General features: G+C 44.9%; 1 protein-coding gene across 2 annotated transcripts; it reads left to right on the top strand.

Annotated features, from left to right (window-relative positions):
* Window positions 1–18,141: 18,141 nt before the first annotated feature.
* Window positions 18,142–71,041, top strand: PPAN (peter pan homolog). Of its 2 annotated transcripts, XM_085600767.1 has the most exons (12): window positions 18,142–18,570; window positions 24,882–25,052; window positions 26,075–26,176; window positions 32,435–32,485; window positions 33,601–33,771; window positions 37,875–37,951; window positions 44,588–44,695; window positions 47,340–47,463; window positions 49,838–49,916; window positions 50,755–50,884; window positions 51,438–51,601; window positions 68,426–71,041. In XM_085600767.1, exons 1-12 carry the CDS (start codon window positions 18,553–18,555, stop codon window positions 69,088–69,090), a joined length of 1,860 nt encoding a protein of 619 aa, XP_085456893.1. In that variant the 5' UTR covers window positions 18,142–18,552; the 3' UTR covers window positions 69,091–71,041. The 2 variants fall into 2 exon arrangements, with proteins under 2 accessions (XP_085456893.1, XP_085456894.1); XM_085600768.1 differs by lacking the exon at window positions 33,601–33,771 and having other exon boundaries at window positions 18,421–18,570.
* Window positions 71,042–72,089: the final 1,048 nt, after the last annotated feature.

The raw sequence follows: 72,089 nt of genomic DNA, 5'->3' as shown, positions 1-72,089 counted from the left end.
GCAAGCTGGCACTTTGTCCTTGAGTGGGAGGACTGTTCCTTTATCCAGTGGTGCCAGTGAAGCCATTGAGGCTCACTGACGCACCAGTGTAATTCACTAGCCATCCTTTGTGGGTGCAGGTGTCACCTCCTGCTCACACAGGTACTTTGTCTCTGACCTCTGGGAGCAGCACACACTCCCCACCATGACGTCAGACTTCTGTCTTGGCGGCAAAGCTTGGAAAAAGCCCACCAAGGCACAGGAACACTGGTTAAACTTGGTGGGCACTATCTAAAGTGCCAACTGGGTACATGCTGGTTAAATCTCGATAACACCAGTGTGTCAGGAGTTAAGAGCATGTCGTTTGACACCAAACACAAAAGAAATCGTCCGGGCCATCATGGAGCTGGACATAAAGGTAATGTGCTAAGGTCAGCCCATGGCATCTTATGGCCCGCCGGTCAAATGTGATAGAATACTGTTTAGAACGCTACCACAGGGCAGTATATGCTTACACATATACTTTCACACAGGAGATATAATGCACCCTGCCTCCTGGGCTATAAGAATCCTACCTTAGGCTTAATATGACTGACATATATTAGCTGCAGTGAGGTGACCCCAGGGTCGAACTCGAGAAGGCAAGCTGCTCATGCAGGGCTGGCATGGCAGAACTGCAGACTTCAATTTCACTCGGGTCACTCATGGTGGCACAATAAGTGGTGCAGCCTGAGTACCCCTTTTACATCCCTGCCTTGGGTACCACTGGTACCATATACTAGGGCCTTACAGGGGTGTAAAAGTACTTGCCAGTTGGGTGTACCAATTCACATTTACAGTTTGAGGTAAATAACACTGGTGCTGCGCCTGGTGGTTAGCAGGACTCAGCACACTTTCAGATCCATTACCACAGCATCTAACAGCAAAAGGTAGGGGATGACCATACAAAAAGGGCACTTTACAACAGCTCCAAAATCGACTGACATCTGTACCTGCTTCAGACATAAGCCACTTTACCCAGCTTGAAAGAATAGCTTGTGTCACCAGTTTTTATGGCTTCTGCAGAGCCATGATTAATTGGCCCTTATTGCCTGATCTAAATTATCTGGTACAGTCTTCATATGCCTTCAAGAATGGAACTACACACAACCAAATTTGTCTGGCAATTAGAGATATGATATACTCCTAGATAAATCTTTTAACATCTTGATATATGCAAAGAAACTCCATCCGAAGAGAATACTCTATCTGTTAAATCCAACAGGATCAGGGGCACCATAAAGTTGCCAAACGTGTTGTGTGGGGCTGCAAGATTTGCAGTAGCCCCCCAACAGTGTTAAAGAAAATAAGCCTATGTCTCCCAAATCATAGGATGTATAGGGAGACTCCTGAATCTGGCACTTGGTGCTTTTCAACTCGGGAATGAAGGGACCACTCGTTTTTGGTCCTATGGCTACATTCTGTGGCATGAAGATGTAAAAGAAAGACTTTGACGGGATATCCTCATTGATGCAATACTTTTTCTTCTACTAATAATGTGTGCATTTACACATGGTTACTGACCCCATGGGATATAATGGTGTCTGCTAATGTTATTATGGTTCTTATTGATGTGGTGACCCCTTGACAAATTCAAAAACCTTGTCTTATGTTTTAGAACAGCACATTATTCTGCACTATAACTTCTGATATAGGTGGGGAGACATTGTTATTATGGGGAAGGCAGCCACTAGGGGTGAAATGTGGTATTAGATTGGAATTAAATCTCGAGGGGGCGTGGCCAAGACGTGCAGGAGAATGGTAGTGCTTCAGAGCGCTCAGTCTACTTTTGCCATTCCCTACAGAAATCCTGTGACAATCGGTACCCATTTGTTGTGGCCGGGCCTAGCACTGTCGTACCAGGGGAGAATGAACCTGGGGGGCCGCAACGAAGCGGGTGAGTTGGAGGCTGCAAGACCTTTGTGGCACACCCTGAATGGCAGCTGGAAATGCGTCTGAAAGGCTTGGGGAGGATGGCGTGGCCCGTGCTGAGAGGAAATGAGCAGCCTGCTGCCTCAACAATGTGCCCAGCTGTACTTTTGAGCCTTGGGGACAACAGAAGTGCCTGCCTGCAGTGACGAGAAGGCTGACAGCTGTGTGGTGTACTCAAGGGTGCGGCCAAAATGCCTGGGGAAGCTGGCGCAGCTTTGCCTTAAGGAAAAGAGCAGCCCTCCGAATCAGCCCCCCAATGAGCCAATCTGTGCTTTTGAACCCCTGTAATCATAGCAGTGTCCCACTGTTGAAAATGCTGACAGCGCCACAAGGCAAGTGTGGTGCACTCAAGATGGCGGCCAGAGGTGCTACAGAAAGGCCCAAGGAGGCTGGCGGGCCTGTGTCAAGAAAAGATGAGAGACCCATTGCCTCGGTCCCCCCAATGTGCCATGCTGTACTTTCGGTCTCCAGAGGCCCCAGAAGTGCACGGCCACACACGTAAGCAGGCTGAAGGCTGCTGCAAAAGTGGCCTCCGGCTCCTGCAAGCGGATGCAGGATGAAGATTTTGGAGGAGGTCCGTGTCCTCATCCCTTCACACCTACCAGAGCCTTTAGGGTTGTCTGGAGCATCTGCACCCATCGGCCTGCGGCCCGTCACAGGTTCTGTCAGCAGCGGAGGAGGGGGAACACTGGGAAGCGGAGCCCATCCAGCCAGGTCATACCATGCCACATACCTGGCTGGGCAGCCAAGGACATTGAACACATTGATGCCCCACAGCCAGGGAGATCTGTTATAATGGGGAAATCAACATCTGCATGCTTAGCTGGGCCCCAAAGGAGATACGCTGCCCGCCCAACCTTCATGCACCCCTGTACATTGGTCATGGCAAGACTCCCAGGCTGCTGAATTCAAGGTTCACCTCCCTGGTTCTTCACTGGGTCGCTTGGCTGCAGCATTTAGCATCCTATAACTCGAACCCAGCCAGAGCAACCAGAGACCTGGGTGGGAACACCCACTCGAGCCCCGACTCCAGGCCACCTTATGTGGAGGATACACGGATTGACTGTGAAGGACCCCACTTGAAAAGTGCAACCTCTAACACACTAGACTGCATCCTGGAGGCCATTAATGCCACTAGGGAGACTCTAGAGATCAAGATAGACAGAGTGGTGAGAGACATGACCGTCCTGCTGGATGACCACTACAAATCTGCTGACAAAGTGTAGTCTAATGAAACCCCTTTCCACACTATGCACCCAATCTTGGATGAGTTATGGAGACAGGTAGCAACTCTCACCAAGAAAGTAGCACTGCTGGATCAGCAGGCAGAAGATGCAGGAGGGCACTGCAGGTACAAAAATGTTAGAGTGCTGGGTCTCCCCAAGGGGGTAGAGGGCGCTATATGGTAGCCATCCTTGAAAAGTGGTTTCGCATTGATGTAGCTCCTTGGAAGCCTACCTCAGTTCTTCGCCCAGGAGAGGGCGCACTGTGTGCTGGCAAAATCCCCATAGCCTGGAGCACAGCCTCGCTCTATGGTGGCAAAGCTACTCCGCTACAGGGATACAATACTGCACGAGGCCCGCTCGGTCTGCCCTCTGAGAGTTGGTAATAGCATGATTGCCATCTTTCCAGACTACACGCTGGCGGTCCAGCATAAGAGAACCTCATATTTGGAAGTGAAGTGTACACTCCGGGAGATGGGTCTCCAGTACATGGTGTTGTATCTTGGCCACCTCAAGATCGAGGTTGAGTACCACTCACATTTCTTCGACACACCAGTGGAAGTGTGGGACTGGATCGAAAGATATCCTGCTTATTTGAGCGGCACACCCCTTCCAATCACCTTGACCTCAAAGGAGTAAAAGATGCAATAGAGTACACTCTGCAGAAGGCTGTCCAACCAGGAGGCAGATGGACCTTGCCAGGGAGGCTGCCTTGGAGGCTGCGAGCTACCTTGGCAGTTCTGCCCGCAAACCAGGAGCTCACCTCTCTGATGCATCCTGTGCTGGCACTGACTTGGATTCGGCCATAGCAGGACATTCGCAGGGTCTGCTCCTGACCCCACACACAGCAGATGACCTCTAATTTCCCTCTTGTCTATACTCTTTGTCATCACTGGGGATAACTTAGAGTGGGGGAGCAGACAGAGAACACTCTGGATCGACCGTCAGGTGCACATGACCACGGTCATAGGGTGCAGCTTGCCACACTTTATCCTGAGATGGCAAGCAACAGGCAGCTTATGCACTTGAGACTGTACAGAGATAGGACACCCCTCATTGCAGCTTCTCGGAGTGCCTCTGTCATGGGCACATTGTTGCATTCAGAGCGGCAGTTTGATGGGTTTTGGGTGCCCGACCGCTGTCGGTGTGCCTCGGAAGTGGGTGTTGTTTGTTTATGTTTACTAGGCACACAATGTTTACATTACACATAATCCAGAGAGTCCCTCACATATGTTTAGTATGCACTGACCTTCACTCCCACACAAGCACTGCCTGAGGACTCTGGAGCAAGGGGCTGGCTGATAGAGTCCCATCTACTAAGCAACCCCCAATTGCATTTCAGGTACTTTCCTACACTAGACTCAACTGGTATGTTAAATGCATTCACTCCACCCATAAGCACCACCAGATATATTACTACCTGAAACGGAGAGGTGTTGATATTGCATTGCTCCAAGAGACACACTTGGAGGGGACAGGTCTTCAGGACCTGCTGTTCCTCCTTTGCCAAGGGCACACCCATATGGATCTGAGCGGGGGTTCCGTTTAACTGTGAGACCCACTATATGGATAAAGAAGGTAGATACGTATAACTTGGGGGTACTCTTAATGGGACCACATTATTGGAGTCTCTAGAGCCATAACTGAACACATCTCTGTCTGCGGCTAGAGTGCCAGGTGGAGACTTTAACTATGTAGTGGATATGTCATTTGATAGATCCACCCATCCACTTCCCAGTTCGGAGGTGGACAACGACTTCCGAATGTGGACAGTGGTGTAACAAAGGACCCCGTAGCCCCAGGGGCCCCCCTCAGCACAGTACCTTGGCCTGAGAGCTCCTGAGTGAGGTCGGAGGGAGGGGCCCTCTATGTATTTTGCAGGGGGGGCCCTAAGTTTTGTTACGCTACTGGACGTGATGGACAACTGGGGCCTACTGGACCTCTGGAGTAACACACTTGGGCATGCACAGGCATATTTGATTTATTCCCCAGTGCATAATCTGCACGTTAGACTCAACAGGATACTGATCTCCTCAGCTGTAGAGGGGCTGGCTATTCAGGTGGAAAACTTAGGCCGTATATTCTCCGATCACAACCCACTTCTAAGGCGCTTGGGGGTGGGGAAAAGATCAGCCCTGATTTCCAACTGGAGACTTCGCCCAGGGTTGCTGCACGATCCAGTCTTCAGGGACTCACCTGGGAGATGCCATTAGGGACTTCTTCCTATACAAGCAGGCTACAGGATCTGTATTACGGGTCTGTGAGGCGTTTATGGTGGTGATCCGTAGATCCCTGGAAATCAAGCTCAGCAACTTGGAGACTAAGTTGCAGGATCTGGAGGCCATGGTGTTTCTGGATTCTTCCTGGAGCTCTGAGCTCTTGGAGAAGCGGAAGCATCACGCCGATACGGTGCGGAGACTGGGTCTCTTCTCATGCAGAGAATATACAGCTAAGTCACATATAGAGGGGGACAGGGAGACTAATGGCTTGGCTTGTCTCCTTGGAACGCCTGGCTCACATGGTACGAATACTCAATGCAGCAGATGGGACACTAATCCACACAAAGACCAACATTCATGCCGTATTTGTGCAGCACTATAGAGCCTTATGCAGTGAATCCCACCTACCTGGGGGAGAAACTATTGACAGGTTTTTTGGCAGAGGTGGCTCTCCCCAGTCTCCTTGATTATGTCTGACAAACGCTCGGACTCCCAATCACAGAACAAGAAATTAGAAGGGGCATCAAGGAATTGGCAACTGGGAAGACTCCTGGAGTAGATGGTCTCCTGTGGAGTTCTACCAGGCATCCCCCCCCCCCTCCTAGTGCCTCACTTTTCGGACCTGTAAAAGCCAGTCTGGGAGATGGGCACCTTACCTCTGTCAAGTCGAGAAGCCTGACTTATCTCCTTACCGAAGCCACGGAAAAACCCAGAGGAGACCTCTTATCGTCCTCTGTCAATGTTGACATTGACTACAAAATAATTAGGACCTGATTTAGATCTTGGCATACAGGTTACTCCGTCACAACGATGGCATATATCTCGCCCACCAAAATATAAATCCCATGGGATATAATGTGATTTATATTTTGGATATCCGGAGTGACCTGTATGCCAAGATCTAAATCGGCCCTTAGTAAGATCTTGGCCAGTCAGCTAGAACCTCCCTTACACTTGCTGATCCACAAGGATCAGAAGGGTTTTATCCCACACTGAAATACCTCCTTGAATATAGATTGTCTCCCCGGAGGCCTTGCCGGATGCCTTTGTGCTCTCACTAGATCTGTGCAAGGCTGTTGACACCCTGCAGTGGAGGTGCATGCAGGCAGCAATGCAACACGTGAACCTAGGGCCGAAATGGGCTAAATGAACTGCACTGCTATACAATGGGGAACAAGCATGGGATGACGACCAGGCAAAACATCTCGGAGCCTTTCAAGATACACAACAAGGGTGCCCCCTACCTTCCCCGTTATTTGCATTGGCCATTGTGCCTTTTTCCTGCATTATTCATCAGAAGGGGTTGGGTAGGGGAGTACCGCTGCATGACGGGGAACATAATATCTCTCTGCATGCAGATATTTTGTATGTTATGCAGAAACAGGTATACCCTGGGGGGCTCAATGTTGCATATGGTGGGAGACTAGATAAGCTTGCGCAGCAACTGGCAAAGGGCTTGTACCTTCCCTGTGGGCAAAGGCCATGTAGACATCCGGCAGGAGATCGTGGACTGTGGAATCCCTTGGGAGCCCAGGATGTTCCGATACCTCAGGGTTAAAATTTGTCACAGAGATGTAGACAATTGGGAGGGTAACCTAGACAGAGTGCTTCATTCGCTGAGAGGTAGGGTAGCTTTCTGGTGCATGCTAAAGCTTACGCTAATGGAGGAAGTAGCACTCTCCAAAATGATCATCTTACCCAAGGTGCTTTACTTCTTTGTGAACCTTCCACTTTGAACACCCAGGTCCTGGTTCAGGTCGCTAGACACTTTGATGCATGAGCTAATATGGAACGGAGACAGATGCAGGAACTCATAATGTATTCTCCAGCATCCGATTGGGAGGGGGGCGTGGAGTCCCGAACTTCGGGTTGTACTACATTGCAGTGCAGGTGCAGTGGCTGGCCTGTTGGCTTTGCCGGACACTCTAGAGAAGAACTGGGACTGTATGGAACTCCTCCTGACAGGTGACCATTGATACCCCTCCTGTTAGGAGAGTGCTCAGCTCGGGGTCCACCTCAGAAACTGCTCCAAATTACTTTGTGTTGCTGGTAGAACTATATTAAGTTATCTGGCCACTCACTGAAATTTTCCACGGAATGGCCATTAATGGGCCTTCCAACGCCCCAATGTGGTCCTCTCACAGCCTGCAGGCTACAGGCCTGGACTGCCATGGACCTACTAACAGTTGGAGACTGCTTTGACAAGGGCAGACTGAGATGGACTCTTGGCAGACGCCGGCCTGCCTGCCTCCCAATTCCTCACATATGTGGCTGCCACCCGGGTGGTAGATACACTATGGCAAAGGAGACAGTCCAAGCTGCTGGTGCATGAGGTCTTACAGATTGTCCCTACTTTTTGGAGATGGCCGATGGATAATTTCCTGACTTTATAAATCAGCTCTATTACAGATACAGGTAGATTTAATGTTGCTCCGACGGAGATGGGAGGCTGCCCTAAGTTGTGAACTGCAGGATAAGGAATGGCTGGATGTACTGGAACATATCCACATTGCATCCCGTAATACTAGATTTCATTACACCCTGTTGAACTTTCTCCATATGACATCTTACCCCATACTGACTCATCACAATGCAGGGCACACTTGACCAAAAATGCCCCAGATATAGCAAACTTGATGCCAACTTCATACATATGATTTAGTCCTGCCTAGTGGTCACGCAGTACTGGCAGGAGGTGGTGACTGACTTGGAGTGAACACTAGATCAGACAGAGCTTCATCAGATGGAGGTTTGTCTATTGGGACTGCCTCCCATCCCAAAAGTTGACAAAGGTGTGAGCTAGATGTTTTAACTTAACACTAGTATTGGCCAGGCACGCCCTAGCCATGCATTGAGGGAGGGTCCAACTGGAAGAAAAAGGTTGAGCACTGGCAGAGGAATCTGAATTAAGGGAGGAAGAGTATTCTGTTTCTGCAAGGTCGACCAATCGCAGACGACTGGGCATCCAATCCGGGGGATTTCACAGGGGCATAGGGGGAGGACACGTAACATGTGCCACTGGGCGTTCCTTGGCTTGGACAGGTATAAAAGGGAGTGATGCAACTCGACCTCTGTGAGCCACCAGGAGAGACACATTTCTGTGTGTTCGGAGAGAAGGAACAGACACATTTTTTAGCATACAGTGACCCTGGTCATACTGCTTATGGTTACATTATTTATGGAAACTGTTGTAGACCAGCTTGGTTGTAGCAGCTGTAGAACTGTGTAACTGGACCAGCTGTTTGAGGCCATTACTGCGTGATCCTATATCTCTCAGACTTCTGGTACTGCGAAGCATGTGTCGGCGGTACTATTGACCAAAGCATTCCATATTGCTTTGTTTATAAAAATATGAAGCTGTGATAATGTATTGCCGGCAACCACTAAAAACTAGAGTTTAAAAAAAATAGATTGGTATTAAAATTCAGGGATTACAATGGTTGAATCCTATAGTGGCATTTCAAGATGAAGGGCATCCATTGACTGGGAGATCTAATCTCAATTGCATTTTATACCAGCTGAGAGTAGGGTTGTCACGAGACGGTTTTATACCAGCATGACCAGTATTTTAATGTCCCTGTTGGTACAAAAATAAGAATAATCATCTAAAGCTGGTATTTTTTCCTCTTATCAGTACATACTTTAAACAGTTAATGGTAGAAGAAAACGCTTTCAAATGTGTTCTACAGCTTCCATTATGACTCCTCTCTGATAATTAAAGTAAACAAAGACAGAAAGGCCATGTTAAAAATGAATACAGACAATTTCATATAACATTCTACTTAGGATTCATGTCCCGGCCTTGGCAGAGACTTTACACATGAACAGATGACCAGTATTTTTCACTGGGAAAGGTGGTAACCCTGGCCGGGACATTAAAATACTGGTCATGCTAGTTGAAAAATGGGCAGGTGGCAAATCTAGAAGCAAAGAAAGAAGCAGCAAAATGATGTCTCTCCATTTTGATTAAGGAGCTACAGGGTGGTTGACAAAGTGGAGTATGATGTACCACACATGGTTCATGGGAAATGTAGTTGTTTGTATACATTTTTAGGTCGAAGCCTACCAGACAGCACAGCTGTCTTTTTGCAAAAAGACTGCTTAGGGGCATTCTAAAAGCTTCTCTTGGAATGCATTCCGCCCACTGATTACCTGGCTTTGTGATTTGTAACTCATATTTGCTTGCTTTTTAGGTCTCGCAGACCTGTGTTGCAGCGCGAGTCTTTTTGTAATCGGGCCGGTTTCCGAAGTGGAGTGGAAGCCTCACCCATTATTTTCATTGGCTGGGGTCATCCTTTATGCTAAACGCTGGCCTCCGATTTAAAATGAGGCTTGTTTTTTCCTGCCCTGTCTCCTTTTGGGACGACCATCCGGACTTGATTGTTTGCTTGCGGCGTGACACGGTCTCCTTCAAGAAGTCAGTAAGCACTATATTTTTTGAGCCGGCTTCGGCTCAGAGGAGCTCCCCAGCCCGCCATTGCCTTCCGAAACGACCTGGGCTCCAACACCAGTGTCCTCAAGTCCTCAACCTGCACTTCCGTTGGTTCCTGACCAAAGTGCACGAGCTGGAGCGCCGAAACAAGCTCCTCGAAAAGCAGCTGGCCCAAGCGCTAGACGAAGGTCGGCACCGGCGCGCTCTCACCCGGGACCAGTCGGTCCAGACCAGCTTCATTGGACCCATCCGGCCACTTTTTCATTGCGGTTGTTCATTAAAAATATGTATAGTTACTCTCGGTGCACGTGTGCGTTTAACATGTTTAGTTACTGTTTATTTTTAAATGGAATATGCAGTACTGCACACGAGCCCCACCTCTCCCACACCCCCAGCTGCGGACGTCACGACCACTCGCAGACAATTGAGCGGCGCAAACATTTAAAAAGATCTATGAGCCTACTAAAGCTGGCCCGTTTGACGACTTGAATAGGTGATCCCGGACACCATTGATGTATAGTGCTTCTGAGCAGAATCATGCACATCTGCTGCACTCGGTAAACAGCCCGCCCGAATGGTCACCCGCCGTTGTCCATGTTAAGTACCCTCTGTGCTGCCTCCCACCCACAGAAAACCTTAGTGGTCTGACATGTCTAGCACAGATTGCTTTTTATCAGCCACAGCTGTTGTCCATGTTGCCTGTTCACACGCCCGCCTTCTGTTTTCTTCCGGTGTCCTGCCAATCACCAGTCACCCCAAAAACACCACTTTTCAAACTAAAGGCATCCATCCTACTCATAAATGTTGTTGAATAAGCACAAGGGGCTACTTAAAACTAGCACTGTCCTTCCGTGAAGAGCCCTAAATACCTGTAAATATTGAAGTGTGCCCATGCTTGTTGAACAAGCATTTGCAATGCAATAGGTCTCACATTTGCAAAAGTTTAAGCTATTGGCATTGTAAATGACGATGCCTTTTATTTATGTTTTCAAAACCAACACATAGATAAAAGGTTTGTCATTTACGATGCCAGTAGCTCAAAACCTCACAAATGCGAGACCTCTTGCACTGCAAATGCTTGTTATTTGCTGGCTTTATTTATTTTATGCAGTCCAGCATGTCTTTGTCCCTCCTGTGGAGCATAGCCTGTTTACCATCCCTCTTAGTATTCTTTCATGAGTGTTCGCTTTCTGTAAACAGGCCTTTAAATCTTGTTCTTAACACATTTGCTGTGCACTCACAGACAGAGGTCAAATGTCAGGCTCTGTCTTCCGACAGAGCTGGTGGTTTACTTTTCTTTTGCTAATTTCAAAGTGAGAGGATTTATGTGACAATCTTGCTGGATAATGGGGGTGAGAAATCAAAGTTTTTTATTCTAGTACACAGCACAGTGTAAATGTCTATATATATGAACTGTGCACAGAATATATCAGAATTAGGGAAGCACAACATGTTTTTTTTCTCAATTCTGAAGTGTGTGGAAACAGATATTTTAATGTGATCAAAAAAATCAATACACGTGCTGATGCCACTTCCACACCTTATTATTTGTGCGCTGTATAGTTTTATCAGTAAAACTGTATGTGCATATGTAATAGTCATTTCAAATGAAAATGTGTTACTACTTATTTACTTATCTACTACTTATTTATCTACTTATTTATTTGAAAAGTTTATATAGTGCTGTCTAGACCCGGTGGTATCAGAGCGCTTTACAAGAGGATCAATGCGTTACAGGTTACATAGTTACATCATTGAAATCAAAGAATCACGTAGGGAGGAGGAGGGGGAGGGAAGGAAAAACAACGAGGAAACGAGGAAAACAATGTCAGATGACCGGCTGGGTAGGTGACAGCCGAGGGGGTGAAACCAGGGCCAGACTCCTCTATAGCTGCATATGACAGCTCCACCGGGCATCGGACCGGGTTGCTGGTGCACCGAGGTAAGTACAAACAGTTTTGGTATCCGCCCAGGGGGCATTGTCAAAAGTCCATCGAAAGTTCCATCAAAGTTCCACCGGGCGAGGGCCCTGTTGATCCGGGTCCGTGGTGTGTGCAATGTTCAAGGTTTCAGAGGATCAGCGAGTTACGGGTTACATAGTTACATCAATTAAATCACGGAGGGAGGAGGAGGGGGAAGGAGGAAACACAACGGGGGAATGAGGAAAACAATGTAAGATGACCGGCTGGGTAGGTGACAGCCGAGGGGGTGAAACCAGGGCCAGACTCCTCTATAGCTGCATATGACAGCTCCACCGGGCATCGGCCAGGGTTGTTCGTGCACCGAGGTAAGTACAAGCAGTTTTGGTATCCGCCCGGGGTTGTAGGGCACTCAGCTGTTGCCCCAAGCAATTCTCTCAGTGTGAGTGAGGCTGACGTAGGACTAAGTGTAAAAAACAGTCCCATTGCAAGCCTTTTGCACAGTGGAGACCCTGATGTGAGCAACGAAATCACCCTCCGGGCGCCATTTTCAGCGACAGGCACAGCCCTTGACTGCCCCACCTTCAAGCAACTCTGCCATGATTTTCTGCCATTTTGGGGTCAGGCGGGCGGGAGTGGATCGGCGGGGCAGGGGTGCAGAAGCACCTGGGGTCAACGCACAACTGCTCTCGAGAAGTCAGGGAAGCGAGGCTTCGTGGTGGTCACCAGACAAGGGAATGGAAAGCCACAACAACGGGGCAAGCTTTGAAGGCGGCCTGAATCTTCTCGCACGGTCCCCCATCCAGGAGCCGGTGGCGGAGGGGGGGGGGACACCCTGAGAGCCCAGCGATCAGCTCTGTAACACTCAGAGCCCGGGGCACGCTGCGAGGGAAACCGACTCACCCAGCGGCAGGGGAGTCGGGATTCCACGGACGTAGCACAGCTCCTGTACCAAAGGGGGTCCCAAGGGAGCAATTTCGCCAAGGGCGGCCAGCAGGGGTAGGTTTCCAGTGGCCCGGGTGCAATCAGTCTCAGAGAGCCTACACTGCCTCAATGCATCCGCTGGACTCACCAGCATCTGCGCGTTGGGACTCGGCCTTCTCCAATCCACTCACTGGACCGACTTAGTCCCCGAGGATCATCAGCATCTTTGTTGAGTATCCGGGTCAGTTGCAGGGAGAGTGGTTGCACATTCGTCCAAAGCTTCCTTGCGACCATGTGGCAATCCACTCCCTGGTCTGCAGCAGTTCAGGGGGAGCCTCGTCATCGTTGTCGGCTACCGGGTAGATTGCCAGGAAAACCAGCAGCCAGCACAGCCAATTCTTCCTTGCGGAGAAGTGAAGCAGACCACAGCAAAGCGGAAACAGTCCTCTCTGCGGCGGTGTCGAGAATACGGGTGGATGTGCAGGCATGAACGGGGATATTAACAAAAAAGTGATCACTAGCCCCGGAGCTACATCGCAGAGCTCCAGCCCAGCGGTCATCTTCTTCTTCTACACCACTCCTCTCTATGACACTCCACAACACTCTATGCCACTCCACTCTATGACACTATAAGCCACTCCACTCTACAACACTCTACTCCACTCTGTGCTTCTATACGGGACTCTACACCACTTCAATGTATGACATTCACCTCCACTCTACACATTTCCCTCTGTGCCCCTCCACACCATCCTACTATACTTTACGCCACTCCACTCTATAACACTTCACTCTATAACAATCTACTTACCTCTATGCCACTCCACTCTACGACACTACCCCACTCAACACCACTCCACTTGACACCACTGTATGCCACTCCATGCCAGCCCACTCTACTCTATGCCCCGCCACTCTGCGACACTCCACTCCACTGTACAACATTCTACACCACTCTATGCCACTCCACGCCACTCTACTCCACTCAAATCCACTCCACTTTACGACACACTATCCCCCAGTACTCTACACCCCTCCACGCTACAACACTTTACTCTACTCTACGTCACTTCACGACACTCCACTCTACGCCATGCCACTCCACTTTATGCCACTCACTCTACTCTACACTTTACTTCACTTGAACTACAAAACTCCACTCCACGCCACTTTACTCTACGTCACTAAACTCTATGACACTTCACTCTATGACACTCCACTCTATTCTACAACACTTCACACCACTCTATGCCACTTCACTCTAGGACACTCTACTCTAATCTTTAGCAACCTATAACACTCTATGCCAATCAACTCTACGCCACTCTACATATCTCTCTCTACACATCTCCCTCTACGTCACTTTACTCCGCTGCACGCCACTCCACTCTACTGCACATAATTCCACTCTGCTCCACTATTTGACTCTTCACCACTCTATTGTACGCCACTCGATGCCACTCCACTCTACGCCACTCCATGATACTCTACTCCATCCTCTGCAACTCCACTCTACCACACTCCACTCCAAGCGACACCACTCTCCTTCTACAACACAGGATGTTAGCCATGCTGAACTACAGCCATGTTGATGTACAACATGAAATGAAAGTCAAGTGCACTATACCCGAAGGTGTCAAAGCAGTTTGAGAGACAGATTATGGGAGTCTATAGTTATTCGGAAGAAGACTGGTGGTTTGGGATGAGAAAAGTCATGTTTTCAGATGTCTTTTGAAGATAGCAAATGAGTCAGGTCTAGAGATGTGGGCGGGTAAGGTATGCCACCGTTTGGCAGCGGCCACCGAAATGGAGCGACCCCCTATCTGGCCTTCTGAAATCTCAGAATTATTGCCTTTTTATGGAAGGAGGATCTGAGGGGCCTGCTCGGAGTGTACCAGCGGAAGAGTGAGTTAAGTTGACTAGGTCCTTTCTGATGCAGGGCTAAAAAGACTACATAGAGAGCAATAAAAGTAATCCTCTTTTTAACAGGGAGCCAGTGAATGGAATGAATCCTTTGCCTGACCGAGAGGCATCTAGGAATATGGAGGACAAGATGGACCGCCGCTTTCTGAGCTATTTGAAGCTTATTGAGGCAAGAAGCATTGATGCTGAGATATAAAGTATTACAATAGTTCAATCGCAAGGTCACCAGTGTGATGATGACTGATTAACACAGTTCTAGGGAAATGTTAGGGAAGATCTTCCTCAGGGTCTTGTGGATGAGGAAACAGGTGCTGCTGGTAGTGCGGCTGACCCGAGTGTCAAAGCTCAAGGTGTTGTCAAAAGTGAAACCCAGGTTTTTGGCTAACTTGACTGGACTGGGAAGGGGTCTACAGTCTTCCGGCCACCAGATGTTTTACCAGATGGACTCCTGAGTGCCAAACAACAGAACCTCAGTTTGTTCTGCATTCAGCTTTTGGGCATTGTCTTTCATCCACCTGCTGATGCTACTAAAATGTAAATAAAAATGCCCAGTATTTGTAAAGCGCGAACAATTACCCGAAGGTGTCAAGGCGCTGGGGGTCGTCGGGAAGATTAAGCGAGCTATTGCCCAGAGTCACATGATGCTGGGCTAATCTGCCACGGAAGCCAGAGATCGAACCGTGAGCCCCCGTGTTCCAGAGTCAGACGCCCTGGCCGCTGTGCCACACCTCTTCCACTTCCACTACTCATGCACTGATTGAACTTCCCGGCCACCAAAGTCAGGTAATTGGGAATGGACCCGATGATCTGGGTATTGACGGCATAAGATAACACCAGGAACCCAAAGGAGCGCACCAAATTGGCCAGCAGGGCAACATATAAATCTGACCTGAAACACCCGCCACTGATAATTTGTATTTTGTTAGGTAAGAAAGAGGAGAGACGCTTCAGGGCAGTTCCACAGACACCGACTTGTTGAAGACATGGGCCATACGCACAGGTGAGACGTGTCAAATGCTGCAGATAAATCGAGCATTACCAGATTGGTGGCCCCACCCTGATCAACCTAGCGCCTGATACTATCTGCAGACACCATAAGGGTGGATTCTGTACTGTGGCCACTCTGGGACCCATTTTACGAGGGGTCAAGGATGCTGTGAGTTTCAATGAATTTGACTAATTTCTGTTACATTAATTTTGCAAGCATCTTAGCAGAAGATGTTAGCAGCGACATGGGGACGGTCGTTTTTCAACTCCTCAGGTCCGCGTTAGATTTTTTAAGGAGTGGAGTCACTATTGCCTGTTTCCAGGAGGTAGGAAAGATACATGATTGCAGCATGACAGTGAACAAGTTCTGCAAAAAGCCAGCGATAGGATCAGGGGTTACCTGAAGGGTCTTCAACAGGCAGGGTTCTGATGAAGAGATACAGATTTTAAACTCACCTGTAGGTCCTTGGTTTGCAGCAGGGAAATGGAGGGGAATTCAAGAGCTGATTGGGCTTAGAGAAGCAGGTAGTAGTTTCCGAAAATGGCTTGTTTCCTACATGCAGGTTAAAACTTTTTAATTTTTTTTTGCAGGTTTATATAGCGCGAACTCAACCCGAAGGTATTGGAGCGCTTTACATGAGCACCAGTTACATTACACAAGGACACATTCATTTTATTGATAGGCATGGAGATATTAAGTGATTTTCCCAGAATCACAGGATGTGGAGTCGACCCCAAGGCTCGAACCTTGGTTTCCCAGCTCCAAAGTTGGCAGTCTAGCCATGAGACCAGTTCCTCTCTGCAAAAATTCTGAATTTTGTCCTGGAAGTAACATGCTACTCATCGCAAAAATCTTGAGATGACTGCAATGAACTCTGGGATAGCAGAGTCAAAAGCACTGTTACTGCTTTAAACAGTGACTTAGAGAAGTTGTTAGCAGACCTGATTTTCTCTGTGAAGGGATGATTTGGTTAAATTGATGGCTTGTTTGTAACCCACTAAAATAGCCTTATGCTTCACTTTTTCACCACGGCCTGGGTTAGATCTCCATTTAAGCTCTTGTCTGTCGCATTTCTGTTGTAGGCCCTTGAGCTCTTCAGAGAACCGGGGCACAGAGGGTTTTCATCTGGAGACCTATTTGATTTTCAGGGGTGCTATTCTGTCCAGAGCAGCACTGACTCAGGCTTGGAAGACTTCTGCGGAATAGTCATCAGGACTGTTACTGGAAAGATTCAGTGCCTGATCCAGGCTTTTCGACGTAATTTTGCTCAAGTTTCTGCATATTATGGGTTTGGAGGTGCCCGTAGCCAGCCCTGGTATTGGTTGCGGAGGAGGACTGTGAAGGTAATTGCCAGATGGTCTACCCAACTAAGGAGGTGAGTGCCATTGATAGTCAGGTCATTATGGTTGGTGAATATACCATCAAGGGTACTACCTGCAGAGTGGGTGGGATAGGGGACCTGTTGGCCTGCTTGGAGAAACCCAAGTTAGACATTAAGTTAAGAAGAGAAGCTGTCTTTTTACATAGCAACGGCACACCAGAAGGCCAGAGAAGGAGATTGTTAGCAGAGAGTTTAATAGAAAGAAGTCATGCCAGTAGGCAGAGGTGAGAAAAGTACAACATAAGTTAAAACACCGTCATTATTAACAAGGAAAGTGCAGAGTAAGTTAAAACACAATAGTTATTAAAAAGACGCCTGCTTAGCAAGTAACTTCAACCCCCCCCCCCTCCACCCCCCCAGCAGAATGGCCTAAATGCAGCCAAAGTGTGCAACAAGTTGAAAACAAAGCTTAGATGTTCCCAAATGAGTAGCCACTAAAGGATTACGTCCCCAAAAACAATGGCAAAGCCAATAGCTCTTGCATAGGCGAGACCTACTGACTTTGCCAGTGCTTATTTCATTGTTAAGTGATATTTTTTAGTAAAGAAAGGCAAGGATGATCCGAGACACCAGTCCTGACATAAAATCTGGCATTCGAGAGTCACTGGCGTTCCTTTCTGAATAGTTGTCACCCTGTGTTGCCTAGTTTGAAATTCAGTTGCGGGCTTCCTAGCTGAGTCCAATAATTCTCCCTACTGGCTTTCCATTTGTATGGAGCATAACTGATGTGCTACTCCCCTTTCAACTGTATACTTTAGAAATTGGGCCAAGTATGAGTATTATAACAGTGTACATTTATTGGTTTCATTTTGGTAGGTTTTATAATGTTTTATTAATTTCTGACATATATATATAATCGGGCAGTGGCTCAGGACGTGGCTTCACTGCTAGAGCGACCGACTTTGAACCTGGGGAACCAGTTGCACGGCTCTACATCCTGTCTTTATGGGCAAATCATTTAGTCTCCCTGTGCCTAGAAATAAATGTATCCATCTGTAATGCAACGGGTGCTCATGTAAAGCGCTCTGATATTTTCGTGTCGAGTTCGCGCTATATAAAACTGCAACAACAAAAAAATCTCTGCAAAATAATTGAAAAGAACATTCTGAGCTGTGACGCTAACACAGTCTCTCTTCTTTAGCGGTGCTGTGAGTCTTTCTACTAGCTCTGCGTCTGCAGTGTGCAAAGTTCTAACTTTTACGTTAATTGACTGGACGGTCACGCTCGTGAAGCCTCGAATCTCTAATTGGGTTTTTAATGTTGCCGATAGATTTCAACTGTAGGCCTGGGATTTATTTTCCTCTAGGATCGACATATTGGTGCTTTAGCAATTTTAAAAGACGATTTGGAAGCGCCAGGTTGGAGAAGAGATCGCGCCTAACGGGGCAGTCATCTTAAAACGGGTCGAACTTACTCAGCAGCGGCCATCTTGGTGCGTACCGGAAGTGCGTTTTACAACACTATAATCGCACGCCGGAAGTTCAACTACATCCTCCATGTGTCTGTCGAGGCCTCGTGTTGGCTCTTGGCACAGGGAGAGTCCGCTCTGCAACGCCTTGATAGCCTCCTCTCGGTGGGAAGAGCTCCGCAACCATGGTGCGCAAGGGCAAGGTATGGCGAGCGCTGTCAAATTTCATACTTTATTCCAAGAATATGTTTGGACTGGTTGAAAGCTTATAACTGCGCCCTATAGTAAGATGGACATTTTCTGATGGTTGTTCCGTGTTGATAATATGAACTCTTTCTGAGTCAATATGTTGCCAATTTTCTGAAGTTTGGAGGCTTTTGATCATAGATATTTATCAAGGCTAAAATGTTCTCAGAATAAAAGTTTTTTTTAGATCTGGGAGTTGGACTAAGTAAGATTTGGGAACGGACTTCGGGGATTTATGAATCGAATAGGAAGACTTTTTTTCAACATTGACTTGCTTTGAAGTGTGCGATCTATTAACGCGACTCTACAACACTTTACTCCACTTTATTCTAGGCCACTCCACGTCACTGCACTGTATGACAGTCCACGTTGCTCCATTCTACAGCACTTTACGTCACTCCACTTTACGCCACTCTACCTCACTCAACAGTGGGTCTCCGGACTTCTCTCTCTTTCTGCCCCTTAACAATTTCCCCCCTCTCTTGTACATGTCTGCTTGCCTCCTTTGACCATTCTTTAGTTCTTCGTAATTCTTTCACACTCTTAGTACCAGCTCTAACATTTTGCTAATTGTCTAGGCTTCACCATGACCCAGTCACCTTCGTTCATCCATTTCGGTCTCTCTCATGTTCTCTTGTCTCAAACCATCATTCTTCATCAAAACCTTTACCGTACAGGACTGTAATAATTTTCCAGCCATCTCCTTTTCCCCACATCAATATAAACAGAGCATGACAGATGGATTAATTTACTGTTGTATGGAAAGCCCGTGGCATTTGCATGTAAAAGCGTCCACTGGTTGGAACTCCCTCCCACGCTCCCTCAGACTGGAGCCCAACTACCTGACGTTCAGGAAAAAACTTAAAACCCTCCTGTTTCCTAAATAAACCCTTCGCCCTTATCCCCCTCAGCAGGTTTTAATCTTCACAGCGCGGGGATGCCCTCGGGTCACCAGGCGCTCTACAAGTTGCTAAAATAAATAAAATAAATAAATAAATAAATGTCTTTTCACATCCAACTTACTCCTTAGATCGTTTTGTTAGTCTCCTTTGGGTTGTGGGTAGTATAAGATACTTTTGTTGTGCTTCACTTCACCTTAAGAAACCTTTAATCTTGTGTAATGTAAGTGCAGTGGCATTATCCAGGTACACTATACCCATATAAGCCATCCCTTGTAAAAATGTTTCTTAACACTCAAATAGTGTTGATTCTGGTTGTCTAACGGTTGAATGCCACTTACTTGAATGTACTTGGTCTGTAAGTGTACAATTGCATAACATGGATGCATTGTCAGAGACATGAAGTGACCAATAAAATACAAGTATATTTCAACCAAAATGGCAAGTGAGTCCCTGACATGCTCAACCGACTTTCAGTGTTTTATTGTTGCTTTCTTTACACACATTGCAATCACCACACATTTAGACACCCGTTCGTCAAAATCTGGCTACCAAAATCTTCCCCTCACCATCTTTCTTGCCCTTGTTTGACACAGATGGCCTTGTTGAGCAAGTGTAATCAATCTGGGGCTGTGCCATGAATGGAGATACACATCTGTCATTCCACATTAGCATGGTATCCCTATAAAGTTATATCTTACATTAAAGCCTCACACATGCCGAAACATAATTTTAATACAACCTTTCTTAAAAAAACAAACTTACTTTTTCGGTTTCGCCTCCGACAATGCCTGCACTGTCTGTTGTGAGACTAATTGTTATTTTTAGTGGATTACTTGGTATTGGCTGGCTTTATTGTTGCTCTCATTTGCTAGCTTCTACTTCGTTAGCACGTGTTGGGCTTCACTTCTCGGGTTTGACCCTGCCCAGGAGCATGGGCCCATTACTTGTGTCCGTCCATGGATTCGTTTTCAGCTGCCACTTTTTTGTTTTCGTTTAACCCTCTGGGTGTATGGGCATGACGTCAACTTCTTTAGCACTCACGGGGGTATGGACTTTGGTGTCATTTCCAAATGCCCAGCTCCTGACCATCAGCTGCTGTGTGCTGCTACATTGAACCCTTGCCGCCCTCATTTTGCTGAGTCTTAGCTGAACACTCTCCCACTCTGGCCAGTAGGGGTGTGAATATACTGCCAGTGACGTGTTTGTGTCATTGGCAGAACGACGCGCATGAAACTGCCTCCTGGTACCTCTGGGAGCATAGACGGGGCTGGATACAGCCCAGTTCTCTATGCTCCAGGCGATTGATGCAAAAGGGAGGTATTTTTGGAAAGATGATAAACTGAGCTTTGCAGCAATGCTTCCCTTTTCCTGCAAAGTGCCAGGCGGTCATAGTGGGATGTGATCTTCTGACGCTCCCAATAGACACCAGGGATTTTTTGCAGTGTTGGGGCAGCCCTTTGGGGAAGGGCCTGCGTTTTTCCTTCCCCCTCATACTTTCTTTCTGAGTCGGCCCACCGTGCACAGGGCCATGTTCTCACTCAATTGGGGGCATTAAAACCTTTTTGACCAATTCCCCACCACTCCAGGGGTTATACTTATTTACTTGTCGAAAAATAAACAAACGATTGACGGTAAGCCGCTCTGGAATAGGGCCATGCTCCCACCCCAAAAGGGGGCAACACAGTCTTTCTGTTCCTGCCTGGGAAGACAAATTGCTAGCCCACTAGACACCAGGCATTTTACATTTGGGCAAAGCCCAGGGGTGCAGGTGTCCCTCCCTGCCTTTGGCTCCGCACTAAGAGCAGTATACCAGTCCTTCACTCACAAAATTAGCCCAGTTTGCTCTCTGTGTAGAGGCTGAAAGCCCACTGGATGCCAAGATATAACCCCGAAACCGGTCCTAGGATGCTTGTTTCCGGTCCAGGGAGGACCTGGCTTGGCAGTTCGGGCTGGTCTGTTCCCATGAGGCACAGGGTCAAGACTGATTTGCATATGGCCAGGTCTAAACTGGGGTGGCATGGTGAGCAAAAGAATGATGGATTTAACCCAGATCTCTTGACTGGGGGTGAATGTTTTTATTTGTTCTGCATTTCGTCCATCAATTGTGTCTTTTCCTAAGCAGCAGATGCGCACTGCGTAGGAGAGACCTAAAAAAAAAAAATCCTTCCTGTCCACCAGCAATGAAAACATGCATTGGCAAAGCCAATAGGTCTTGTATGTGCAAGATTTATTTGCCTTTGTCAATGTTTTTTTTATAGCCATGTTGTACAACAGCGCGGCTGCTGCACAACATGGCTAAAAGTAAAACAATTGAAAAGAAAAGAGTGTCACTGTCGATGCTGCCAGCATTTATAGTGTTTTTTTTCGTTATCTTTTTTTCCTTTTTCCTTTCTATAATGCTGCACAGCCATCACACTGCTGTACAGTATGGCTTAACGAACATTGACAAAGTCAAAAAGTAGTTCTAATTAATTGTCAGGTTTTCTTTCTGCCATGTTGTACATGGTAAAAAAAAGAAATGTTTACGTTTAGGCATGCTGCACAGAAGCCGCGCTGAATCTCATGTCACATGCTGTGATTACTTTTATTGCAATAGGAACAAGCATTTACAATGCAATAGGTCTCACAATGACATTATTTTGAGCTATTGGCATTGTAAATGTCATTGTTTTGTTTTTTTCTCTTCGTGAAGCATTAATCAAATGGTGTAATGCAAAATGGCAATAGCTCGCTTTGTTGTAACTGCAAAATCTATTGCATTGCATTTGTACTAGTGTCAGTTTTGAACTGTGTTGGAGGCCTATTAAATGTTCTTCCCAGGTATGTACCATTGCATGATGGTGTGTGGTGATCAGAGCTGGTCTTTTCTCAGATAGAGCCCTGGGCTAACCCAAACTTGGCTCCCCATCCTACTTGTCCTCTTTAATGGGCTGTGGTTCAAACATTGTGAGGAGTAGAAAGAATGTGAAGGGGCGAGTAGTTCGCATATATGAACCATGCGCTTTCCTTCAATACAGTGAAATATCCGGATGCTGTATTCTGCATCATAACCCCACTCCATGATAATTGTAATTAAAAAGTAGAAATAGCATTTTCTTTAGTCTCGCTTACTCAAACGGCGTCATAGTAGCTACGGGGAAAAAATAGCCCGGCACAGACGTTAGCCATGGGGAGGAAGATGAGCTGACGCGCATGGTAAACACTGCTGGGAGTGGCTGGCTCACTTCTCCCCAATCATGGCTATCTTTTGCTACCCAAAAGATTTGCTTGGTTTGCCCTTGGGAGTGCAGTCAGCTTCTTTACCCGCGTCTCAGGTTCGCTGTGGGCAACTGGATCCAATGAAGCAGCTTGGGAATGAGTTCACGATGCTGCCGCTAACTGCCCTGGAGCCTGCCAGGCACTAGAGTCCTACACCGCTGCCCCATGCGGATGCGCCCCTATAAAGTTCGGTAGAGTATCGGTTTCCGCTGCTTTCGCCACCTGCACCACTCCGTGATGAAGAAAAGAGAATGGCGGTGGGAAATGCCAGGGAGCCCAAGGAGGACTGCCCAAGCATAATGGCCATGGAGCGCGGACCTTGGCCAGCATCGACCAATGTGTCCAGGATTACCTTAGCTGGCAAGCGTGGTCTGACGGTTATCTTTAGCACTGCACGGCCATTGTACGTCTTCTGGGCAGGTGTTCTGGTAGGACATGTTTTACTGGTCGATAGATGGGTTTGAGCCTTATATTGTGGACTGGTCCTTACATGGAGGTCTGTCTACTATGGCATGTTCAGGTGGCTGTGAGCCTTGTCAGGCGGCTTCTTTAACTTCGCTTCCTCGTTTTTCGTGAAGTCTTGTTTCTTCTGTCCTCTTCCTGATGTTGGATGTCAGTGCTCCAGTCGTTAGGCTGCTACACCCTGTCCGCGTCTATCAATCAGGAAAACTTGTTCTATCAGAACACCTGCCCTGAAGAAGACCATCCCCCTAACAGCCCAGGTCCACCTCAGAAGGTTGAAACGCCTTGGCGTAACCAACAGTGAGTCCAAGAGCTAGCAATTATTGCTACAGTCAGTGCACAAATTGCACTGCATCACGGAAATCGTAATTTGAGACTATGCCCCGGCCTAATACCAAATGCTCTGGCCTCTATAGGGCCACAGAATAGTCAAGACATAAATAATAGAGGACCAAAGGGAATTATATCCCCACTATAACTATCCTAAGGACACTAGCTATAACATTTGATGCTTTGTTACACACAGGATTCATCCTTAAAGGATTTGAGGTGTGAAGAGTTTGTAAATGTGTTGTATATAAGTGATGTATTACTGTATTGTCAGTCATTTTTATGTTTCTGTAAATGTAACATTTGTGCAGTTTAAAGTTTTTGTATGTTGTCAAAAATAATGTCAAATACCAACTATCCTGTATTGTCATGGTTTAATGTGGAAATAGTCTATGTATATGTAAAAATGTGTATATAATTTGAATAAGAAAAAAATATAAACATTTACTTGGCAAACAATCAGCAATATTTTGTTCTTTTGAATTAAAATCAGATACGGGGTAATTTTCATTTAGAAATAACAAATGATAAAAAGTCAATTTTTGGACGAGAATAGGAAGAATCATGTTGATACTTATTTAAGAAATTCATGTAACTTTATGGTCTAGGAGGCACACTGTCGTTGACAGTTTAACCCACACTGTGGCACCACCAGCTGTATATTTTTACATTGTGGGGAGCTGCAGGGGTACAGTAGCAATCTAGAAATACTAAACGCTATGCTATGTAGATCACAAGAAACATGACCCCTGTAAAATGTGTTGACATTTTTAAGCATACCGAGAGATGTAGCTTTTGCTCTACAACGTGGGATGCAGGTTAGTGGTTGTGGCTGCATTATATGGCTTAAATCAAGACTCGGGCACCTTTTTAATGATTCCTCCGCTATAAATGCTTTATTTACATTTTTGACTGTCATTGCAATGACCCCTTGACAAAACCCAACAGTATTGCCTTTTATATATTGACCATGCCTTATATAAAAAAAAGTAGAATTTCTCTGGAAAAAAATAAAGGTTAAAGGGGCATTCTAGTTAAGTGAAAATGTCAGTTAAAACATACAATTTTAAACTAACAAAACCAGTGAAATTCACCAGTTGTTGTTACTTGAGGTAACTATAACTCGTGCCCCCGCCATGCTCAGTGTTGTCCTCAATGATGTAATTTCAGATGTTACAGTGACGTTATCAGTGCAAGTTATCGTTACTTTGCTTATTGCTGAGGTCTGCAATACTGATTAAATAACTTTTAAAAGAATGAGATTTACTTGTTAATTGACTTAATAATCTATTCCCTGTTTCTTTTCGCTCTTTTAGACAAAAAATCAGAAGAAGTCCCGGACTAGTGCTATCCATGTTGCCAAGGAGGAGTACTCGTCTGTGCCACACTCCTTTGTGTTCCACCGCGGTCAGATTGGCAAGAATGTGCATGAACTCATCTTGAACATGAAAAGAGTGATGGAACCCTTCACTGCAACTTCCCTTAAGGTACACTATCTCTGAATATGCAAAATGTGCCCCAATGCGTGTATCATTGCACATTGGCAGTGAAAGAGCGTTCTTATTGTCAGTAGTTGGTAGAACTTCTACTATGCCTTTATTGCACGACTGCTTCAAAACTGATCCATGTGACAGGGCTGTTGTCGGACATACACACAAGGTATATTTTTTTGGCATCCTCAAATAATCCCCTCACTTAATTTAACTTTAAAAGTTGCTAGGGCCTTTATTGCTGTACTTAATAGGTAGCTCAGTTAATTGCATGCTTACCTGACTGTCCACTGTCATCACACGTCGATGAAAAACAAATAAGGTAGCTGATTTGGATGCAGATGATGATGCCATATGTAGACTGAGGTACCTGTGACTTCTTCAAAAGTAAACGCTCTGATGCATCCATGAAAGGTTTTACTCTTTCCCAAAGTAATAGTGATTCTGAATTGTTTGCACGTCAAGTGTTGCTCCTCAGTTGTGCCCATCTTTGGACTGGATTGGGTCCACTTCCTCCAAATTCTTTGACAGCAACATTGATCTCAGTGCCTAAATTGAAACCGGTAGTGGTAGACTGCTAACAAACAAATCATAACATCTGTGTAGGCGAACAGCTCACTCCAAGTGCTTCAGTTAGTCATCCTATTTTCAACTCTTCACAGTGTCTCATGTCTGTTGGGTAAAGCTCCTCTGCTCCTGTTTTTTCTTGCCATTGCGGTACTTGTGTCCTGCTTTATAATAGTGAGTAACATTTGTTCATTTATTAAAGTGCAAATAAAACCATAGACTAGATAAACAAGCTGAACCTGATTTGGGAAAAAAAGCGCCCATCTCTTGCCTTGTTTATTGAAATAGGAAAGGTCCTTTGAATGTGGTCAGAAAAATCTAAATTCAAGAATAGTTTATTTTCTCAGTTTGCTTTGCTCATTTTTGTAGCTGAAACCATCTTTCAGTTTATAATTACTGATGTGCGTGACTTATTTTTTCCTAAATGTTTCTTCATTTGTTGGTGTTTTTAGGTTCGAAAGAAGAATGCTCTCAAAGACTTTGTCTCAGTGGCTGGTCCTCTTGGTGTGACTCATTTCCTTGTGTTCAGCAAAACCTCAACTGGTGTCAATTTTGTAAGTAGGAGTGTTTTTGAAATGTCGTTTTCCAAGAATTCAGTGTGAAGATAGAGAATTTGCTGAAGACACCCAACAGTTGGGTAATCAGACTAGATAAATGATCGTTTATAAAGCGTCAACAGAGAAATGTCCTCAAGCTCCAGTGCCCGTTTGGTGAGAGAATAAAGTTTCACACCTTTTGAATAACCTAGTGGAATGCGCATAACAATTTCTTTTAGTAGCTACAACACAGCAAATTGAGAAAAAAAAATTCTGTGCCCTAATTGCGGCATGACCCTTCCTTTTTCTATGCCATGATCAACAAGACTCTCATGACGCCATCTGCCTAAAGAAGTTCCGAATCTCTTCCCCTTTTGGGACAGCATGTAAAAAGCATGTTAAAAGGTTTTCAAACGCCACCGGCCCCTACTCTATCCAAATAACTGAATAACGTATCCACCACTCAAATTTCTTCATATTTCACTATATTAATTTTCAACACTAATCCTTTATGGGTTCCGGAGTAGCGTGCTACTCGCCAGAAAAGCACATCAACACCCATTCAGGGGTTATAAGCGCTATATGAATGCAAACCTTTCCCCCCCTTCTATCCCTCCGCTACCCTTCTAACTCCAAATAACTGACCAATATCCACCACACAAATTACTTTCATATTTCACCTTACTAATTCACCACTAATCCTTCATGGGTTTCCGGGGTAGGGTGCTACTGCCCCCCCCCCCCCCGCCCCCGCCCCAAAAAAGGTGCTTCAACATCCCATCAGGGGTAACAGGCGCTATATAAATACAAACCTTTTTAGGTCTCGCCTGAGCCAGCGCATGCGCTGCTTGGAGAGACATTTAGTATACAGGGTTTCAAAGTGCTGCCACGGCCGGCCTAGCACTCATGCGAGCGTGCACGCGCGCAGCCGCCATTTGACTCCCCTCTAGCTCGATCACTGCTGCGCAAGCACCACTCGCGTGGTTACTTTAGCTTTTACGGCCACCCGTCCGTTACTTTTACGGCTGTTCAGCCAATGCTTGTTTTCTTGTGTCGCTTTTCTTGCATCTACACTACTAGTGCACCATTTCATTATTATAAAATCACTACCGAACAAAAATCTTTGACGCCTTCTGGAAATGTTTCTCTGGGCTGTAATTACACCCCCCCCCCCCCCCCCAGATGTCCTTCATTTTAAGGGCTCATTTAACAATGAAGCTCCCACGCAGGATTGCTACTTTTCAACTTCTCGCAAGCATAAACTACTGTTAGAAATGGTGAGTCATGTAAGAAAATGACGCGCCTACGCAAAATTGATTTTGCATAACCGATTTTACTTCTGTTTCTCTGTGTGATGGCTGGCCGGGATGTAAGAGTAATTAGCACACTGGGCTACAATACGAGCAGCGGATTTTGAACATTACATGCATACTCAACGAGGGACAATGTATCCGGTACTTTAAACAAACTTCATACAGCTAGTTCACACAGTTAGAACTGACTTTTCAAAGGTACAGAAAATGAGATATCAAAAGCTTCCTGCACATACAATTCAGAAACGAGCTCCTGGTTTCTATAGGCTGGGGCAGAAATTACAGTTTGTTAGCAAGTTGCCACATGTGCTTATTACCCCTTATTAGGAATGGTCAGTGAAATGGGCTGGTATAAGCTTTTACTGAACACACACAACACTATAATTTTTTTTTTTTATTGAAATAAAACGCATCCTCCTTCAATCCATTTTCTTCAGAGTGTGTGCAAGGGCCAATGTATTCACATTCAGGAATACATCATACACTGTGCTAACGAGTTTTATACATTTGTCGTGTGCTATCTTGGAAATTATGGAAACATGGAAAGAGTGTTTACTGTTTATTTTCGGTACATCAATTTAAGGTTTATTGGTTAGTTAATTAAAACCATAACAATATTACTAATACAAGAGCATTAAAAAAAAGACAGTAAAACCACCCAGGGTATCATAAGACAGTACTACAATGGAGATAAAAACATTGGTGGATTAAAAAGAAAACATTGATCCTGTACCCTAACTCATAACTAGATGAGAAGGATAAAAGTATGTATACAGTCAGTTACTCCTATCTGGATATAATAAAAAAAATTATACCACCCAGTGGATTTTAGGACAATTATACTGTAATACTACTAACCCAGGTGGATCATAACGAATAGTTCTATGAAATGACAGGTGACGTAATAAACAAGCATTGGCATAGCCAATAGGTCTCGCTTTTGGAACCTTAGAAGTATTTAGTTATGCAGCACAATATCCTTGGTGCAACAACATCAACTGTTGCATGGCTAAACACTTATAAGTTCCCAAAACTGAGACCTATTGGCTATGCCAATGCTTGTTTCCTCTTCTATCCTTCCGAATCCAAATAACTGACTAACCTATCCACCACTTTAATTACTTTCATATTTCACTATACTAATTCAACACTAGTCCTTTACGGGTCCCGGAGTAGTGTGCTGCTTGCCGCAAAAGCACTTCGCCGCCTCGTATGGGGTAGTAAGCGTTATAAATGCAATTACAATGCAATACTCTCCCAAGTGCATCAGGTCTATTGATTTTTCTATACGATACAGCAGTACAAGTTTTACAGAGTTTGAGAGATATTATGATCTGAGTGGATTATAGGTCACACGTTAAGATAAAGTATATCCTCTAGTTTAAGGATTTGTATGTCCACATTGTTATATTATTTGCAGGGGTTGCCAGAGCAGACTGTCATTTATTTTCCAGTATTATAAAAAATAGACGTGCGGCAGTTGAAACATTAGTTCCATGTGACCAGCTCAATGTTGGTTAATACCATCCTTCAGAATTGTTTGAAGACTGGGCACATCCAAAACATGGAACAGATCTGCCGCGGAGGCACCCTCGAGGCAGGGGAATATTAGATGCAGCCTATGGTGAGTCAGATCATCTCTGTGGAGTATATAGATTATGTGCATTTAAAACAAGCAATTCTTGAGACCATAGGATGATATTCTAGGATTTGTTGCCATTCAAAGCCACTGAATTACTTCCTTGTGTCACCTCCCGTGTGATTTTTAAGTGCAGCAAGAGCCCGGTGGATTCTGGCTAGCAGGATTAAAAAGTCTGTGCAATCGGGCACCTGACATGACCTGTTGTATGCAAGGTGTGTATCAGTTGATATGCATACTCTTTGTCCCTAGTGTTCCAGTGTGTAACTTTTGCTTGCCTAATGGTCCTGTATAACATCTCCGCAGAACAAATCTGTTGCAGAGGTCCTCGAACCTTTCGAGAGCCCGTTCAGAGAACAAGTCCTCAATTGTATTATCCGCCTCCTCCCACGCAGCTTGTTACTGAGATCTAAGTGTAGTGAGTTGTAGTATTGGAGTACGATTTCACTTGTATATTGCTGGGGAAGCTGTCGTAAGCAGTTATGTGCAGTATTTAAAGTAGTGATTTTGTAATTGGGGCACCTGGAAAGAAGGCTCCCGGTACCAACTTGCAGTTATGTATGTGAGGGACCTGTTCCTTCCTGGTTATGCCTGGCCAGACAATAAGCTACCCATTAGAGCTGCACAGTAAGGTAGTATTTGGATAAGTCTGCGCCCCGTGCCACCTCCAGACATGTGAAGCCTTGGAGAGTGCAACTCTGCACCTATCCACCCCCCAAATGAGTTCTAATAATATGGTGCTAAGTTCGCGGAATACTTAGAGATGGATGAGAGTCGACACGTTGGCAAAATATTAGGAGTATACAGACCATTACCATTTTAGTAGGAGCAATTTGGCCTGTGATTGATAAGGGAAGGGAGGTCCAGAAGACAACTTGTCAACAAAGTGGTCTGATAGCCCTCCCTATGTTGCCCATCAAAAGGATTACATTGTTGTGGTTTAATTGTATGCCTAGATACTTAAAGGATAATAGTGCCCATTGCAAGGGTCTGGTAACCAGATATATTGCTTGTTCCGGAAGGGTTTTCCCCTTCGTTATAGAGCATTGTACTAGGGTGACACAAAATCCAGGAAATACATGCTGAATTTAGGGCCTGGGGCCTTGCTGCTTTTTAGAAATTTAACAGTGCTTATAACCTCTTCACAAAAAATGATTTACTCTGCCAAACACGCCACAACTTGCGCAACTTAAGGTGATTTAAAGAATGCCTCCAAGACCTAATACAACTGAAATTCTTGGTTCATAGAACACTAATATCGAAAGTGCTTTGGTTTAGTCCATTTCAGTGCGCCTAAGGTCTTGTAGGGTGTTGGGGATTGTAGTACTGGGATCCTGTATAGTTATAAAAATTCCTTTTGAACTTTTGTTATACACTTTTTATAACTATACAGTTGATTTTGGTGCTCTGTCCCTTTGGACTCTGAGCCCCTCTCGTTGTTTTCAAGGTACTGGGATCCTGACCATAGCAGTGAGAATACTACTATCTGGGAAGCAGGAACTGTAGCACCTTGATGCAACTTGGATTACAATTCTGTATTACGTTCCTATTTGGGTAGCTAGTCTTTCTGTGAGCTAAAAGTACTTTCTATCTCGTAAACATTGAGCACTGGGCTCGACAATGTAATTGTGTGTGTGTTGGTTGACTATTGAGTTCTGAGTGCTTGTCCCCTACTCTACCTCTCTGAGAAGCATGTGATGCTTGGCTTTCAGTACCCTGAGAATTAAAGTGCGGGAGTGGTTGTACTAGCCCAGTTTGCTGAGGAGTCGTAGTAGAGCGGACCAAGGATACTAGTGGCAAATGACCTTTATTGCCGGCACCTGTCTGCCCTCTGAACGCCATTACGGATCTGAGAGAGGACATTCTTGCTAACAGTTTACATCAGCAGACACCTTTAGGAAGCTGTGAAAACTGCCACATATGCAGATGTCGTATGTAGGTTACAACTGTAGGCTCAGCTTTAAGAAATATATGTTTTGTAGCAATTTCCTGTAACGCTTTTTGCTGTATACATTTTTTTCTAGTGGGCAAAGCCTTACTTCAAATTGAAGTAGTGCTTGGGTGTTATTTTTTTAAAGATAATGTGAACTCGTTTATAATCTTACCAGTGCATGTGTATCAAGGACTCTGTTCTCCACAGTGACTGTTGTGTAGATTAGTCGATGCTCTGTAGTGAAATTTGACCCATATTTTGCTGCTTTGTTCCCATTTCAGAGCACTCACATGTATGCATGCACGTTGGGTTAGTTAGTTCCTCCGGGCGAAGTAGACCCTGTAAGCTAAAGTTAATATCATAATTTGATGCAGAAGGAATCTGTACCCTGCGCCAGTGATTGAAATCACAGTGTTGTGAGCCTAAGTTTGACCTTTGTTAGTGAGAGGAAATCATCTAGGTGCACTTTCTACTTAGTAGTTCAATAGCAATTGCCTTTAAGAAATTAACACAATCCACCGGGAGTTGAGAAAAATTCCTGTTTTTGTCCTATCGCCACTGAAAGAGACTGAAGTAAATATTACAAATACACCACTGCAGCTCATAGACGACATAGTACAGAAAATAATGTGGTGCAAGTTGCAGTAATGATACAGTAGATTGAAATTGCAGTGGGATGATCTTAGCTGATAAAACGAAAAAAGCAAGTATATGACAGACCCATATGCATTCCATTCATTTACTCAGATATCACAAGCTTGGTCTACCAAAACTGAAGTGTGCAAGGCGCAGACACGAATGGTCGACTGGCTTACCTGGCCACCCTTCCTCCCCAATTCCTCTCCTTAGACTAATTGAGTATTTTGTCTTGATGATATTTATTTCATTCTTCCATTCACTTTAGCTGTGTCGCTGACGAGTATGCTCTTGTAGGAATTCACACAAAAAAATGTTGCCTCAACTGTGTGCCTCCTACTCCCTTCTCATATGATCCCTGAATAGTGTGGAGATGTATTCTTGCAGTTGACTATTGTACATAGTATATGAGCCTGAAAACTGTTTGCTGCCACACAGTGACCTCTGGATGCAAATGATGAAGATATAATATTCTGAGTTTGCTATGATTTTGTTTCAAAGTAAACGCACTGATGCATCCAGTACTAAGGGAAGGAGGAGGCAATTCTACTTTGCGATCTAGTGTTGTTGCTGCAGGTAGTTGCCATTTGTGACAGTTTGTTTGCAACACAGCCTGTATCTCCTTAATGTAACACACCGTCGTAGAAGCAAACAGTTGTTTGTATTCTTTATGATGGTGTGCTAGTGACATGGATTTGCCCCTGCTTCCATTTACTGATATACTTTAACTTTTGTCTTCCTCTTGTTGCCCACAGAAAGTCGCCCGTCTACCAAGAGGACCAACACTGACCTTTCGTGTAACCCAGGTGTGTATTTGTTGCTAACACCTTCAGTTGTTTTCATTTTTGTTTAATTGTGGTATTGACCTGGTATTGGTGCATGCTGCATGCGATCTTACGTGTATTTCTTTATGCCTGTACTTCACAGCACTCTTTATCAGTTTGGTGTTGGGCATTTCAGCTAGTTGAGACACCCGTGTTGGAGGTAGAGCCGGTGCTTCTTGTTTCCATAAGTTAATTTCAGCCTTCTGTCTGCATGGAGCGACGTGCTTCAAGCCTTGGGGAAACTAGATGCAGATGATGATAGCGTGTAGTTATGAGATGACTGTGATTTCTTCTCAAAGTAAACGCACTGATGCATCTGCTCATAGGGAACTTGGTAACTGTTCTTGCTGACTACTTGTCTTGGCATGGCGCACATTTCCTGGTATTCATTCCTGCCAGCCAGCATGGACAACTTTTGTTATTGCTACCAGGATGTTCCCATGCCATTGTAGCATTGATTCCTGTTGCATAAATATCTTACTTAGATTAGGTTGAAATGTGTGGTCTGCCCTCCATTTCAAATTAAGCTGAGCTGCAGAATGGCGAATCTTTACAATGAGTAGCACAATTCAATGGGCTTGTGCGAATGTAGACTGGCAGTGCCTTTTGAGTACAACCATGTCCCGTGTCTCCTTTTCCTATGCCACCAGATTCCTCTTCTTGGTTGCAGTATCATCCATGAGGTCATTCATGAAGGGCCCCAGCTGGTCATACCTGGCTGGCACATGGTCTCACGATTCTCGTATTCATGAGCACCTTTCAATTAACCCATTTTCCCAAGGTTGTTCTTGCATCAGTTCACTTGCTGCAAGTATTTGTGCATATCAGACAAGTATCTAACAGTGGAGGATAATTCATCATAGTGTATGAATCTTTTCAAGATGCAGCTCTGTAGAATCACAGCTGCTAGTCTAAATACATATGAGGTCATGGTTTGTTGCTGTCTAATCACTTTATTTTACTTGGTTATCTAAGCCGTCTCAGTAACTGTCCATCACGCACATTTACTTTTTGTGTTGGCAACATGCTCCCTGTTTGAAATCAGTACCCTTATCGATTTGCTGTTGTCCGCTTTGCAACCCCCTCTATGTTCATAGTACTCTCTGGTCAAGGATGTGGTTTCCTCGCTGAAACGTCACCGGATGCATGAGCAGCAGTTCACACACCCACCCCTACTGATTCTGAACAACTTTGGCCTTCCGGGGATGCACATCAAGCTCATGGCCACTGTCTTCCAGCACATGTTCCCCTCCATCAACGTGCATAAAGTAAGTGTTGCCAGTGTATCTAGGGCACTCTGAGAATACAGGTGCTGATCTCACTTGGGTTTCTTAGCTGAACTCTTGATTATGCACCCCCTCTTAAACGGTATATGTATAATTTTCTCATCTTGCTCTTGTTACGAAGATGGGAATTGGATGCAAATGATGAAAATGTGTAGTTTTGAGTTTACAGTGATTTAACTTCAAAGTAAACGCACTGATGCATCCTAAAAGTCTAAATGTTGAAGAGGGCTCCTTTGAGCAGTGTTTTTGACTTTTGCTCTGATCCTTCTGCAGTGCTGGCTGAGTTAGACATGAACAGAGTTTGTAGCTAAACCTAATGGCAACTTCTAAGCATCAGGGCGCGTATATTCCCTGGAGGTGGTCTGTCAAGAGGTGTTCTTGTTTCTATTGGTGGATTCATTGATTAATTTTCCTGCATTTTCGACATGGGTAAGCCAGATTTATGAGTTTGTTCTTGTCTCGGGTAGAGCTAGTCTCCTTCCAAATACTGGTTCCATGCTGCTTGCTTTGTATAACATTCTAGTAATTTCAGCTCACGTTTATTTTGGTGTTCGCAACATGCATCCTCGATGGATGTCGCTTTGTCCAGATTTGTTGGTAAATAGGTAAAAAAACAAGCAAAACATTTTCCCACTGTTTCATGGATAAATCAAGCATCTGGGTTGCATGTGTGGAGGCCTGTGTGTTATGAGGCATTAATGGCATTTGTTTGTACTCTCTCTGATGACCACTTATGTGGCTGAAACATGTCGACGCCGTGAACATACTGTTTCATGTAGTGGGTCCCACAATTTATTTCTGTAGAGAATAAGTTAAACAAGCATTTGCAATGCAATCGGTCTCGCCTTTGGGACTTTAAATGTACTTACCTATTCAGCACATTATTGTGGGTACAGCAACATTTACTGTTCAAATCTGCACGAAGCAGGGAAAGGGTGAATTACCACAGGCTCCCCATCCTGTGATTCTGGATAAATCGCCTAATCTCCCCGTGCCTACAAAAACAAAATTAAGGTGACCCTGTGTAATGCAACTTGTGCACATATATAGCACTCCAAAAACCTAGAGGCGAGTTTGTGCTATATTTTATTTTTTAAAAACTGTAAAAAAATTGTTATGTGGGAGGTATTTATACTTATTTCTGCCCACTATCTATTTTTGTCTTCATGTAATTTATTCACGTTTTCAGATTGGGTGTAGAAAACTACCTTTGGCATTTTACAACTTTGGGCCCGGTGCTATTGCACCTGCTGCACCATTCAAATCATGACCCTGTTGTCTGCAAGGTAACTGCACTTGTGGCTGCCTATTTAGTAACAAAGTATAGCATAGCTCTTGTACATTAACTGTATTTTTGACATGCAATGTTTATTACAACATTTTGAATTTGATCATAATGGCCAAATAGATTAAGTTGAAAAAATCAATCCGATAATGCGTACAAAGTGGAAAGAAAGTTACTGATGCATGAATAGCAAATGCCACAAACGTTATAAAGGCTAAAGCATCTGCTTTACACAACTAAGTAATAAGAATCAAGCATTCCAACATGCTTTTAGAAGCTATCTGCCTTTTCCGTGGGAAGAGATCTTATCTTGACAGTGAATGGGGGTTAAACATTGTGGACAGCTTTAGTAGAAGTATCGTAAATTGCATGCAGCCTGGGGAACTTAACACAAAAAAAGTTCAACACAAAAGCAAACAAAACAGTAATTTGGCAGTGGGAACTGATAAGAGCCTCCTTTTGATATAGATGAAGTATGAGATTTAACAAGCTCCGCGCAAGCACTGTGCAGGCGAAACTTAAAAACGAGCAATGAATGACATGCTGATGCCCACTCAGGCATGTTGGGAATGCCCTGCCAAATCGTGCTTTATATCTAGGTTGTGCCACCACTCCCACTTCTGTTGGATTGCACACTGTGCTGAAAACAAGGCAGTAGCCAGAACAATAGGTATGGCAGCAATATGTTAAAAAATTGCAAAGGAAGTGGGGTGTGAAAGGCATGGCATGAGGGAAATAAAATGCAGAGGATCAACCCTAAAGTCTAGAGCCACTTCAAAATAAAACAAAGATTTACAGTTCCAATAGATTTTGCTCTGCCCGACCCTTTCACCAAAACCTGAACGTTAGCAAATATGTATCCATTGTGGGTCTCGGAGAGAGGGCTGGCTGAACAGATATACTACCAAAGACATTACTGGATGCTGTCTTCTCTGAGCCTGCTTAAAATTATTACATTTGCATCTGCATGATAACAGGGCTGCCCACAAAATGCCATGTTAATACCATTAACCCTGGAGCAGCATCATGTCAGGCTGTAAAACATAATGCCATGCATGACTGAAATATTTCATGAGCTACCACAAATGTGTTGTGGATGCCTACAGTACATATATTGTGCCATAGATGCTTACAATATGATAGGAATTAGCACCAATGTGCTTATGTGAACACTATACAATGGTTGGGCACCAATGTGCAGTGGTCCCCCCCCCCCCCAATATGCCAAAAATTCCCACCATACTGCCATTATGCTATGGAGGGCCAACCATGTACATGGAGTTACAGGGCTGTTGTTAAGCCATGGACAGGCACCCTAGTGCCTCGTAGTTCCATAACCTTAAAAAGAAACTGTCTTCTCCCTCGTTCCTCTCTATGGTTATAGACCCCCTCAATACTTGCAATATCCTTATAATATAAGGCGGGGGTACCCGATTTCATTAATTCCGTGGCATGTTATATGCAGGTGACTGTCCAAATGCAGGACTATGCACTTGTTCTCCACCACCAACTTTGACAATACACTTTATTAGTGATTGATTATTCCTACAATTGTACCCTTTCCTCAAGGCAGTTTGAGGCCACTGCATTGTTTGACGAAAACCCCAAATACAGTAAAATGAAATGTAATAAAATAAAATGTGTTTAGACACAGTATTGGTGTCGGGTTAGCGAGATTACTAGAGATCTGATAATTGGGGGCACGCTGGGCACAGTTAATGGAGTAAAGCAGCTGAGGAAATAACAGGTTCTTGCAGCTCTGGCGCTGTAAGGGCTATCACCAAACACTGGCTATCCCATAACCCAGTGTGAGCGGGCAGTACTAGCCTCTGTCTATGGGTATTGGTGCTTGTGAAATGCTCAGCAGAAACATAAAGCACCAACAATGGACTCGCAGTGACACATCGTCCACTGGGAAGAAAAGGACAGACAAGAAAAATGTCAACCAGGGCGGGGTGAGACCGCTTTTTGAGTCATGTGGCAGGTTGGAACGTGGGTCATCAAGGCACTCTAGTTCCACTCGATCCTTTGACAAGTTTAGAAAAGGGTGGGGTAAGAAGGAGCTTCTCACCAATCTAGTCCTCCCCTTGACAATCTGTGTGTGTGGGGTGTCAAAGCTAAGGTGAAAATCTCTAGGTTTGTTGATGCGCATAAATGAAGGCGCGGGGCATGCGTCCAGTAGTGTGGGGCTGCAAGGGTTGAGATTCGTCCTTTGACCCCTCCCCCCCCCAACCTCCTGTATCCTTCTGCATGTGCAGCTCAGCTCTGCGCTCCGCGTCTGTCACACACCGGCGGGCTCTGCGGGTGGGGGGAGAGCTGGCCAGCAAAATCAAAAACAAGCATTCAAAATGAGATTTTCTTTTGTACTATAGAGTAGGTTTAATAAGACCTATATAAAGAAACAAAATAAAGTGCACTGTGGGACAGTTGAACGTTTTGCTGACAGGATTCTGCACTTATGTTTGTCACACATTGGAGAGGATTTGTAAGTAGATGCTTGGATCAAGGCAAGACCTGCACGGGTGAGTTTATCAGGTGTGCTGATTAACGTTCTAAGAGCAACTATATCTATGAAAGCAAACAGTCCAATCATGTTTAGCCGCTTTGACGCGCCTGGAATTCCCCTGCTGTGCGGGAGAATTCCACGCGTGTGCGGAACGGACGGCCCCTGGCCATCCTCCGCACACGCCCACCGTGACGTCGACGCATGGAAGAGGTTAGGATTTACAAGTTTGTTAAAGCCAGCCTCCAGGCCTTAGCCATCTGGGACCTTCGTTCTTAATGCAGATTTTTCTTTCAGGTGAATCTCAATACCATTAAGAGATGTGTCCTTATGAACTACGACCCTGACGTCCAACTGATAGAATTCCGCCACTAGTAAGTATGCATTAGTCCCTTGGCTTCACTCCGTTTGTCTATTGCAGCGGTAGGTGGATGTAGGGTATGTTGCTCCGGTTTTAATCAGTTTACCATTTTGGTCGAAAGATTGTTACTGTATAAAATCGTAAATGATTGTTTAGGTTGCCCACTATTGAGCAAAAAGTTGTAAATATGGAAAATCACACTGTTACTACATTTTGGTGCATGATTGTTGGTCTTGACACATTTTACAGAAATAGATGGGTTAATGAAAAACTGCCCATAAAGTCCTTTGTGACTCATGCCTGTTGTGTGATTTTTATATGCAACGCAGTCTTGAAACCAGTTCTTGGTTGCCTTTGGAATCCTCCGGATTGGAGCCAGAGACAAAATAGACGAAGGGGTCTAATGAAAGGCATTAGGGCTCTTGTTAAGGAAGTACTTTTTGTATGTGAGAGAACCTGTGTCCAATCCCCTGCTTCTGATGGCCTAACTGTGCTTTTTGTACCATAATAAGAAGAGACTTTGCCAAGCAGAAGGTCCTGGTAAAATAGTATGGATGCATTCATCTGATTGATGGCTTCCATAATAATGTCAGATGCTAGAAGAACAGGCCCCATTCTTGTACAACATTTCCAAGATAATGCAACTGCTCCATCTTCACTCCCTGTTTTTTTTTTATTTTATATATAGATTATATAGATAGTATTGCAGCAGTGGAACTGGAGCTCACAATAAGCAGGGTAGGCCCGTGGTCTTCAGACTGTTCAATTCCGCCCTCCCAAATGAATTTTTTTTTTAATGTTCAAACATTGCAGTTATGCTCATTTATCCTTTTTAAAATGCAAATACTTGATTTCCAGTGCTATATGCAGGTTTGTCTCCCTAAAGTGTAAAAGTATCCACAGTGTGATCCTTTATCAAAAATTGAAAGATGGGCTTTGAGGGTTATTTGTAGCCCCTTGACACCTACTCCTAGATAGGACATGAGCCACAAAAGATCGAATCATTGCCATTGCAAAGTGACTTCACTAAAAGCACAGCATTGTTTTCAGCAAGATGCTCCTCTTGGCCAGTGGCAGAGTCCCCCTGTGATCAAGACCAATTCAAGACTGCCCACCTTCCCCTCCCGCTCACAGTGCCCCTAGCCCACTGCTGGTTTGAAGACCTCTGCGTTAGACTGCAGATGTTCATGAATAAATAAAAAAAATTAAAAAAGCTTCCAACTTCTTGGTGTGGGTTAGAAGGTACACAAAATATGATTAAGCAAAAAAAGAATAAGTAGACTGAGTTTATCTCACAGCAAAAATGGCTGTAAATGGAAGAATAAATGTACTTTAGACAAGAAAGGCACATGGGGGTACTGTGATTTTTCCACGTGGGGGACATTTGAGGGAGGAGGAGTGAAGGGGCTTCACATGTGTGCGTTGGCATCTTCATACTCTGTTACTCAGTAGAACAGGAGAGGGCTTTGCTGGTTTATCTGGCTGTTTGCAAATGATGACGCTCAAGACTGCTGAGTCTCAGTGATTTTCAGTAAAGTAAACGCTCTGATGCATGCAGTGCAGAAAATTGGTACATTTTGATCTGCCTGTTGGAGGGCTGATTGAGGCAGTCAGTGGCTCTGTTTGGAGTTGTAGTGGAGCTTTGGGCAAGTGGTAGTTACACTATTGAACTGTTGCTTTAACCAATATAATGGCTAACCTATAAAAAGTGCATTCGATATTTTAGAGCTGTGCATAATCTCACATCTTTATGGCTACTGTGAAGTGAAAAAAACTAGCATTTTAGATTTTCATGTAACATGATTTTGTGAGTGAAATCCACTTCAGGGACTCTTCTTAGATTGGATAAGGGGAGTTCTGTTGGACTAATTTGAAAATACTTCCGTGATAAGAGAGGCAAATCTACCCACTGGAAACTGGACACAGGTTCCTACATTTGCCTCCTCTGGCATAGTGGTCCTTTAATGAAAGAATGTCCTTCAGCGCAAATGAGATGGGAGGCAGATTCCGTGTTGTGTAGTGGGTAAAGGGATTTAAGGGCTAACGTAGCATGCTTTCCCAGCGATGCTGCAGTGCGTAACCTCATTTTGACTTATTTGCGTGACTTTGAATTCTACTTGGTCAAGTAGATTCTACTACTCTACAGTGCAACTATTTGAAACCCTTCAAGCAGCAATCCCATTTTGTCAGTGAAGTGCAGAGCACAGCAAAACACTGGCTCACTGCTTTTGGATTAAGGGTTTCAGGCCTGCTTTTAACATGATTTCTGTCTTTATCTCGTATTTTCGCTTGATTTTGAGACCCTCTTTGTATAATGTCCTTATGCCGCTACCCTTGGTGTTTCCTAGTTGCCTTTCCATTTAGGATGGTGGCGCTATTAGTATCGGGCAATCCCCATAATGTCACTAGGCTGCTGTATCTACGAAAGCGTTGGTTGTTGTAGAGTTGCAGATAATTCTGCTCTTACAAATGTTTTAGTAAACCATTGTTTTGCAGCATGAATCATTTGTAGATTTGCACACTTTGTATTATTCCACCATGTGTCTTTGTGTCTGGAATGCTTTCTTTGTCCTTTTTCCATGTCCATTATTTATTTATTTTTTTACATTTCCAAACATCGACCATGTGTCTATAGGTCCCCCTATGACATCAGATGTACCATCTAGAATCATCAGTACGTTGTAGCCATCTTCAGAATCTTTTTTTCCCCGCCACTGGGTCTGGATACACAGGCTCAAGATCCGTAGGTCGAGAGGAAGAAAATAACTTTTTTATCTTAAGAAGAAGAGGCTGAGAGGAGCAAAAACAGACGCACAGGGAAAACGCAGAAAAACACTGTATGGTATCTTTCAACCAGGAAAACTCATGTGGGTAACAGACCATGAGGATCAAACTATGTCAAGTGGGTATGGAACACACAGTTTTTCCTTTTTGCCCAAAGTCACGTCACAAATGTTTTGAAGAAAAACACCCACCAAGTCTGCAATCTGCCTGCTGGGAGACCACCGAACTGAGTACTGCAGAGTCTGCTCTTAGTTTCGTCCAGGGCTCTAAAATCAAGGGAAAAACAAAGGTGGGCACTCTACATCATGCCACAGTCTTAAGAAGCAGACCCTGTAGAACAATACTCCAGCGACGAGGAGGCCCTGAAGGGCACCAAAATGGCACATGGGTAATTCTCTGAAGCCAAGGAGACCGCCAATGTTGAAAGAACAACATGACTCTGAACTGGGGACCACTGGGAGCATGGCTAAACTCCAAACAAGCAATCACATTTCCCGTTCAGAGGAGGATCAATGCACTAATTGATCTGATTTTGCCTTTACCAAATAAGCAAGCGCTGACAGTGAGGACGGTAGAGAAACTATTTGGCATAAGGCTTCCTGCATTCCCTTCATCCCGAATGCAGTGCTTCACATGAAACCAGTACAGGAATGACTACAGAGATAGTGGTCACAAGCGATGGAGAGATCTAGTGGTTGTAACAGACAAACTACAGTGGTGGAGCATTCCTAACATGTCAATGGGCAGACCTTTTCAAAACCCTACTCCCTCAGTCACAATGGATGCCTCACATCCAGGCTGGGGCGCCCACATGAAGGGGTGCATATGGACCCTATGTGATGCAGTGAAGTACATAAACATACTGGAGCTCAAGACAGTTTTTCTGGTACAGAAGGCCTTTCAGGCAAAGATCATGGGGAAAACTGCAAGTGCAGACAGATAATACGACAGCCATGCTCTACTTCAACAAACCAGGAGGGACAGGATCCCACAAACTGTACAGGAGATATGGACCTGAGTCATTCAGAGACTCATACTAGTCATGATATGCCTACCAGAAGTGCAGAGCACCAAGACAGACTGACTCGGCAGACAGGCATGCATCGCACATGAGTTGGAGCTAAATCAGGAAGTAGTGGACTCTATATTCAGGAAGTGGGGATCACCAACCATAAGCAACACAGGAGAACGCAAAATGCCAAAAACTTCGCAGCCAGACTCCCAGGACAATAGGTGCAGGGAAATGCCCCATTGATCGATTGGTCAAACATTTGCATGCGCCTTTCCACCAATTCCTATGATAGTAATAGATCAATACAAATAAACAATTAAACTAACCTTAATCTACCTGCAGTGGGTAAGACAGACCTGGTACTTAAATCTCATAGACCTGGCATTGGTCAGGAGGATAACCTTGCCAGTGCTTGCAAGACCTACTAACTATGCCCGGGGGGCACCTGCTCCACCCAGAACCATACTCTCAGCCTGGCACCATGGCTCTGGGGAGTTAGTTTGGCACCTACTCTTGCCTTAAAGAACTATGAAGATGCTACAGAAAGCTAAGACCAGCACCCAATTGCAACTGGGCACACAACACAACCATAATAGAATACATCATCAATCTACGCCCATTGTAGAATATGTCAGAGGAGTTGATTGGCAGAAGTTTCTTTCAAACTCCAGTCATCAAAAGATTCCTGGAATGGGCAAAGAGAATAGCACCACCAAGATCAGTCCCTACACCTGTGTGGAATCTCCACATTGCATCTCATGCAACCTTCCATTGGAAAAAAATGCACAGCATAAAGTTTAAATTTTTAGCCCTAAAACAGCTTTTATTGGGCATCACCTCACTGCACCTGGTCAATGAGCTGCAAGCTCTCGCAGTGTAAGAACCATACCTGCAAATTCACAAGGACATGGTAGTAATAAGCACATAACCCTCATTTTCTGCCATAAGTGGGTTCAGACTTTCACATCAAAGCATACACCTACCTGCTTTCTTTCAAAAGCTATAATTCTTAGCTGAAAGGACTTTACACAGGCTAGACATCCGAAGAGCAGTCTCTTAATACCTTAAGGAAATTAGGACAATTGGAAAGAGTAACTAATTAATTATTTTTCTCCTTCAGCCACCTCTCCAATGGGACACCAGTAAGCAAAACAACCATAGCATGATGGGTGGTACAGACAATACAGAAATGCAATGCAGCAGGAGGAGTTGCCCTGCAACAAAAGGTCAGGAGCCAAGCATTTGCAATGCAGTAGGTCACACATTTGCTAGAGTTTAAGCTATTGGCATTGTAAATGGCAATGCCTTTTATTCATCTGTTTAGAAAACTAACATAAATAAAAGGCATAGTCATTTACAATGCCAATAGCTTAAACCCTCAACATTGATGGGGTGGTGGGAGTGTACTAGCAAATGTCGGCTGCACGTCTTTATGTGCAAAATGCGTGCCTCCCCACACCAGGCTGCCATTGGCTAGTACTCCGATAAAAAGAAAAGATGGCGCCTGCTACTGTTAAAGCAGACCTCCGTGGCAAATTAAGGGAGCGTAGCCACTATTGTCAAAGCAGACCTATCTGGCCACATAAATAAAGAAAGGAGTGCAGCTGCTATAGTTAAAGCGGTCCGCACTGCCCAAAAAATTAAATATCGATTAAAAGGTGCAAGCTCACTTTGTTAATATGATGCGGCTGCCATTACTAAAAAAAAATATTAAAAACAAGCGCCGTGCTGCGTTACAGGAAAGCATGCCGTGGGTGGAATAGGAGAAATCATTCAAGAAAATAGTGCTCACAAACTAAATAAAGCATGCTGAGTAACAACACAAGTAAAAGGTCCAGTCCTCATGGAAGGTTACAAAGGCAGACCAGGCGGTACTAAGGAGGGACTACTAAGCCTATTCATGAATACATATAGAAAGAACAGTAACATGAGCCAATTGAAAAGATGGAAGGAAAATGGACGGAGCTTCAAGTCCATACCTAAATACAGCATGCAGAGCAGCGCAAGCGCTGCCCAGGCTCACCCTATAAAGGAGCAACCCTCGCATTCATCGCCAATGTGTCCATCGAGGGTATATGTAAGGGAGCTGCATGGTCCTCTACCCCACCTTTACCAAAGACAAAGAAGCACAGGTGGGAGAGTTCTGATGCACATTGTTGCAGATAGAAGCTCATCGTAGTCCGATCTCCGACTAGAACACACAAAACCATTTCAAAGTCTGCACAGCATGTGAATCTAGAAATAATTTTAAGCTGCAAAACTACTTCTGCTGGTAAGTAACCATTTAGTTTTTCAGCGTGAACGTTTCTGGACTCGCATGCGAACCGTCCTACTCTCCGAGATGAAACACTTTGTAACAGAGCAAGAAAGAGGGGGGGGGAAATAGAATCTGAAGATGGCTACCACGTACAGAGGTTTCTAGGTGGTATGTCTGACATCGTCAAGGTAGGACCTACTGCCAAATGCTTGACGTCTGCGATGGAGGATAAAAAAAATACAAAATAAAGGACAAAGACTGCATTCCGGACCCAACTACTAGATGGTGGAATAATGCTGTGAATCTGAAACTGTTCAAGCAGCAAAACTGCTTCTACTTGTAAGTAATCATTCCGTTAACAAAGAATTGCTCATTTTTCTAAGCCCATGTGCTTTAGTTAGTGGTTGTTCTTTTAATGGAAGAAATTACACCTAGTTGTGTTACTCCGTCTTCTGTATCTACAGGAAATGTAGGCCATTGCTGATTTTCCCCCCCTCCTCCTGTATTTTCACTGACTTCCTGTAGTGTCACATTGTTGCCTGTTTCTGCAGGAAGCGCTGCCTCTGTTGATGCCGGTCATGCTTTGTCCCCTGCAGCAGCCTGAAAGTCGTCCCCGTGGGTATGAGCAAAGGAATGAAGAAGTTGCTGCAGGAGAAGTTCCCAAATATGAGCAAGTGGGAGGACATTAGCGAACTTCTGGTTAAGTAAGTGGTATCGGTCATGACACGGTGTCATTCTGATTAATGTCCTTTTAAAGAAAACCGATTTGGTTTGGTCGGTGGTTTGTGTGAATGTGAACTCTGGTGCACAGAGTCAGAAACCTTTCTAGGAGCCTATGGGTGCTAGAGGGTTTTTCGAGATAAGGGAGGGGAGGCAAAAGACAGTAGTTCAGTGGGCAGGTGCGTCTTAATACCATCCGTCTGTCTGTGAGTAAGGTGATTGGTGCCTGCCGCTAAAGTAACTGTCATACTTGTTTTCTGTGAGCTGGAACCATCGAATTAGCTTTTAGAAGGCAAGCTGCCACTCTCCATATTCCTATTATTATTTGTACTTGAAATACAAACCTTTTGACCTGAGACATTTTTGTAGCTACAGATAGCTCTTTTGTTTTTTTATATGGACCCGATTTATTTTGTCTTCTTTTACCCTGCTCTGTTTAGAGCAGTTAATTGCATTACTCTATTTCCATTCGTATACTAGTGTTTATTTTTTGCTGCCCTGAGTATACAAAGTTTCTTTTCCGTCTTCCAACATTGGATGCCAGCTGTAGAGTTGCTATAGTTGAGTACATGATTGCGTTTTCCCTTAATCTGCTATATATGGCTTCTGTTTTGCACAGGCCATTAATGTAAGGCAAAAAATATGTTTTTGTTTCAGTGGGAGGACTCTACTCTGAATTCATATCACTGAACTGAAGGCTTGTCCTTTAAACAAAGACCACTAATAAGAACATTTGAAACATGGCATGCTGTAAGAATCCGGCTTTAAATGCACTAATTCTTCTGTTTGTGGCTCCGTGCACGCAGCATTCACATGAAAGGCTTGGTGTAGTTGCATCAGAAACTAATTCGAAGATACAGCAGGCCTCATGATGTGTGAAACAAACGTGTGGCCCTGTATGTAGTTGGGCATTTCCTCCAGATGTTTGAATGACGCGAGTCCTTTAAGTGAGGTTTGCAAACGTTCGTTACAGAATGTAGCACATTCATTCTCTTATAAAATGATCTCTGCCGTCTGATGGAAGATGGCCCATCTAATAACTGACATCCTGGTAAATTCAGAACTGCTTTCCATGCCTTCTCTTCATTTCACACCACTGAGCGCTAAAAATGTGAGTGGTGCTTTTATTAGCCCTTGGACATGGAGAGTAAATCTCCCAAGCCCAAAAGTGCTGCATCTGCGCACTCTCCTTGAAGCTGAAACAGATGTTGCTTCCTACATTGAGACAGAAAGGCTCTCCATCCTCTTAGCAAACCATCTTGCATCTTAATTTGGGTAAAAACGTACTAGCCTTCACCATACACCAAACGGGCCTCTATGCATGCATCCCTTGTGCTGGTGCTTTTGGGAGTAAAGGGACATAACAGAAATCTGCAACTCTATCCAAGGCAGATTTTCTCAAGATCCTTAGGTTCTTTCTTTGGACTCTTGAGTTCTCATAATGCCTTTAAAGATGGCGGTCTGAAAGAAGATCTGAGCGTTCCAATCCATAGGGTCCACACTGTAACTGAATGGCTTCAGGAAGCTGACTTCTTGGCTCCGTGACTTGAGCACTTTCTGCTTGCACCCATTGTGATTTGATATCATTAATTTGAATCTGTGGTCCGTTGGCCTGGCCTTCCATACTTCTGAGGGAAGTGAATGGATTGGCTTTAAATTAGCTAATATTAACACCTGTTTTTTTAAAAACATTTAGAAATGACCAAACTGTTACATTAAGTACCATATAAAAGCAAGGTAATGCCTACAGTTGTAAGTGACAATACAGGCTCTTCACTCTACATGCTACAAATGCCTGACACCGTAAGTGTGGTGGATATACCCCTCCATGTAAATCCATTTGGCAAAAGTTGTTTGTTCCTGTCCCCAAAGTTGTTCACTCTGTCCATTTGCCAGCATCACTGCGGATTCTGGCCTATGGCCCAAACTCCTCCAGCTGCCACTGTGCTCCATACTCCTCGCACTCTGCCCCTGTCGCTCTTAAGCGCCTAACACTTGGTATTTCAAGCTCCTCACACGTTGTGTGATGCAAGCTCCTCACACAGTCTAGCTGTGTCTCAAGCTCCTCATGTGTCTGTGTCCCATACATCTCATGCTGCTCTTCTGTGTCCCACACTCTTAACAACTCAATTTGCAACATATTCTTTACGTTCTGTCCATGTTCCCCATGATCAGTCCATGTGCCTCTAGATCTCATAGGTCCACATGCCCCAGATTGTTCTCTGTCCATCCATGCACTTCTAACGTCTTACACTGTCCGTCCAGGTCTTCTCTCTTTTTGCATCATCCATGTGCCTCAAACTCTTCACTCTCTGTATCCCAAGCTTCTCACAATAGCCAATTGTCCTACACCTGCTTGTATTTAAAAAGGCTGTGCTATTCCCTGGCCATGATAGAGAAGCCAGGTGCATTTTGGTCTACTCAAGTGAGTGAATAGTGGGAACCTTTTCTGTCCCCTGCTATCAGAGCTGCATTAAGTTTGCTCTCTGGGCAAAGTCTACTGTGTACCCCATTGTTAGTTTTTGGGACTCTGGAAGCTCTGGATATTAGTTTTTTTGGCGAGTAATGGCTAAGTGTTTGGATGTATTTTAATTTTTACACTTTTTTATTTTCATCTTTTCTCTTAAGAGGTGCCAACTTGTCTGAGAGTGAAGCTGAACAGGATGGGGAACACAACATAACCGAGCTTCCCCAGGTGTACGCTGGCCGAGGCAACATGAAAGCCCAGCAGAGCGCAGTGAGACTCACTGAGGTTGGTGTGATGTAAAACCACCCATTCCACTACACGCCATGCTTTGGCAGCCTGCAATGTTCTCTTTGCTGTTCTTCGTTGTCACACAGCAATCAAACTCTTACTGCTTGGTAGAAGGTAGTAAGTGCCAGAGCCCAAAAAACGTTCAAAACAATCTAGCAAAAGTATGAAAAACGTAATGCAAGTGATGGCAAAGTAATAGTGAAAATGCTGAAGTGCATTTGTTTACCGGCAAGAAAAAGATCTTGTGCTTTTGTTTTCGTGCTGATGAAAAAGGGGTCCTCCTGCATTAGAGACCAATTTTCAAAATCTATTGCGCAAGTGATAAAAGCTGGGTGTGAATTTCCTGACTACTAACTGCCGGCGAGCTGCTCTCTTTGCCTAACTTGATGTCTCTGCATTTGTTTTTTTTGGGTAGCCCTACAAAGACAGAAGAGTAATAGTCTTGGTAAGATGGCTGCTCGGATTATAGTCCTTTAGCAGTCTTTAGGCATAAGTGGAAGGACTTTCTACAGACCCTAAGCAAGAACATACAGTAGAAAACTTACTCCGAAATATACTTCAGGAAAGATAAGCTTTTCTTGAAAATGATTCAAAGTTGACTTTCAGTTGAGGAAGAAGGTAGTGGTGGAGGGGGCCCGAGGGACATTGTTCACCAATCCGCATCCTAGACAGGTTCATGTCCCCCACCCCACCCCACCCCAAAACCTTCCGTTTTGGATAAGCTTATGTTAGGAGAATTTTTTTGCATCCATTTAGTAATTCCTGACACAATTTCTAAAACCGTCTTTGAGGGGTGAGATGTCGCCTTGTAGCTTGATGATAAGCTGTGTAGTTAAAGTATGCGAATCTGGAAGGCCAGGTAATGGCAGCAAGTAGTGCCACATAAAGATGAAAAAGGGTGGGGCTTGATATAGAGCGTTAAGCAACTCCACAGGGAAGATTATTGAAATCTGAGTTGAAATTGGGGTAGGGAGAGTTAGTGCCTGAAAACTGCAGGGTAGGAAGGATGGATACCAATTAAGAGCACAGCCTCCCAAACCGACATTATGCATCCTTTGCATGAGAATGTGGTGGGATACTGTGTCAAAGTCAGCAGACATATCTGGCAGGATCAACTAGTTGAGTTTTTCTGTCCAGGCAAAATTTGATCTAGTTGAGGTCTGTAATTAGTATAGATTCAGTACTAAAACCACGTTTAAAGCGTGATTGACGGGTGTCAGACTTTAGGTGACTCTAGTCTAGATAGCACACCAGCATTAACTTAACATGGGCTTCAAGATTTTTCGTGGGCTCCTAAGAAGGGAGATCGAGCTCTAAAGTTAGACGGCCCCTTAGAATCCACATCGGCCTTTAATATTTTTGAGTAAGGGTAGGACACCTGTATTTCCATGCTTCACGAATATTCCCCAAACTGAGAGACTGGATAGTCGTTACTCTTAAGTACTGTGACTGGGGATAAACTTTTCAGGAGCTTTACCTGACACGGGGCCAGAGGTGACAGTTTTATAGGTCAGAGTTTTATCCCTCACAAAGTTTAATTCAGCAAGAGGGGATTTAGGAAACCTTTAAGTTAATAAAGTGCTACGTGTGGATAAAGGTAGTGCAGCATCTAAATTCATTTTAAAACCTTGTGTCAAGTTTTGAATTTTATTGGCAAAGTAGTTGGCTCATCGCAGAGTGCTTAAGGCAAGGAAACGTGCATCTTTACAGCAATTAGGATTTCTCAAATTTTTAAAGATATTAATGGAGTGTTTGCAGTTTGTGATATTTTATTTCACGTACCAGCACATGCCGAAACCAAAACATATTATATACGGCAAACTTGGTCAAGCTGGCTGGATTCTGAGTTTGGTATTTTCTTAGGTTTCATATTAATCTTGCATACACCCCATGAGTTGTCCATTAAATGGCTTTAGCTAGGGTTCAGGGGCTTGTAGGATACAATATCATGAACTCTTTTGTGGGCACGATTAGTTTTCAGTTCTTTAGAGCACCACAACGTTTGTGGATTAGTTGCAAGTGGAGGGTTGTAAGACCTGGGCCCCACTGTGATGCACTGTTCAGGGACAGCCCAGAGTGTACTTGCCTCCCATATGGGTTTGTCCAGTGTGTCACAGGATATCTCCTCTCTCTCTCATCTCCCCTACAAGAGCACAAAGCAAAAAACCTTCCCATTCCTAGACGCTCCATGATCTCGAACTCTGCCTGGGACGTATGTTTCCCTACAGATGTATTTTATGTATAGTATCGACGTAGTTGAAATAAGTTGCATTGTGCTCATTTCAATTTATTTTTCTTTTGTACTTTCTGCACCTGTGTAAATGCTACGTACCATTGATAAAATAGGCTGTTATTTTATTTAATATCTCAGATCGGGCCAAGGATGACTCTCCAACTCGTGAAGATTGAAGAAGGCTTGAATAATGGAAATGTGCTTTATCACAGTTTCAGTAAGTGCCAATTAATATTACTGACACTCAAACAAAAGGGTGACATCTGTTTTATAGCCAGCATCCTTCTGCTTCTCTTCTGACCTTTTACTGGTTAAAGTTTTGTTTTAAAAATGCTGATCTTATTCAGGTAACATTTTTTATATTCATTGCTAGAGAAAAACACAATTTTCCACCTGTTTATGGTAGTTTTGTGAAAACTTGGTACTTTGGTGTTCTTTGGAAATATGAAAATAAATACCCACAAGCCTAATTGACTGCTTTTGTTAAATTATACAATCGGTTGCAGAAAATGGTGCAAAATAATCTGCCTTTAGGATTCTGCTGCTCTGTGTCAAAATATACTATTATATCTGTATTTTTGCAGAGCTGAAGTCCTCAACACCTTTTTCATGTATGCATTGCATATGTTGTGGTCTTGTGCCCCGCCTAGATTAACTTCAGTGGCTTTAATAGGTCTAATCCTAGAAAATGGCCAACACTGACCTAGCATGCTGGCCGTTCCATTTCCTACATGCAGACCCACATGTTGCCCTTTGTGCTACTCTATTGGGAAATGACCAATTAAAATTGCGTAGGTTGCTCTGGTTGTGACCTGCATTGGCCAACTGGTAATCAGATACACGTTGTATAAATATGAGAGGGGACTCAGCTTGTTTGGGAAGGTACCTCGGCTTAGTCTCCATTAGCCAAACTAACAGTGTCCCAGTGCAAGTTTTGTCACAAGCCTGTACAGGGTATTTTCGTTGTGGGGCCCATATGCTGCCATTTTTCATATACGTGAATTTGCTCCTCTCTTGCAGCAGTGTTTCATGCTTAGTATGATTTGTTTCACCAGTTCAGAAGACCGAAGAGGAAATCAAGGTAACCCTAGAGAGGAAAGAAAAGAAACTGAAGCTGAAAGCACAAAGACGCCAAAAGCAAGAGCAAGATATCCAGCAGAAAAATGAGCAGCGTGAAACGCACAAGTAAGCTTGACCCGAAATTCAAGAAGCAAGAAGGTGCGCGAAGGGGCTTGGGAGTGAGATGAGGCAATGAGGAAGGAGCCGTGCGACGGGGGATACATGATAGGAGGCTGAGAGAAATCAAAGAGCAGTGAGAAAAGGGAGGGAGAAGGAAAGGAAAGGGAGACACGAGAATCCAGGGACCAGTGAAACAAGTAGGGTGATTTGTGAAGAATGCTGAGGCAAAGGTGAAATGCAAGGAAAAGTGATGAAGGGTATTGAGAATGCAAGGACCATTGTGGGGGATGGGGAGAATGTAAAACAGTGACACTTGTGGGACGGAAGAAGCAGTGAAAACCGGAGTAGGAACCATACAAAAGGTGAGATGAGGGAGGAGCAGAGTAAAGAGATCAGCTGAGATCAATGATCACTGCAGACCCTCTGTGTGACACTGCTCTGGAAGAGTTGTACACCTCACATACTTGAGATAGCTGCACATTTTCAGCCTTTGAGAGTAGGGCAGCGGCCTGTTCTTTTCTCTGAATGGCTACTAAAACATTAGTATTTTTATTGCCAGACAGAAAAGCTTAGAAGGGATAAAACGCAAAAAGCTGCAGTCTGCCAGTGATGAAGATAGTGAAGTGGAAGACCCCGGCATGGCAGACGATGAGAAGCCAGCTGAGGACGATGACGATGATGTTGAATATTACAGACAAGAAGTGGGACAGGAGCCTGATGAAGGTAATATACATACGTTTTTTCCTACTGTGCTAAAACACTTGGGTATCCAAACTATATTAAAAAAAACTGTTAATCGTATGTTAACGGATGGTACCCATTTTATCATTGTCAGGAGAATGGAAACCTGTGTCTGGTCTAGGATGATTTGAAGAGGTGGCTTTTAGGTTTCATCATTTTCTGCATTGCACACATTGGTCCTCTGAAACATAGTTCACTTTTTAATGTGTTTTGATTATAAAAGTGAATGTGATGCCTCAGAGTCCAGCGTAGCAAGTTCAGAGTACTAATTACCCTAAATAACAAGTATTGGCAAAGCCATTGGGTCTCACCTTAAAACCCTGCATTTAAAAAAAAAAAAACGTTTTTGTCCTAAAAAAGGCGAATTAGTGTGTTCAAAGAATGGAGAACGCCCCAATGCAAATCCTGGGCAGATTGATAAAAATGTAAATACTTTGTTTTCGATGGGTCACTCTCCAGTACATAAAATGTTAGTTCTTTGGATGGTCAATGATGGTTCTTGGTATCTGGCTCTCCCCTTTTATTCAATGCTTTGAGTACAATTTTGTGGCTGAGAAAGTCTGAGGAAGGCCCGGTTGTTGTAGCCTCATGAGCTGACAGCTGTATTTTCACTTCATCCCCTTTCCCACCAGAGCTCTCCACTCCGAAGGCCACCCACCACCACCTACATCCCTGTCGTTCTCCATGAAAAAGGCCGTTGGGCAGTTCTCTGGATAACAAATAATCTGTGTGTTGTCCAAAGGCACTTGTTGAAGTCTCAACAGTCTGCCCTTCTACTAGGCCTCAGCTCCACTCCACCCAAAAGTGCTCCTTTTAATTTTGTGCCAGAGAAAGAAAGATCCTTACTGACTTCTCTTCATTCAAATTCTTAAAAGCTGACCGCACTGAGAGCTGGCAGTCTGACTGTGACCCTCCACAGACCTCTTTGCTTGAAGAGCAGTATCATAAAAACAGATATAATAATTTCCCAAAAAAGGTAGTAGTGGTTCCCAAACGGGAATTTCACAGCACATCAAACAATGTCCCAAGTATTTTTAGACAGTACTGTGTGAGAATATCTTGAGTAGGACGAGGTGCTATATAGGTTCAGCCAACCTACTACCTGAAGGTGCAAATTAGAAAACTAATGTGCTATAGACATATTCAAACCTTTTGTTTGCAGCACTCTCAAGTTGATGTTCTCTCTTCTCATGACAGAAATAATTCTTTAGATTCCAAAATGTTCATTGTTTCCATTATGGATTTATTATTTGTATAATCCAGCAAACATCAGCCAACACGTGTTTCTTGATCACAGGACTTTTTCAAGGCAGTTCGCCAATATCCTGTCCAGGCGTCCCTGGCCTTTAATTACAGCTATCCCGACATGTCAACCCCGCATCAATTTGAATAAAAAAAAAAAAGGTCCGGGTCATATTCCTTCGTAGAATGTAGATATGACAATACGCCCTTTAGAAAGCAGCGTCTAATCCATACACCCACGTAAAGTAGCTCCCAGTAGAAACACGTCGTGGAGTCCTTGAAAAGCCTCCTCACAAAACCAGAGTTTGATCAATCGTGACACAACGTGATTCTGTGTTGTTGGCACTGTGTTTATACGGGAGCCCCTTTACGTGGGTGTATGGATTAGACACTACTTTCTAAAGGATGTATGGTCATATACATTCTACGAAGGAATATGGCTGACCTCTTTTTTTAATTCAAATTGTTGCAGAATTGACATGTCAGGATAGCTGTGTTTAAAGGCCAGGGACGCCTGGACAGAATATTGTCGAACTGCCTTGAAAAAGTCTTCTCATCAAGACGAAACACGTGTCGGCTGATGTTTGCTGGATTATACCAATAATAAATGATTAATGAAAACGATGAACATTTTGGAAAAGGAATTATTTCTGTCATGAGAAGAGAGAACATCAACTTGGGATCTTTATTCTGAATTGGATACATTGTGGACAACTATATTCACATTGTTATTATACTTAGGATTTAATGGTCCTTTGTTTTACCTCAAAGAGAGTGCTGCAAAAAAAAGGTTCAAATATGTCTATAAAAACAGATCTGTTCATGGTCCTCTTGATGCTTGTTTGCTCTCTGTGGTTACCCCCTACAGCTCCTTCACATTTCACATAGTGGCTACAGAAGAGATTAGTTACTGATTAAGCAGGATTTGATCAGCTCTCTGACCATGAGTCAAAGCATATAGACCCACATTATCGCTGGTCATATGAGGCAGAGAATTTTGCATTCCATGTGAGAAGTTGCTTACTGCTACCTAATCTGCCTCTCCTGTGAGGTGCACACCAGTTCTGATTGCATCGTTCACAAGATCCTTAAGGTAAGTAACAAGATGATTGTATTTATACTTTTTTACATTCTTACAAAGTACCAGTCCTGGTGACTGACTCAAGGGGGTATTCAGTGTAGGAAACAGAAAACGAATCACACTATCGTGGGTAGTATAAATAGACATATTGGTTTGTTCCTTGCCTTAATTTTCCAGTTCTTTTGACCGATATACATAAGTTGCACTAATAATGCCATGTGGGTCATTTAGCCTCATTTCCCATGTTATTGTTGCTGTATTGTTTATCTAGCGCTCACTGTCTCTAGGGACTTCTAAGTCTGCTACTTCTGCTTATGCTCATATGATCATTGCTTCCTATGCCTTCCGAACCCCCTGTATTGCCAACTCTTCTCTCGTCTGTCTCCCTTGTGCCCTCCTCCCTCTCTATCTACTATACCACCCACCGCTGCCCTTGCATTTCTGAGATGTTTTCACTTGTTACCATTTTCCTTGTGTGACATCATATGGATTCTAGATTTGGAATTTGTGTGTTCTGTGCTTGTGAGTTCCATGACTGTGTCTGAGTCTGTTTGCTGTAGCAGTGTAGATTCTCATTTTCTGGTTCCCTCTTTTCTTGCTGTTCTTTTTAAACTAATAAATGTTATTTATCTTTGAGTCTTCTGATCTGACTGTCTGCATCCCTTTTATGGTCCACTTTGTTGGGAAAATTCTTCGATTTTTAAAGTACTGTTCAGAGTAGTAATGTTGTGACAACATACTTGGTACAGAACAAAACCAGATGAAACTGTGGTGTTTTTGCCTGTGTTTAATGAAGTAGCCCCTTGATGAAGCATGCCACGCTATGTGGGCAATAGCTTCATCCAAGGACATTTGAAGGCCTGGATAGAAGTACGACATCACATGATTAGGGGTAAGAAGGGCAAGATATTTAGGCAGTGTGAGAAAGTGGGTTTCTGTTGCAGTACCCCAAGCTTTTGCCTGGCTTTTGATGCAACTTTGTCTGAAGTATACTGGGACCCTGCTGTCCAGGTTCCCAGTATCAGTGGTGTTTACCACAATTGGCAACTCGGTCATTAGTAAATGGTACCCCTGGTACCTAGGGCATTGGGACTGAAGACAACCTCCTAGGGACCCCTCTCCAGGGCCATGCTGCCACTGCAGCCTGCATGCAGTGGTACAGACAAAAATGACAGTTGACCTTGCACACTGCCTGTGTGCCATGCAGCACAGCCGAAGGTATAGGTATGTCACCCCTCTAGCAGTCCTTACAAAGCCCTAAAGCAGGGTGCACTATATCTCAGTTTGGGAACATCTGCATGAGCAGATATGCCCCAAGAATATTAAAGTCTATTCTTAATATTGTAAGTGCCAGGGAAGCCATAAAGACTACATGGGCTGGAAACTCAACAACTAGAGTTCGCCAGCACCGTGATGGCTTCAGTGAACCCAGAAGTGTTTGGTACCAAACAACTCCTCTTAATAAACCCCCACTGATACCAGTGTTGGATTTATTACAACACATACTCCGAGGGCACCTCAGAGGTGCCCCCTGAAAACCTATCCGCTCTTATGTTGTCTCTGGCTGCCTGCCACCACCAGACATGTTTCTGGACCCCTGGGTCGAGATTCCCTGCTCTCTGTGGCCACAAACAAAGCCCATCCTGGACGAGGGTGTCACACCTTCTCCCCTAGAATGAGCACAGTACTTGAAGGAAGCTTCAAAGGCTTTGCTGCCTTTGTAATGCGACCCCAGCCTCTGCTGCTAGCAGCAGATGGTAACTCCGGGTTCAAACCCCCACTTTTGGCGGGAGAACTAGCATTAAAACCTAGTGAGAATAGGTGGTGTGCCCCCCTTCAACAACATCCCTTGTGCTGGAGACGAAGTGCACCCCATTTTTCAGTGCCCACCATCTTGATGATGGTGGGACTTATCTAATCAGGGCTAGGGCTATGTCCCCCTCCCACAGGAGGGTGCCATAATAGTGGGTGTAGACACCCCAGGTAAGAGACCCAGTGGTCCCTACCGATCACTCCCCTGTAACACTCCTTAATCTAGTATTTAGGTGGCACTCCCAGACCCTGGAATCAGATTACTGATGACCTAAGAAGAGGCTCACACTACAGAATTGCACCAGCAAAGATGACTGCAGACACCAACTGACTTAGCCCCAGCCCTACCTGTCTGCAGCCCTCGATGAACCTGTGCCAAAAGACGACGTGTCTTGCAGCCCAGCGACCTCCAAAGCCTTGGGAGGACTGCCTGCCTTTGACAAAGATCAAGAACACCTGTGAATAGCGGTGCTGTCCAAAAGAAACAAACGTTATAGAATAAAGAACTCTGCCCTGAGGTACCGCGAAAGTACCGCCGGACCCCCCTCTGAACCCAATGCCCACGGCCCGAGTGCAGGTGGACCACCGGTCCTGTGACGGCTCCCTAGCGCTTCTAAGTAAGAGTCCACCGTGTGCTGACCCCTGCAGCCTCAACTCGAAGACTCCTCCCCGTCATATCTCCCCTAGCCCCTTTTTAGGTCGAGGACTACCGGTCTGCCGAAGGCAGAACCGGAAGTCGGAAGATTTAATGTTTTCTAGAGTGGCTATTTAGCCCGCCTCTCTTTTTGCTTCTCCTCCATTGGCTGGCTTCCTAAACGGAGGCCAGCCATTGGAGGAGAGAGCCGTCCCTCCAAATAGGCTCCGTCTTTTTCAGATTCGGGGGCGTGTTTCTTGCTGTTCTTTCCACTTTTTAGCCACGCCCTTTTAGAACAGCAGGAACACGCCCCCGAATCCGAAAAAGTTTCGGAGCTTCCATCCGCCATTTTTTCCCTATCGTCTGGCCGTGAGGATCCATCCGTCCGGCGCCGTGTTCATGCCCCATGCAAGCAAGTGTGGGATGATGCTCACTGCCGGGAGATGGCGAAGGCTGCTTCTGTGCAAGTCCCAGGATCTAGTGCCCGGGGCCGTTGTTTTTTTTTACTTCCAGCAGCGATTGGAAACGGAGATCTATCTGAAACAAGATTCAGAAAGCAAAACTTCCGGTGTTAGAAATTTGAGTGCCAGTGCTACGAAGTTCCGCCCAGCAGCTACACTCCGCCCTTGCCTCGCTGCGCGTCACTTCTTCGCGGGGCTGCGACCCTCCCACACTCCCTCAGCTTCTTCAAACAACAACCATGCAGATTTTGAGGAAAAGCGGAACGTCGCGATTTTCTTACTCTAGCAGTCTTTAAGGGAAACGGTTATTTGGATTAAGAAACGTGATACCACTTTTTTTGATACGTATCTTTCAGTAGAGGGGAGAACCTCGACATGCAGCTACACGCTGGGCTTCTCCTGCTATTTACGTCCACCCCGAGCATCATCTTCGTCTGAGTCCTGCCTCCATTGATGAAGAAATTCCCAGGCACCGACCGGGTCGGGCTTCAGACTGGTGGGAAAAAGCCCTTTGGGCAAAAAGGGATTCAGATCCCCCCCCCCACCCCGTCGTGTAACCAAGGCTCGCCTGCTGCATCTACCGGTTCTCGTTTTTGCTTCAGTATTCTCTGTGAATTCTGGGCACGTCACGTAATTTCTCCGTACTGGAAAAATGAATGCGATCTTGTGTAATGTATGTGGTGGCCATGTAACTCACCGCTGTACACACTGCGGTAGATGTTGCATTATTTAATGTTATGGAAGGTCAATTGGTTAATGAGTTAATTGCAGATGTCATTGTCTCTGTGTATCCAGAGAGAAAACTGAATTCTGGTTACTGAGCTGGACATGTTTAATGTTCGAGGCATGTGGGCTGCTGAATTCATATCTGTGCATAGATCGCCGCCTAGTGTTGGGTCCGGATGTTTGCACGTTGTTGTCCTGGAAGAGTCTTCGAAGTATCCTTGGATAGGTGACTCCTCCCCTGGACTACAGTGCGCATGGGCATCCTCTCCATCCTCAGATTGTTTTTTTCCGCCATTGGGTTCGGATGTGCTATCTTAGCTCAAGTTAGGAAAAAATTTTGTCGAGGCCACAAGGCCTTTAGTTCGCGTCGGTACTGTTTATCGATCGGTTTTCGATACTCTCTGTTAGTTTACTAACTTTCAGCACCGACTTTGTTCGCATTTACCTGGCCATCAACTACTTCGACGATGGAATCGAGGACGCCATTCAAAAGGTGTCCGGTATGTAATGCGAAGTACCCACACATCGACGTCCATCCGGTGTGCAACAAATGCCTTTCGCCGGACCACGACGAGTCGACATGTATGGCCTGTGCCCGGTTCCGTTCAAAGAAGACTCTGCGGAATCGTCGAGCGGCGAGGCTCGAAGCGCAGCACGCGGCACCGGCCCCAGCTGACATCTTCGACGACGCGGACGACGTCGAAGAAGTAGAAGTCTTACCCTCCAGTCCCGTTTCCGACCAAGAACCCGGATCGGACGAGGCCGACGAGTCACTCTTCCACAGAGGTGAAGACGACACCGAGGTAGGAGACGTCGAGGAGGCCTTAGGGGCCGAAGAGAGTAGCTCCGATGATGAACAAGGCCTACCTGTTCAAACCGAGAATTCACCAGTGCCACAGACTATGGCTCCGGTCGAGGGATCGCCTTCGGGCCTTACCCGAGACCTATCACGCAGTCCTTCGGCCCCGCCCTCGGGCCCGGCCTCGGACGTTCAGCGGCAGCCATTACCGCTTAAGCCAGCTGGTTTCCCTTCCACGAAACCGAAACCGAAAGCTGCTCAGGTTCCTACGAAACCGAAACTGAAAGTGGCGCTAGTCGGATCGAGGCCTTCAACACCTTCGACGCCGGCGCACCGTGTCGGCACCGACCGCACCAAGGGGGACTTCGGTGCCGAACTCGAGACGGGCGACATGGGAGTCGACAAACGGAAGAAGGCCATCGGCGCCGAAAAACCTGCTCGGTTACCGGCGTCGACGCCACCGACACCGAGGGCCGTCCCGCCTGCTACGCCTCGCGGCACTCCCTCGACGACACCGAAACCTCACGTGTCGAAGACGTCGACGGTGATCTCCGCACCTCGGCTCGATGCACCACGGGCGCAGAAGATATCTGCAGCCGCCTCGACGACCCTGGCGGGGGCCACGACCTCTAAGGCGCCCCGAGTACGGCCTGGCGCAATGCCAGGCTGCAAAACCAAGGCTGCCCTCCAGGACCAGTCGGGTTCGATCGATCCAGCGGTTTCGTCGGTGCCGACCAGCATTACCTTCGGCTTGCCTCCATCCACAATCCCGAAGGCGTTTCAACTCAGGACACAGGCCACCAAAACTGCGGTTACGCCTGTCGAGCCGTCTCCGTCACGCGTCATCGACGCCGACACTGGCAGGATGATTCTCCACGACCGAAGGATAACTTCGGAACCGCCATTGGAACCTTTCAGGATCCCGCTAAAGAGGAAGCTGCCTGTGGACACAGAACCTCTCCTGTATGAACCCTTTCATTCACCCTACCAGGATCCACACCGGGCCTCCCCCACACGCTCCGACACGGATGCATTGGAGGACTACATGGGTGAACAAGTCCCCTACCATGTGGACACGGACCCTGATGACCAGCAGGACCCTGACCAAACTTGGGGCGACCCTGCAGACCCCAGTGCACCTCTTGATGCACAGGACCCACAACTATATGGGGCAAAAACGTCACCCACAGAGGATACTGCGGCGTTCAACGCTCTGATTGAACGGGCGGCGAACAACCATGATGTACAGCTTCACTCTGATATCATCGAAGATGACTTTCTAATGGACACCTTTGCATCCTCAGAAAGACATGTAAAGACTCTGCCAATGTTGAAGGGGGTCCTTAAGCCAGCCACTGACATTTTCAGGGAACCCACCAGGGCACGAGTGATAAACCCCAGGATCGATAAGAAATACAGATCAGCACCTGGGGATCCTACTTACATCAGAGGACAATTACCACTCGACTCCATCGTTGTGGCGAATGCCCGCAAGAGGGCACACTCGCAGACAACGGGTGACGCTCCTCCCCCGGACAAGGAGTCCAAGGTGCTGGAGACCTCCGGCAAGCGAGTTGCCGCACAAGCTGCAAGCATATGGCGCATAGCTAACACTCAAGCGCTCCTCGCTCGCTACGATAGGGCGCACTATGACACAATGGAGCAACTCCTTCAACACCTCCCTGACCCCTACAAAGAAGGTGCAGAAATCCTTATCAGAGAGGGACAGCTACTCACAAATGCTGCCATCAAATGTGCACTAGACGCTGCTGACACGGCTGCCAGGGCCATCAACACTAGCGTCATCCTACGACGTCACGCCTGGCTACGTATCTCAGGATTCAAGCCTGAGGTACAAAACAATATCCTTAATCAGCCCGTCAACCCCGACTTTTTGTTCGGGCCTGAGGTTGACGCCACCCTCGAGAAGATAAAAAAGGACACGGACACTGCAAAGTCCATGGGCGCCCTACAAACTCAGTCCTTTCGGAGCGGCTCCTTTCGTCGCCCCGGAAACAAGGGAGCAGGCAGAGGACAGGGGTCACAACAAACATATAACAAGGGTAATACGCAGACCACCTACGATAAGAACACCCGAGGTGGCTATCGTACCAAGGGCAGAGGACGTGGCTACGGCAACACCAGGTCCTCCCCCAAGAACAAGCAGTGACGCCCTCTCCCTTCCTCCCGACCACATAACACCTGTCGGGGGAAGGCTACAACGGTTCCTGTCCACGTGGAACTCCATCACCACGGACAGGTGGGTCAAAGATATTATAAAATACGGTTACTGTCTGGAGTTAACTTCCACTCCACCCACAATACCACCAAGAAACCGTCCTATGTCCTCAGAGCACTTGACGCTCTTACAGCAAGAGGTAGAAAGTATGCTTCTAAAAGGCGCTATCGAGGTCGTACCCGTCCACGAGCGGGGCACGGGGGTTTACTCCCTCTACTTCTTAATTCCAAAAAAGGACGGGTCGCTCAGGCCTATATTAGACCTGAGACCCCTGAACCAGTACATTCTTTCGGAGCACTTTCACATGCTCACTCTACAGCAAGTCCTTCCGCTTCTCCAGCAGGGAGACTTCCTAGCATCACTGGACCTCAAGGATGCGTATTTTCACATACCCATCCACCCCTCACACAAAAAATACCTCAGGTTCACTGTTCAGGGGCAGCACTATCAGTTCAAAGTCCTTCCCTTCGGCGTGACAACAGCGCCCAGGGTTTTCACAAAGTGCCTAGCTACGGTGGCGGCACATTTACGGAGACAGCACATACACGTCTACCCCTACCTAGACGACTGGCTCGTTCAAGCGAGATCAGCCCAGCAATGTGCAAGCCACGTGTCCCGTACCATTCACCTTCTTCACAGTCTGGGATTCTCACTAAATTACCCAAAGTCTCATCTCCAGCCCGCACACGTACAACAGTACCTAGGTGCGACTATAGACACTCTGGCGGCCACAGCTCAGCCAAATTTAGTGAGGATCAACGGCATACAAGCGCTGATCTCCAAGTTCAGACCCAACCACTCGCTTCCAGCGCGAGTGTTTATGCAGTTGATAGGCATGATGGCCTCCTGCATCTTCATAGTCCCGCACGCAAGATTACATATGCGCCCACTTCAGGAGTGCCTAGCACGTCAGTGGAATCAGGCTCAAGGACAGTTGAAAGACCTAGTGTTGGTGAGCGGTCGGGCATACAACTCTCTGCATTGGTGGAATCCACAAAACCTTTGCAAGGGCCGACCGTTCCAAGAGCCTGTTCCACAAATAGTACTGACAGCGGACGCGTCTCTCCAGGGATGGGGAGCTCATGTACTCCACTACACAGTGCAGGGACTATGGACGACACAACAGAAGAAGATGCACATCAACCTTCTGGAACTGATGGCAATCTTCCTGGCCATGAAGGCTTTCAAAGTACATCTGTGCAACAAGGTCGTGTTGATCCGGACGGACAACATGACCGCAATGTACTACATACAGAAGCAGGGAGGGACACACTCTCCACAGTTGTCTCATCTGGCTCAGAGCATGTGGAAGTGGGCCATTCAGAGGAACATGTTCCTCATGGCGGAACACCTCCCCGGCAAGGACAACCAGATGGCGGATCTGCTCAGCAGACACAGCCACCAGATGCACGAGTGGGAGTTACACCCATCGGTACTCCAACCGTACTTCCAGCAGTGGGGTCACCCAGAAATAGACCTATTCGCGACAAGCGAAAACGCAAAATGCCAAAGCTTCGCCGCCAGATTCCCACACCCGCAGTCGCAGGGCAATGCGATATGGATGAACTGGTCCGGCAAATTTGCGTACGCTTTTCCCCCAGCACCGTTGATACCGCTGGTGGCTCGCAAACTCCGACAACACTCCCTGACACTCGTCCTAGTTGCTCCCACGTGGGCACGCCAGCCGTGGTACACCACCTTCCTCGAACTTTCCGTGGTACCGCATCAAAGGCTGCGGATCAAACCCGCGCATTTGACGCAGAACCATGGAGAGGTTCAGCACCCAGATCCGCAACAGCTGAACCTGGCGATCTGGCTCCTGAAGTCCTAGAGTTTGGCTATCTCAATCTGCCACCTGACTGTATGGACATCATCAAGGAGGCCAGGAGACCCACTACAAGAGCTTGCTATGCAGCCAAATGGAAACGGTTCGTCATTTATTGCGGTAATAATGACATTAACCCGCTGGACGCATCCATCCACAACATCATATGTTACCTCTTACACCTATACCGATGCAATCTGGCGTACACCTCTATACGTGTCCATTTGACCGCAATATCAGCCTATCTGCAAACCAGGCAGCACCTCTCTCTCTTCAGAGTGCCTGCCATCAAAGCATTCTTGGAAGGACTCAAACGAGTCATTCCACCTAGTCACCCACCGGCTCCAATGTGGAACCTCAACTTGGTCCTCACACGCCTGATGGGTCCACCCTTTGAACCTCTACACTCATGCGAGATTCAATTCCTTACCTGGAAAGTAGCCTTCCTGGTAGCGATCACTTCCCTAAGAAGAGTTAGTGAACTCCAGGCACTAACCGTTCAAGAGCCATTTATTCAGGTTCACGCCAACAGGGTCGTACTACGTACCAACCCCAAATTCATGCCCAAGGTAATATCGCAGTTCCACATGAACCAGACTATTGAACTGCCCGTTTTCTTCCAAAACCCACAAACTGTTGCAGAGAGGGCATTACATACACTAGATGTACGGAGGGCCCTCATGTACTACATCGACAGGACTAAACCCTTCAGGAAGACAAAACAACTGTTCGTTGCCTTTGCCCCACACCACAAAGGTAACGCCATCTCCAAAGCAGGGATAGCCAGATGGATAGTTAAGTGTATTCAAATCTGTTATCAAAAGGCAAAACGCACATTAACTATTCCACCACGAGCCCACTCAACACGCAAGTTGGGGGCTTCCATGGCCTTCCTAGGAAATATTCCCCTGCATGATATATGCAGAGCAGCCACATGGTCCACTACACACACATTTACAAAACACTATTGCGTAGATGTGCAGTCAAAACAGCAGGCAGCTGTAGGACAGGCTGTTCTCAAAACACTTTTTCAGACCGCTGCAGCTGGCACGGGTAGCCGCCGCCAATAGAGGGCACTGCTATGTATTCTATGCACAGATATGAATTCAGCAGCCCACATGCCTCGAACTGAATATGCTACTTACCAGTATGCATCTGTTCTTGGCATGTAGGGCTGCTGACATTCATATCGCCCTCCCTCCTCCCCGGCGCCTGTCGCAGCTGCAGCTCTCAGAATTATTGCAAGCATGGTCATCACTTTCTGTATCTACTCCATCACTGCCACAATGGCGAAAAACAATCTGAGGATGGAGAGGATGCCCATGCGCACTGTAGTCCAGGGGAGGAGTCACCTATCCAAGGATACTTCGAAGACTCTTCCAGGACAACAACGTGCAAACATCCGGACCCAACACTAGGCGGCGATCTATGCACAGATATGAATGTCAGCAGCCCTACATGCCAAGAACAGATGCATACTGGTAAGTAGCATATTCATTATAGCGCGACGAGGTCCCAGGCTGCAACTGAAAGCCCTGCGAATATGCAAGTCATTTTAATTTGTTTTATTGCACACGTTATAAGATAGGCTGCTGCAAAATGTACAAAGAGATTCAGATCCCCCCCACCCCGTCGTGTAACCAAGGCTCTCCTGCTGCATCTACCGGTTCTCGTTTTTGCTTCAGTATTCTCTGTGAATTCTGGGCACGTCACGTAATTTCTCCGTACTGGAAAAATGAATGCGATCTTGTGTAATGTATGTGGTGGCCATGTAACTCACCGCTGTACACACTGCGGTAGATGTTGCATTATTTAATGTTATGGAAGGTCAGTTGGTTAATGAGTTAATTGCGGATGTCATTGTCTCTGTGTATCCAGAGAGAAAACTGAATTCTGGTTACTGAGCTGGACATGTTTAATTTATAGCGCGACGAGGTCCCAGGCTGCAACTGAAAGCCCTGCGAATATGCAAGTCATTTTAATTTGTTTTATTGCACACGTTATAAGATAGGCTGCTGCAAAATGTACTAAGAGATTAAAAATGAACATTCACTAAAATGTGAGGTAACACAACACCGAAGCCAAAGTTTATATGCTGCATCAAAGGGAGAGTGAAAATAGTGGCATTTCTATTAAGATATGGTGCTGTTTTTATTTCCCCCAGCACTGGCACTCTTTAGGCTACTAGGCGCTAATGCACAACCCCTTGCACCATAGTGCAAAAGTGGCAGCGTTCTCTCATGCATAGGCTTTGTACTGGAAGGATATCCTTCCAGTATAAAAACTATGCTTTAATTGAGGGGTCTCTGACAAGAGCCATTTCTGACTGCTGAAAATAGCCCAAGTCACAAATGACTCTGACAGTTGTTGCAGTAGCGACCACTTTAGAGACAATCACAATAGTGACCACCCCTTCTAAGTTTCCTTTGAGATATATAAACAGTGACCATCCAGCTGTATGTCACTATATTGAGTGATGCCAAAAGACCACATCCAGAATATTGACGAATACAATAACATGAAGGTTCATACATATAGGTAAGTATAGATTTGCAATTCTAAACTCCACATCTGCACTCCTTGAAGCTGTATACATCTTCAAGATAAATAGATGTGGAGTTAAGAATGTAACTAACATTATACTTATTTATACTTACTTTCATGAAATTGCGGTAGTCTACAGTCTGGAACAATATTTTGACTGGGCGATATTTAAAATTCTATTTTGTAGTAGAACACCTCCCACCCAAGTGCCTAAGACCGAGTTATTAACAGCAATTTCAAGGAAAGCTTTTTCCTAATCAAATGCCTTCTCATGATTAATGAAATAACCACTGCAGTGCCCATTAGCACAGAGGAAGAAACTAAAAGCTATACATTTCTACAATTCGGTATTATCATTCAAAGACCAGCTTAAATATATTTTAGATTTTCATTATTTTGTTTTTAAATACCAGCATATCTCAAAATGTGAGATATTGGTTTTCTATCAAATACACACTTTAAAAAAACTTTTGCGTAGAAAATCAGATTTCATGCATGATCATTAAAAGTCAACTTGTCATTTCCCTAGTACAAATGCATCACACAGACAGATTACGTCTCACCTGTCCAGAGTTTACCATCACTCACCTGGGATGCCTTCCATAGTGCCGAAGATGGCTACATCATATCAAGTATGCACTCCATTATGTCAGGACTACAGTTGTGCCACTGCCGCTTACCATAATTCTAACAAACCCCACATGTCAGCATTGGACATTTTTCCAACAATAGCCACAATTTTTGATAGATTGCAACCATTGGGCCAAGCATACCCAAGATATGGCAAGGATAGTTACCATGATTAGTCCAAGAATGCCTGGCATGTGTCAAGATTTACTATTATTATGCCAGTGTCAACATTATGTCAATAATAGGCAACCTTTTGCAAGACATTAAAGCCCTTATATTTGGGGCACATGATACATTTGGTGTTCCCTGACAACACGACCATCTTCCAGGAAGAGGAAATGCCTTTCACGAAGGGTCACAACACCAGACAGATATACAACCTATATATAAAACATATATGTGCATGCACACACACCCTGAAACATTTAAACAAATACGCTTACATACTTGCACCACTCGCATTACCTAAAACAAACAGTGCCGTTACTTGACTCCACTATCACTCCAGCCATAGCTCTACCTGGCTACAGGATGGCTAACATATGGTTCTCACACATTTCCATTCTGTCTCAGGTAGTCCCGCACACGTTAGCGACTCCAGTTTGGCTATTGCACTTTTTTTCTGGTCCGATTTTCACACACATTGTATGACTGATAGAGTGGGGCTTTTAAAGTGACCATTTTGTATGTGACTGATTGAGAGTGAAGACAGGTAGCCATGTTGCAGGTACTGTCACAGTGTGTGTTTGTAAGCATGTAGCACTGCCATTGGTTTGACTACAGATCACACCAAGGATACAGAGTTGTGTAGCGTTGCCTTCTTTAATAGGGTTAGATCTTCTAAGTTATGTACTATGCTGCGCTGTACTTTAGGGAGCTACTTCCAGGGTACTGGTGAGCTACTGGTAGCTCTCGAGCTATCCGTTGGAGACCCCTGCTTTAATACTTTTCCCACTATGAATGTGTGCTGTACAGTGCAACACACATGTAAAGATTGAAAAGTTAAGGCAAAGAGGTATGCCATCCAGCGATAATAATATCACCTAATGCCATAAAAGGCATTTGATTCCCTTGAATGGCCTTTTTTCGGGATGATATTACAACAGATGGGCTACACCCCTGAATTTATGTCCGTACACAACCAATGGCAGTTAGAGTAAACTGTTGCCAGTGCTGTCCCTAGATGTGATTTTTAGGGGCACACACTGGGCCATAGATAACAAGCATTTACAATGCAACGGTCTCGGCATTGTTAAAGTTAGAGCTATTGGCAGTGCTCATGACAATGCCGTTTCTTTAAATGTTTTAAAAACAAAAACATAAACAAAAATAAGGTCATGAGCAATGCCAATAGCTCTAACTTTACCAATGCCGAGACCATTGCATTGTAAATGCTTGTTACTTATTTCTTGGTCTTAAAATAAATCTTGAGAGAAGCTTATTTTTTATAAAATTGGAGTGAGTTTCCTTTTTGAGTCTTGTGTTTATTAATCCTTGTGTGCATAACAAATGTCTTGCACTCCTCTGTGTTGGGCCTATGGCTGCTCGCCCACACTACCACAAATAGAGCACTTTGGGTTTACATTGAACCCTGTCCACTTCTTGGGGAATCTCTGGACACTGTGCATGATATTACCACTTAGTGGTATACCGTATACAGAGCCAGCTTCCTACAGGCAGGCTATTGTATATTGATAAACGAAGGAGGCATTGTCCTGGGAGGGCATGTAGGTGCTTGGGTAACACCATCTCAGTGCCCCTTTTTGTGTAGATTAGACATGGACTATTTGTGATTGAGAGACTTCTATACCAACACACTTATGTATAAGTTGCAACATGTTGCCTCATATAGTCAAGTAAAATGTTCCTGTAGAAGTCCAGTGTTCAGTTTATTTGTTTGTTCGGCCTTTATGAGCAACACAAATGCTGCTGTTCAATGTAAGGAGTTCATGGTGTATATAGTAAATGCAAAACCAAAGGAAATGATGGACGGAGTGTTGAACATTGCAAGCACTCACCCCCAGTCAACTGATCTGGGTTTAATCCATCACCGTTCTTTAGCCCACTCTGCCACCCCAGTTCAGACATGGCCATATGCAAATCAGTCTGACCCTGTGCCTCATGGGAACAGTCCAACCCGAACTGCGAAGCCATGTCTTCCCTGGACCGGAAACCAGCTTCGAACAAAGCTTGTTTCCGGTCCAGGGAAGACATGGCTTGGCAGTTTGGGCTGGACTGTTCCCATGAGGCACAGGGTCAGACTGATTTGCATATGGCCATGTCTGAACTGGGGTGGGAGAGTGGGCTAAAGAACGGTGATGGATTAAACCCAGATCAGTTGACTGGGAGTGAGTGCTTGCAATGTTCAACACTCCGTCCATCATTTCCTTTGGTTTTTGCTGTATATAGTAAATGCTCCGCTTTGAAGAGTGTTTGTTGCTATCGACACAAAGTATATTTGTACGCCCACCTCTCTCCTATTTCCATTCATTGAAATTTTATGGTAAAGCCTTTATCTGCTTTACAAAGCAGCACATTGTGTGCTGCCCTCAAAGATGTGTTAGGTATATTGTTTGCTGGTCTTCGTGCAATTGCAGAATAAAAGGAGGTGTGTGTATTATACGTGTAACAATTAACTTATTATATATTTCTCAATCATGAAAGTTAAAGCTGTCTAATACATATTGAGGCACTGTGGCCCATCACCCAATTACATACACCTTGCAAGATTCAGTAGCATCTGTATGTTTTCGGTAATGCAAGTTCTCCCATATAGGCATTTAATTTTTCTTTTTTTTTTTTTCCTTTTCTAGATCTCCAGCTAAAAGGAGGTAAACGAAAAAGAGGCCCTGGCTTACCACCGCATCCTAGTAAGAAGTTTAAGAAGAGCAAGAATTTGAGTGATGAAAGCAGCGTTAATCGTAAAGGTGGACCTCAACAGCAAGCCAGAGGCAAAACTGTCGGTCAACAGGCGAGATCACCTGGTGGGAAATTTAATGATAAGAAGGCATCATGGGGGAAGTTTAAAAAGCAGCAAACCACTACAGGAAAAAAAAATAAGGAACAGAAAGAAGCTGTGTTTCATAAACAGCAGAGATCTCCCGGTGGGAAATTTGCTGAAAGGACAAGATCTCCAGGGGGAAAGTTTAATCGGCAGCAAAGATCTCCCAAAGGGAAATATGGGGACCAGCAAAGTTCTCCGGGTGGGAAATTCCAAGGACAGCGGCAAGGTCCAGGATGGAAAAAGCACATGTCTCCTGCATCCCCAAAGTTTAAAAACAAAGAGCTGCAAAGGTCGCCAGGTGGCAAATTTAGGGCGCAACAAAGACCACCGGGTGGTAAAAGAGATCCTAAGTTCAACAAGCCCAGGATGGAGAGATCAAAGCTTATTGGACAAGGACAAAAAACAAAACCTTGGTTGGGGAGAAAGCAAGGAAACCAAGGAGGCAGCAAACAGAAAAGAAACCAGAAATTTTAAAATATTTTGAAATTTTCAAGACCACTGAGAATGGAAGAATAAGTATATCCTATGAACATGTGTCTTTTGAACTTTATTTCTGACAGGATCACTGGGAATGCACAGAGCAAATGTGCAGTTATGTGACCGTAGTCAAGAAATGGCATACAAAATAATGTATATCAACACCGTGTCTGCCCTCTTAGAACTATATTGGGTGGACAAATTAAGGGATACATTTGTCAAACTGTCAGATTATGCACCTTCTTACTTACCTCTTTTCCCTTCTGTCTGATTATTTTTTTTCCCCTCCCAAAATCCGAATATAGAGCCATGCTTCTAGGCTTGGGGGTTGTGTGCCTTTTTTGTCCAATTTACCCACTAAGAAGCATGCAAGCAGTGAAGTAAGACGTGGTCCCACTAGTTACTTGGGTGGCCTGTCTGCACTTACTTTTGAGAGGGTAATGCTGAAATCCTTACAGGCCTGTAGGCGTCTCACCATTTGCACAGTATGTAGCATTTCAGAGTGGTTTATGGATGCCGTGTAGAATAATTCATCAGTTGAGAAAGTGCTTTTCTGAACTGAGGGTGTAGCTGTGTGACCTTAATATTGCTCTATTTGTTGTGTTTATAAAAAAAATATTGATTTCCTTGTAGTTCACAAGTTTTCCTAATCCATCTAATATGTATCTTACTCAAATGGTGAGCTTCAGGAATTTCAGATGTAAAAAAGGGCCTATCTCATGCATGAAGAGAAGCTAGTGGGGAAATGCCCTTCATTGAAAAAAATTACATTTCCCTTGTAACCCATAGTCGTATATTCAAATCCTCTTCCAGAAATTCATGGTATTGTTTGCCTCTTGCCGCAGTTATATTTATCAGCTGAAAGCAACTGTATTCAGTTTTGTGGTGTTTGATTACACTTTGGTAACACTGTGCCTGCCAGTTGGCTATGCTTTTGAAGGAATGTACTACACCTGATTACATTTGAATAAGAAATATACTCTGCATAATCCATAAAACCGTAGGGTACATTAGTTGCACATGCTACTTTGTGTGGTCATGTTTGTTAATCTGTAACAGATTGTGCCGGACTGTAAATTAACTAAGTTTAAAATTTTTTGTATTCCTTGTTTTTCTTATCCCATATACCTCTTTCTACCAATTTACTTGTGGCCAGTGTATTAAAGATGTCCTATAATCGAAGATTCAAGGCCGTCCTAGACAACGGACCTATATTTGAATCATTACAAGTTCTAGAACATACTTCAACAAGAAGCATGAAATGTGGAATCTGTGATCTAATTCACTTTGGCCAGTGTAGTAAGGTTTCATCTGTAAAAGTGAGGGAGCTGGATGTACAGTGCCCTGTAACTCAGTTGTGCCATATGTGAATTGTCCAAACAGTGTTTAATACCAGTGTTCATTCTCTCGCTAGGTTTCTAGACCATTATGGGATATAGAGGGTTGAAATTAGAAAACGATCCTCCATGTTTCCGAATGATATATAGGTTCACTGGTTGTCCTAGTTTTTTCAAGGTTGGTTGCAGAGTGGGCCAGCAAGAGGATAGTCAAACATGTTGCTAATGCAGCTCACTTCCAACTCTCAGCCTTGATCAGTTCTGGCATAATTTGTCCTTGAACGGTACAAATGTGTCCAAAATGATGGCATGAATGTTTAAAAAATGTATGCAATATTTATTGGTCACTCTACACAAACCAATAATTCAAAGGATGACTAAATTAATTTTGTGTAATTGGCCACATAGTGTCTGAAATGATGATTGATTTGGGCCTGAAAATGACTAAGGTAAATTTACACCCAAATTAAGAGAGGTTATGTTCACATTCATGTTCGAACTGTGTGGAAAAGAAAGGTACATTTGTGACCAAATAAATGGCTAGATTCTTTGTAGAAAGGCGTAACTCTTTCTACCAATGAGATTGGTCTAAAATAAATGATATGAGTACACGTGGATGGTGTTTTTGTTCCATGAAACATTGACATTTAATGCAGCAATCGATTTGGGGCCAAAATAATGGTAGGACCGTGCACAAAATAATGCTACCAAAATATAGGTCAGGAAGTTCATTATTAGATGTAAAAGATTAGCTATGTTGTGTCTTAAAACTATGATCTATTTTGTACCCAAATTAATAGTTCTACTATTATCAAAAATTGATAATTTAGGCCCACAGAATTGGTTTGCTAGAGCCTCAAGTAAACAGGGTTGATCTTGTGGATTACCATCAGGGCGAAGGTGATGTGGTCCGATTTCGTCAGGCCTTTAATAAGGCATGCTGCAGCGTTTAGGGTGAATGTTGAGAGGAGGAGGCAGGCATAGATTCTGGGAGGTCGGTAGAGCAGTGCATTACTACCATTCAAATGCAAGAGTACTAGGGCTTGAATGCCAATTCCTGAAGTTGTTTTGTGCAAGGAATAGTTTCACTTTCTGTAGCAGAGAGAGCTGGTATCCATCCATCTCCATTGTCTTGATTTATTTTTTTAGTGCAATATTGGTGTGAAGGGTAAATCTGAAGGACTTGACTTTAGGTGAAAGTCCAGGTTCATATCCGTCAAGGGTCATGTGATTGTAATTCATGGTTGGACTTATTGCTTCTTTTTCTTGGCAATTGGCAGGACTTCTGGTTTGGTCGAGTTAAGTTTCAGGTAGGTGCTGGACATCTAGATCTGGATAAGGTGCAAGCACTTTCTGAAGAATAATTGCAATCCTAGATTCCTGACATTGTAAATACCCCTCACGAGCACCAGTCTGGATCTGGAGATTTTTCTCAACTTTGCTCTTTCATCAGGTTTGTCCTGCCCTTGAAGTGACGTAAGTAGAGCGCTCTCTAAATGTAACTTTCATTTCAATATCATGAACCAAATATAAGCACCACCCCTGTTCGCTGATGTCTGTTCCTTTCTGTTCGAGGCATGTGTGCTTTAGATACACATGCTTTGCATACTCCTGCCATCTAGTGTTGGATCCGGATGTTTACAAGTTGTTTTTCTTCGA

This window comes from Triturus cristatus, chromosome 4_2, assembly GCF_964204655.1.
Source record: "Triturus cristatus chromosome 4_2, aTriCri1.1, whole genome shotgun sequence".
Lineage (NCBI taxonomy): Eukaryota > Metazoa > Chordata > Amphibia > Caudata > Salamandridae > Triturus > Triturus cristatus.
Note: the sequence above shows the minus strand (reverse complement) of the source record. Positions and strands in the feature narration are given on the sequence as shown.

Bases quoted from the DNA above. Each gene is read 5' to 3' on its own strand.
- PPAN (XM_085600767.1), top strand. The intron at 25,053-26,074 runs GTACACTATCTC...TGGTGTTTTTAG, and splicing joins TCACTGCAACTTCCCTTAAG to GTTCGAAAGAAGAATGCTCT. The intron at 50,885-51,437 runs GTAAGCTTGACC...TTTTATTGCCAG, and splicing joins GAGCAGCGTGAAACGCACAA to ACAGAAAAGCTTAGAAGGGA.